At 48.3% G+C, this 68,683-nt stretch overlaps 4 protein-coding genes across 11 annotated transcripts; 1 reads left to right on the forward strand and 3 right to left on the reverse strand.

Annotated features, from left to right (window-relative positions):
- Nucleotides 1-6,349: 6,349 nt before the first annotated feature.
- On the reverse strand, nucleotides 6,350-22,767 carry NDFIP1 (Nedd4 family interacting protein 1). The gene is made up of 8 exons (XM_030504480.1): nucleotides 22,405-22,767; nucleotides 14,158-14,245; nucleotides 12,918-13,048; nucleotides 11,567-11,654; nucleotides 11,268-11,392; nucleotides 9,848-9,914; nucleotides 9,178-9,283; nucleotides 6,350-7,365 (listed from the first exon to the last, which is right to left on the reverse strand). Exons 1-7 carry the CDS (start codon nucleotides 22,441-22,443, stop codon nucleotides 9,180-9,182), a joined length of 642 nt encoding a protein of 213 aa, XP_030360340.1. The 5' UTR covers nucleotides 22,444-22,767; the 3' UTR covers nucleotides 6,350-7,365; nucleotides 9,178-9,179.
- Nucleotides 22,768-27,777: 5,010 nt separating this feature from the next.
- Nucleotides 27,778-32,646, forward strand: GNPDA1 (glucosamine-6-phosphate deaminase 1). 2 transcript variants are annotated; one of them, XM_030504482.1, is made up of 7 exons: nucleotides 27,778-27,859; nucleotides 27,941-28,082; nucleotides 28,156-28,257; nucleotides 29,678-29,860; nucleotides 30,502-30,686; nucleotides 31,272-31,446; nucleotides 31,725-32,646. In XM_030504482.1, the coding sequence occupies exons 2-7, from the start codon at nucleotides 27,959-27,961 to the stop codon at nucleotides 31,820-31,822; spliced, it is 867 nt and encodes a 288-aa protein (XP_030360342.1). In that variant the 5' UTR covers nucleotides 27,778-27,859; nucleotides 27,941-27,958; the 3' UTR covers nucleotides 31,823-32,646. The 2 variants fall into 2 exon arrangements, with proteins under 2 accessions (XP_030360342.1, XP_030360343.1); XM_030504483.1 differs by lacking the exons at nucleotides 27,778-27,859; nucleotides 28,156-28,257 and having other exon boundaries at nucleotides 27,887-28,082.
- A 1,255-nt stretch (nucleotides 32,647-33,901) lies between these two features.
- Nucleotides 33,902-40,554, reverse strand: RNF14 (ring finger protein 14). 6 transcript variants are annotated; one of them, XM_030504490.1, is made up of 9 exons: nucleotides 40,462-40,539; nucleotides 39,333-39,495; nucleotides 38,684-38,835; nucleotides 37,438-37,962; nucleotides 36,788-37,016; nucleotides 35,927-36,099; nucleotides 35,238-35,368; nucleotides 34,892-34,989; nucleotides 33,902-34,810 (listed from the first exon to the last, which is right to left on the reverse strand). In XM_030504490.1, the coding sequence occupies exons 2-8, from the start codon at nucleotides 39,484-39,486 to the stop codon at nucleotides 34,929-34,931; spliced, it is 1,425 nt and encodes a 474-aa protein (XP_030360350.1). In that variant the 5' UTR covers nucleotides 39,487-39,495; nucleotides 40,462-40,539; the 3' UTR covers nucleotides 33,902-34,810; nucleotides 34,892-34,928. The 6 variants fall into 6 exon arrangements, with proteins under 6 accessions (XP_030360350.1, XP_030360351.1, XP_030360349.1 ...); XM_030504491.1 differs by having other exon boundaries at nucleotides 33,902-34,989; nucleotides 39,340-39,495; nucleotides 40,462-40,554; XM_030504489.1 differs by having other exon boundaries at nucleotides 33,902-34,989; nucleotides 40,462-40,538.
- Nucleotides 40,555-42,193: 1,639 nt separating this feature from the next.
- On the reverse strand, nucleotides 42,194-60,065 carry HSPA4 (heat shock protein family A (Hsp70) member 4). Of its 2 annotated transcripts, XM_030504484.1 has the most exons (19): nucleotides 59,830-60,065; nucleotides 55,937-55,994; nucleotides 54,157-54,297; nucleotides 53,319-53,441; nucleotides 52,758-52,857; nucleotides 52,236-52,369; nucleotides 50,175-50,419; nucleotides 49,703-49,779; nucleotides 49,256-49,407; nucleotides 48,218-48,324; nucleotides 47,772-47,905; nucleotides 47,129-47,310; nucleotides 46,655-46,744; nucleotides 46,019-46,171; nucleotides 44,818-44,943; nucleotides 43,703-43,810; nucleotides 43,267-43,386; nucleotides 42,716-42,877; nucleotides 42,194-42,448 (listed from the first exon to the last, which is right to left on the reverse strand). In XM_030504484.1, exons 1-19 carry the CDS (start codon nucleotides 59,934-59,936, stop codon nucleotides 42,248-42,250), a joined length of 2,520 nt encoding a protein of 839 aa, XP_030360344.1. In that variant the 5' UTR covers nucleotides 59,937-60,065; the 3' UTR covers nucleotides 42,194-42,247. The 2 variants fall into 2 exon arrangements, with proteins under 2 accessions (XP_030360344.1, XP_030360345.1); XM_030504485.1 differs by lacking the exon at nucleotides 59,830-60,065 and having other exon boundaries at nucleotides 54,157-54,463; nucleotides 55,937-55,982.
- Nucleotides 60,066-68,683: the final 8,618 nt, after the last annotated feature.

Genomic DNA, 68,683 nt, shown 5'->3' on the forward strand with positions numbered 1-68,683 from the left:
TTACATCGATTTAAAGTTAACCAAAATAAAATGGAATTCACCTCAAACAGGGCTTTGCACTAGTTAAATTCAAATAGTACGTGTTTGTTTGTAGATAAGGCCTTGTTTTTCCAACACAGCTATTGCAAAACACTTGGGACAACACTGAGATACTCTACAGAACGGAAAAAATTAAAATAAATAATAATTAGAAAAAGATACTGGCAATTGTGCATGATGCAACGAGAGCTGCTGGCCTGGAACACAGCATTTCCATCCTGGTTCGCAGCCTTCTCTCCCATTCAGATCCCAGCAGTGAAAACAGGCTGTAAGATTAATGAGAGGAAAAACTGTGACCGCAGCAAATAGAATGACTCACGCCCACTTCATGGCCTTAATTTCTAATCTGGAATAGGAATTTTCTGATGGACCAGATTAGAAACGTTTCTCCTCCTGCTGAGCCCACAGGCCGTAGGGATGCAGCAGCCCACACTCAGCGCAGGGCCACGGCTTGGGTTGGATGGCAGAACAAAGCCAGCCTCAAAGATACCTGAGCTCTACCTCAGGGATGCACCGGTGAGCACGGGCTGCGGTGAGAGCAAGAAATGCAACACAAAGAAATCTCTCCTGTTCTGAAAAGCAACAGAGCCCCTCCAGCACCACCACTGCCGGCTGGCAGCACTTGAGTGCATACACGGAATTAAAGGGAGAACACTAAAAGCAGCCTAAATACTGGAAATCATGTACTAAAGCACAGCTCACATCATGGTCAGAAAGGGAACTTCCCAATTTGATTGCAGAAAGCAATTGACTTCAATTAGCAGGGACAGAAACAGAGCTCTTGCTTAATAGGAGTATTGCATCTCCAAAAAAGCAAGCTCCTCAGTTGCATCTCTCCTCTTGGCACTTGCCGAACTTCCAAAACCTCTTGTAGGGGTTGGAATAACCCTTCGGTTGTCAGTTAGCAGGGCTACAAGGGCACATTCCCATCAGGAGATTTAAGCCATATCCCAATAAGGACACACATAGGCCAAAGAGGAGATAACTGGAGTGAAAGGCAGCAGGCAGAGCCTTCCTCTGCCTCTTCCTCCTCACCTCACCTGCTGTTGGCTGGCTCAGGCTCTGCTTAACGTACAGAGGAAATCATTCCCAGCAGCTTCAGAAAGTTCAGGCTGTAAAATGCTTCTTCCTCCCCATTTCCAGCTGAAAAGCTTGGGGTGAATAGATCTGGATTGTCTGATAAAAGCCTTCCTAGAAAACGAGCAGAGGTAGGACCGAAGGACAAGGGACTGGTACCCAATACATCTGCTCTCCATCTCACTGCCCTGCACCAAAAATCGGCACTGGATTCATCCCGAGTCCTTTGGAGCAGCTTCCTGCCCTTAGAGCTGCAGATTGGGATGGCACTAAAAATCCTCCAAGAATTGAAGATCTTTTGCTCCAAACAACTAAAACCATCAAGAGACAACGACACCAACATAAGCACCCACACAGAAGGTAGGAATTAGGCACAAGTGGCTCATCCAGAAGCCTGGGGATGGGGCTCTGCATCCCACGCCACAGGAAATCCGTTCCCCAGGTTGTGCTTCTCAGTTCCCTGATAGAAGTGCTCTGCTGTAACAGCCAAAATCACTTTGCCCATTCATGAGTAATTACGTCCAATTTCATCCTGCTCAGCCACAATGGAGCAGAGAAATGGACTTTCACAAAGGAGCCAACGGGCAGCTCAGAGCTGCAGACACCAAGTCCTGCACCCAAATCCATCACTGCACCTAAAGCAACTGGTTCCCGCTCCCCTCGGGCACTCAAAGTGCTGCAGCTCCGCTTTTCCCAAGCCCCAGCCCTAAAGCCAAGCCTGATTCGCCTCAATGCGGGTGTTAGCAGAGAGCTGCCCGAAGGACACGTCGGTGTCGTGCTCACCTCCGCAGCCCAGCAGGGTCAGCAAAGCCAGGCAGGTCTGCAGCCTCCAGCGCCGGGACCCGGCTGTCACACCACATGGAGGCACCTGGAAACAGAGTTAGCGGCATCACTGGGAGCATCCTTCAGCAATGGCACTGGGAAGAGGAAGAGGAGGCTGCAGCTCTGCGCTGGGAGCCCAAACCAAGCCCTGGCCAGTGCAAGAGCCCACACCCCACATCCCTCTCCTCTGGCAACTGGAAGAGGATTTACCCTTCCAGGCTCTGTGGTCCCCCTGTGCCCAGCCCCTGGCCTGATCTTGAAACCAAGGGCTGGTCATAAGCACAGCATGGGCACGAAGAGCTCCCAGCCAAACTAAGGAGAACCAGCTCACACCTACATCAGGTAATTACTGCTAAGTGAACCTCAGCTCCATCCCCCTTGCTGCAGCCACTGCCCTGTACTTCAGATTTTAACCTACAGCTCTTTCAGGGGCTTGAATTTACTTTTCTTTCAGGAGTTTTAAAACACCATCTTGTCAAAGCCAAGCTCTGTGTTATTTGTTGTGTCACTGATTGCACCTGCAGGCTGCAACCAATCTTTAGATCTGCTGGGCATTGGGGGGTTGGGTTTGGGGGGTTTTGGTTAGATTTAAGTTAATGTATTTCTGCTGCCCCTCTCCTGAGCTGCAGCGTGCTGCCACCAGCCGCTCCCCTAGCAGTGACCCAGCCCCATCGATAGCTCCACCACCCAAACCAGCTCCCACACAGAGGGACAAATCCTATCCACACATTTTGCGCTGGTCCCACTTACCTCTGTGCAACTTGGAGAAACAAAGCAATAACTCAATGCACAAACAAGGAGCACATCCCATGGCAAAGGATAATGGTGCTGCTGCAGGTTGCAGCCTATTTGGGGGCCCCAGAGCAGGGCTGGGGTGTGGGGGAAGATGGGTTTTCCCCCAGGCACGGGCTCCCCATCCCCTGCAAGCACAGAAGCCCCAGAGGAAACACCCTGCAGGCGCAGCCGGGGCTTTTGAGCGCTCCACCCGGTCACAGCTGCAGGAGGGAGGCAGCAGTGATTGCAGCTCCATCACCGCCTCCCCCGGGCAGAGCTGCAGCCCAGGACCTGCGGGGCTCAGCCGGGGCACTGCAGCTGCTGCCCTTTAATCCAGGCAGTGCGGTGCGTGTGAGCGGGCTGGCAGAGCGGGGGGCAGCGACAGAGAGCCCCAAAACATTAAAACAGTGCAATCTGTAGGCAAAAGCTGCTGCAGGCATCGCAGCGAGGATGGGCAGAGCAGGGCGGGATGGATGGATGGATAGATGGATGGATGGATGGCCGGCCCCGTGCACACTCGCTGCACCCCGGCCCCGCGGTGTTGACCACTGCACATCTGCAACCCCTTTTCTTTTCTTTTTTCTTTCTTTCCCTCCTCCCAGATCACTTGAAAGGGCCACATTAGGGCATAATTAGACAGGCAGTTAAATGGCGACCTGGCAGGGGCAGTGACCTCCGGCGGTGGCAGGAAGCGCAGCGGTGGGTGGGCTGGGGGTGCAGCCCCACATACACCGTGCGCAGCACCCGCCGGGCGCACGGGAATCACCACTTGGTTACAAACCCTCCTTTTAACCCCCCATCACAGCCTCAGTTTCCTCATTCTGCTCCAAGAAAACAGGCATTTCGCTGGAATAGCCGTGCTGAGCGATGCTGAACTCTCCCCATCCCTGTCCCGCGCACTGCACTGGCACAAGGTGCCCCATCCTCTCCCCATTCACCAGCACCAGGTCTGACCCATCGCACGCAGCCAGGGACTGACCCGCTGTCACCCATTCCCTGGCACTGACACTGTCCCATTCCGCCCCGAGCAGGGCTGGGTGCTGCACCCTCGGCGCTGTCGTGTCTCCACGCAGGGCTGTGTGCGGCCGCTGCGCTCCCTTATCACCGCCGCGACCTTTGCTGGTTGCAGATTAGTGGCTGGAGCCAGTTGGATTTGTTTGATTTCTGTTGATGGTTATTAGGCAGAGGAAGTGCCAGAAGGGATTTTGACCTCCAGTTTAAACCTATTCCAATTAGAGCCACTGAGCCTTTAATTACTGCTCTCCAGCCACTTTGGTTAAAGCAACAACAAAAGCAAACACAAAACCTGGTGGAAGATGGGCTTTTCTCCTCATAATCCCCCCGATCTGTTGCCCCCTTTGTCCATGGGCTGTGTGACTGTGGGCATGGGGCGTTTTGACCCATAAAGCCCCTCGTGCTGCCTCCAGACCCAGCGGCTGCTGCAGGTGACACAGCTCTGGGGTGATGCCCATGGGCATCCTGCCCACCGTGCCTGGAGGATGCTCCAAGGACCATCTCCTGGTGCCCAGATGGCTCCAGCCAACCATCACCCGAGGTTGCAGTCTGGGGGCCCACTGGAGCTCACCAAGAGGTGATGGGTATTTTGGAAACACTGATTTCTTACTTAGGATAACTTCTATGGAGTAATTCCGTCTTTACAAAGGCACTCCAGAGCACCCTTGTACTTCACTCCACTTGGCCTTGGGACATGGATGGTGTTTAACCCCCCTGGGACTCGTGGCTCCTGGTGCAGACTCTGACCCTCCAGACCCCAGGCACAGATCCCTGCCGTTTGCTTTATTTCTTAAATTCATTGCTGTTAGGTTTTCTTAACATGCTTAAGCTTAGCAAAAGAGGGCTTGTGTCTGTGTAAGTCCTATGATTTAAAAATAAGCTTCTAGGATACATCCTGTGATTGATTTTTCAAGTTAAACAATGACTAAACCTCAAGCTCTGATATTTTCCTTCCTTGATGGGCTTTTTGTCTAGCCCCCAAAAATTAAGAAAATAAAGCAAAATGGAACTGGAGGTCTCCCATTCAGAGGCTTTCTTCCTCAGTGCAATCCTCTGCTTCACACGGATACCACGGACAATTGGCACCGATCTTTCCACTGGAGGCCGAGCTCCCGCCGGAGCAGGCGGAAGAGCAGGGACAATGGACAGATCCCATTCGTTTCCTCCATAGTGTCCTACCTTCTCCATAGGCAGATTTGGTTTCCTCCAGCACATGCTGGTCTCCCTTTATCTGATCCTTCTCCCCTTGGGTTCCTTTTCCTTCTTTCATGGGAACTGGAAATAAGGTTTCAAGATGCGGCTCCTACAAAACCTGGAAAAAGAACCTTTAAAGCAACCTCCAAGTGATTGCAAAATATGCTTTTAAAATCAATTGTACAAACAATTCTGGTATTTGGACAAAAAAAGCGACTCCTCTGTTCCACAGCTGAGCTTTTCTGCATAAGGCTGTTACTGATGCAAAGCAGTTCTAACCACTTTGAGACTTGCCATGGAATAATAACCTGTGCCAGCAGCCAAAAAAAAAAGCTGGAGAGGGGCTTTGGACAAGGGCCTGTAGGGAGAGGACAAGGGGAATGGCTTTAACCTGCCAGAGGGGAGACTGAGATGAGCTCTGAGGCAGAAGCTCTTCCCTGTGAGGGTGCTGAGGCGCTGGCACAGGGTGCCCAGAGAAGCTGTGGCTGCCCCATCCCTGGCAGTGTTCAAGGCCAGGTTGGACACAGGGGCTTGGAGCAACCTGCTCTAGTGGAAGGTGTCCCTGCCCGGGGCAGGGGTTGGAGGTTTACAACCCTGGAAGGAGAAGACAACCTGGCTGCCAAGTTGCAGGCGGAAGGGCCAAAGGTGTTTGTTTGGTCACTGCAGATGACCACAGACAGATCACTTACATGGGACCAAGCTGCCAGAGACCCAAAGCCACTGTTCGAGCTTGGAGCGGGTGTTAACACACACTGAACATGGGCTGCTCCAGCCCGTCACCCACCCGCTCTGGCTGCACATCCCCACCCTGCGCCCCAAACACCGTCTGCAGGGCATGATGAGCAGTAGGTGTCTGCAGCTTCAGCCACCAAAGCAGGAATGCCAAATATTCGCCTTCTCTGCGTGTACAAGACCAAATAAGGCCCAGATGCCAGAGAGCAAACACGAGGCTCATCTACCAAGTTTGGGCAAATGTGATGCAGAGTTCCCGAATGCTACAGGTTTTGCCTCGCAGGATAAACTTGGTAATTCTCTCTGTGTACACTTATTCTGGTTTAAAAAGGAAGACTCTGTGTAACCCCCATCTATCTCCATCAGCCCCAACTGCTTGTTTGTGAGGACTATACATATGAGCAGCTCAGCCACGAACCAAACCCATGAAGAGTTTCATGAGGCAGATGAGTTCTATATGTGAAACTACCAAAATAATCCAAGACAACCCCGAAACTGCACAGTCCCACCAGTGAGCCGCCAGGCTGGCACCAGGGCTTGGAAACCTGGTTACAAAGGGGAGACAGACACCTCGGAGATTTGTGTTACACCTTCTCTGGAAAAGCAATGAAAATCCCACAGAAAATCTGCATTTGTGATCAATGACCAGGTGCAAAGAAGCACTGAACCCGAATTAAACACTGCTCTACAGCAAGAATTGCTACATAAGTGACATTTATTAACGTTCTGCTGTATTTACAGTTTTAACATAGTAAAACTCCGAAGTGAATTACCACTTGGCAGAAAGCACAGGAGTGCACATTAAATCTACATTTATAACGCGTCATAGTCTCTGCTAACACAAATTAGAAAAGCAAGAATTACAGGTGGGGTAGGAATTGTCTCCAAAGTCCCAAAGCCAAAGGAAAGGGGGGAAGGAAAAAAAAGGCCTTTGTTTTGCAAGGTCATTTTTTATACAAAGTTGCATCATCATCTTTCGGTTTTCCACTCCTACTGCGTACCGGGAAAACCCCTATATATCCAAAAAGTAGGTAGTATGAAAGTAAAGTATCCTACAACATTGAGAATATAGACTATCGAAAAATTAATACTTGTGCTGCCTTCAAAGTAACACTCTCTGCCCGTGAGCCCTCAAGAACCTGTACCCGGGACCTGCTCTGGCCACGGCAGCACAGCTGCTGCTGGAGACAAGCAGCAGAAAAAGGTGTGTGGCCACAGCAGAGCCATCGCCCCAACCCCAAGGCCACCCCCCCCCTTTGAGGCCACCTCCTGAGGCCGCCCCCCTGCCCGGCAGCGCAGCACAGGCCGCAGAGGCCAGAGCAGAGCCCAGGCCAGCCCCCAGGATGGAGGAGGAACTAAAGCAAGTCTGTCCCCTGCTGGCTCCGGGGCCGGGGCTCACGCTACCACTACAGAACTACCCATGGAAGGCGTTATTAGCACGTCACAGACTCGACCGCAAGAGCTTTTTCAAACATCAGCCACTAATGAGTCAATGATTACAGAATTCTGCGTTAATTATTCAAACTTTACACCTAGAAACAAATAGAAAGAAATGCTTCTCCTTGTCTTTTGGAACAGTACTTTTATTTAGTTATTTTAAAGCAGGCGATTATTTTTTCTTCTGCTCCAGAGTCTTGATTCACTTCCTGCAGGTGTCCTGTTGCTTCTTGAGGGAGAATTCACTAATGCAGGAAGACATTTGCCAGAAAACATCTGTCGGAGAAGGATATTGAATACTGAAACTATAGTTAGATTGTTATTTTGGATAAAGAAGGATGTAGTTCACAAAGAGTGCAGGATGTCTAAAGGCTTATGAAGTACCTCAGTACACAATGACATGACTCTAGCAAAATGCTCAGTGCTTTTCTGCGTGTTTGAAGAGTTAAAACTCCTAAGGGGAAAACAGCCACTGAACCAGACAAGGCTCTTAGAAACACCAGCATGAAACATACACATGTACAAAATGATGCTGCACTACGAGAACAAAACTGGACTCAGTCTTTACTTGCAGCATCCACCCAGGATGATGATGATGTTTGTGTCTTTCCATCAACTGTTTGGGATGAAAGACACATCATCTACTTCTAAACTGGAACTGTTTAAGCCTGGGACCCACCACAAGCCCCTTGGGCTTGTCACATCCATCGCCAGCACACGTGGATGGAACAGTGAGCACCAAGCTTCCCACTCCATTCGGTTTCACCAGTTGTTATTGGCATTAATTATTCCTCTCCTCCTCCATGAAAAGTTAAGTTTCAGCAAAGAAGAACAATTTCAATGAGAACAAACTGCAGATGATAAAGCTGATGCTGAAACACACTACGTGACCATAGAGCAGGGGGAAAGAAACCCTCTGGTGACTCAGCAGGAATATGAGAGGATATTACAAATCCTGGAGGAGGCCATAAACCATGACTGTGTTAAACAGAACTGAAACACTTCAATAAATGGACTGAACTATTTTTACACACTATCACCAGTGGAAAACTCAGGCTGGAAAACACTGCACAATGGCTGTTTTGTGTGGCCTGTTCTCATTACAGCCTAGAAACGAAGCGGAATCTTACGCAATTTGCAGTTTCTAATAAAAGGAAAGTGAATTTGGAAGAATCAAGCCTCAGTTTCAAAATCTGAACAATTTAATGACCCCCAATTTAAAGCTGGGGTTTGTTTGCTTTCTTTATACCACTGTCCCAGCTGCAATTGCTTCAACCCTGTCTTGGGGAAATCTAGTGTTATTATGATGTTTCTAAAGGGAGCATCATGTTGCATTCACCATCTGGGAAGCAACAGGATTTCCTTCCCCTCAGGGAGGGACAGTTAATGCAAGGCCATTATCTGCTGTAAGCAGGAAATTATGCTAGAAGGGTTCAACTACTTAAGCCTCCTTCTTTACAGTCCCATTAAGCAGGCAGCAAAGTTAAGGTTTGGCCTCAAAACGAAAGACTTTTAGGCATTAAGGTCTTTCTTTGAAAGATGTTCAGGCAGGACAGTATGTTATGTCCAAGTATGCAGGAAGGGTTTTCAAAAAGCCAAGGTGTGCAGGAGCTTAATTTCTTCAGGAACTTGGCAGAAAATTCAAGCAGAATGCAAAATTCAGACAAATGGTTCTTTCTGGGACATAAGCCAAAGACACTGGCACAATCTTCTAACATTTTGTGACCTTTACTCACGTTCAGGACATACCACGTGCTTCAGGCATGTGATTTCCTCTGAAAGACTCACTTGCCAAATACAGTGCAGCACCAAGGGGCAGCGATTTTGTTCTTACAATTCAAGTCATGGAATCTAATGCATATATAAATTCCTCAAAGCAAAAACTCAGGGAGAAATGTCAAGTATTCCTCTGCTCCCCACCAAGTCAGTCTGGACTCTGCAGCAACAGGAGCTGAGCATGGGATACCAAGAAACAACTGTTGTCTGCTGCCTAAAATATATTCAAACCAAAGCAAAGCCCAGCCTGAAAGAGTCACTAAATAGAGTTAAAACCAAAACAGAACAAAATCAGGAAAGCAGAAAATTTACCTTTAGTAAATAAAGAGAACTCTGGTTCTGGGGAGAGTGGAGAAGGTGTCTGGCATCTTCCGAACCTTTGCATAATTAATAAACCCTCTGAGAAACAGCAGAAAACCTAGATGGAAAAAACACGTGTCCAGTTAACACAGGTGTTGCTCTTTCAATTAGAGAGGGAGCAGTTCAACCCAGCATTAGAGGGACATTTGTCACCGGGATGCACAACAGCTGATTAAATACCAGATTAGTGGGGTTTTTTAATCAATGACACCCAATCTTTCAGTTTCAGGCAATCTCAAAACCAAACTTTTCCTTAGGCAACCACAAAACCTTAGGCTCCAGATGAGATCCAGTCACTTCCAAAGGAGAAAAAAGAAAAACCACAACCCACTCTTCCATTTAAGATATAAGAACAGATAGAACATCAGTTAGCATGAACACAAATGTTCTCTTCTTTTCTTCTTCTGGATGAGAAATAGGATGCTGCCACCAAGAAATGACAGCAAAAGGACAGTGTTTATGTGTACCTTTAAAACCCTTCAAACCAGTAAGAGGAAGGGTACTATGAGGGTTACATTTCAGTTTTACATCTATAGGCACGTATTTTAAGAGCCAGTAAAACCCAAACTGCACTTGACAGAGTTTTTAAGCATGCATTCCCTCTTCCCCTTTGCACACTCACCTAGTACAAGGAAGACCCACCAGAGCCAGTACTGGCCATCAAAGTAACCAGGGAAATAGGTGGAGAACTAGAAAAAAAAAGACAAGTTAGAGCACATGGAAGTTCCTGAACCCAAATCTGCTCCACCCATTTCAGCAGTAACCAGATCAAGCCCAGATCTGCACTGAAGAGACTTTATAGAATGCCACATTTCACCAGCTGCACTGACTGCAGGGAACAAGCCACCTCCACACACTTTCATTTAAGGTTTTTCCACACACACCAGGCCAAGGTGAATGGAACAGAACAACACCCAGCCATAAACTCCTGCAATCACTAGAGCAGAAAGACACTACTAGGTAAATACTCCTATTTTCCCTTACATCTCTGATGCTCGTAAACCACAGCTGCAGTTTCTGAAAGGGAAGACCAGGTCTGCAGCAGTGCATTAATTACTCTGTAAGGCTGGAAAACAAAAGTCCAGTTGAAAAGAAATCCCAGACATGTCGAACAATCTGACAAGCTTTTCTATTGGGAAAATTACTGCCCATTGACTGAAAGGCACTGACATTATCAGAGCACCAAAGCTCACTGTGTCAGTGGTAAATACAGCAGGGTTTTTTGTTTTCAATCTATTCAAGTTTTAAAACCTAACAAAAGATAAGCTTGTTATCAGAGTTTAAATCACACCCACAGGTAAGGTCACCTACTGCTGTCACACCTCTTAATCATGCACATAGCTCTTAACTCCACTGGCACCAGGTGACCCCAAACAGCTTCACTCCCTTCAGGAAAAGCCAACAGATGTTGTATTGACAAATTCTAATCTCAAGCCCCAAAAGATCAGGTATGAAGTGACAGCCCAATGCTCTCTAGTGATGCACAGCTAATGAGCCTTTTTGCTTGAAATTCAAACTCCCACCCTGGGAAGCCTGTGATTTTCACAGACACCACCTTTCCCCAGGCTCCAAATAAAGCTTTCCTCACAGAAACATTTTCTCCCAATCCCTCCAAAAAATATTTGGCCTTTCTTTTTCCCCCCTTCCTTCCAGCACCAGCCCATCTCGATCCCTTTTTGCTTTTCCCCTGAACAGTTTCTATTTCTCCTCCTCTGAGTTTTTGAAATACTATGTCAGCCTTTCTTTGCATCCAGGCTCCCATAAAAGAAACCAGTTCTGACCAGTCATCCCCTTCCTCTCCTGTGTGATCCGGTAGAGGAGAGCACAGTGGATGTTTTAACAGCCCGGATATGCCGAGTTTATATGGAAATAAAAGAGAGAAGTGTGCTTTCTCCCATCCCCTCCTGCTTGTGCCGCAGGCATGTCGCACCAGAGGGCACCAGCGGGCTTCTCCCATCCACTTCAGCTAACTTCAGCGTAAGGGGGATAAAACCGAGCTAGGGAAAGTGTCTATGTGCATGGGTTTGCACTACGCAACTTACCCTGACAATAAGGATCCATTTAATAAGAGACAGACCAAACCCAGAAATGGCCCCATATCGTCCTGCAGCTGAAGTAGTCAGACAGAAAGACAAGAAAAATCCAATCCAGTTGAAGAGGAATGCCACTGAGAAAGTAGGAGAAAAGCAGCAGGTCAAGTCCTCTTCATATTCCATGTTAAAGAAAACATAAAAACTTTGCACACAGGTTTTTCTTGGTGCTACATAAACCTAAGTGTGAAAATAACTCCAGCTACTTTGGGTCACTGCCTGAAAAAGAGGGAGTTCCCCCATGCACTTACTGAAGAAAGTCAGCATGAAAATGCCATCATTGCCTATCCTCAGCTGGTCAGTGTCGTCAAAGTCATCCCGGGTCACAAAGTCGTCATCCTGCAAATCCAAGGGAGACAAGACATGGGTGGATTTATGTCAGACCAGTCCATACAGCAATGCCAATTCTGCATGGGGCTTTTCAAGAAAGGGCCAGCAAATTGCAAAGGCCCTCAAAAAGCAGCATACAACAGAGGGATCCAAAATGCTTCATTTACATTTAAGAAAGGAGGCCTACAAGAAACCTGGAGAGGGGCTTTGGACGAGGGCCTGTAGGGACAGGACAAGAGGAATGGCTTTAACCTGCCAGAGGGGAGACTGAGATGAGCTCTGAGGCAGAAGCTCTTCCCTGTGAGGGTGCTGAGGCGCTGGCACAGGGTGCCCAGAGAAGCTGTGGCTGCCCCATCCCTGGCAGTGTTCAAGGCCAGGTTGGACACAGGGGCTTGGAGCAACCTGCTCTAGTGGAAGGTGTCCCTGCCCGTGGCAGGGGGTTGGAGCTGGAGGAGCTTTAAGGTCCCTTCCAACATGAACCAGTCTGGGATTCTATGAGAAGCCCCCTGTAGGGTGGGGGCTGGAATTCTAAATCACAAAGGGCTACAAATGTAAGGAGGAAAAATTCCTGCTTCTCATCCTGAGACAATGCAGGCCATGAAATATTAGAAACATGATATTTTTATATTTCTAAGATAGTCAAGACCCAGCATGTTCTTGTTCTCACTGTAAAGAATTCCCCTACTCATCAAAACAACTAAAGTTGTCATCTCGGCAAAGAATTTGGCTTCTATGAAGGAGTACAACAAGCAGTGGCCATGTAATGCAGGGGTAGAGGAAGAGGCTGAACAAGAGAGAGTATTGGAAAAAAACCAAAAGAAATTAAAAGAAAAAGTAATTATTCTGACAGAATGGTTTTATCATCCTTCTATCAGCTACACGGACCTCTGCAGCAGTCAACTAAGTAAGCAGGAGTATCAAGGGTAGATGGCTGAACAGTTAATCCTAAGTCTTTAAAAAACCCCAGTGGCAGTGCACAGGGACACAGTGCAGCTCCTCTGTCAGCTTGCCCAGCTAATCTGGATACACGCGCTGGCATTACTGAGGTGTTTACATCACCACAGCCACCCACAGGAACAGTGACAATTAAAAATAATAAAAATAACCAGCAAAAAAACCCCCAAAATCAGCCCCAGACTCTTGGGAGTGTGTGATTCCACCACCCCAGAAAGCTTCCAACAAACACAAGTCGTGACACTTGCTCAGCAGGAGTTAAATCAGCAATTCTCCACCAGCAACGTGAAGGACACGGAGCTGGCCGAGCGTACTCACCCTTGCAGGAACCAAGGGGATTGTGGCTTCAGCCTTGGTTCTCTCTGCCTCGTCGTAACTAGGCAGTGTCGTGGCCACGTTGTAAGATGGAGGCTTAGGAAATCCTGACTCATCCTTGTAGTCAAAATAAGCTGCAAAACAAAGGGTATACAGAAAGTAAGTTGTGGCTTCCCTGAGAACACCGTGTTTTGGATGACTTCAGAAGACTGTCAGATCCGGCCCCTCCTGTTCCCTCCCAGCCTCCTGCCATCCCAAAACAGAAAGTGGAATACACGGGAGCACCTTATCTGATATAAGGCAGTGCTCTGGGTATCAGTGTAACAGGCATGGCTGTTCTTGTTTAAAACCATGATACAGGCTGTGTCCCTCCTGACTTCAATGAACAGAAGGAGTCGTATTTTCAAATCCAAGCGCTCTGAGTGAGCCAAAGGCTCCCTGCAAGCCTCAGCCCACCAGTGACCAATCTTTCCAGTGGGAGACTCCAAAATGTTTTCAGCTGGAGGGGAAAGGGATTGGAATAAAAGTCAAACATCCCATTTCTGAGCCCCAGCCACTGAGATGCACTAAAGAACCAGAACTAACGGGACATCTTCATGGTGACTGTGCCAAGGCAGGATGCTCAATAGGCAGCTTGAGAAACACAATATCCAAACATCTATCCACAGCTGGCTGAGACACTGACAGTATGCTGCATGTGATTCACAAATCTCATTTGAATAGCTGACTATGAAAAATACAGGGAAAAAATTAGATCTACCTAAGCCAAAATATTCTGATACATAACCAACACAAACCAAGCTGTTTTGCTAAAAGCTATTAGGGACATGACAGTGCGATGATTCGGAAACATAATCCTTAGGACAAAGTCCTTAGTTACTGAAAACTGCAGGAAGAGTGAATTCTTAATCCCTTTTAAGTAACAAGCCCTTTTTGGAAGGAGCACAGCATCATCCAAATGGCAAATAATGAGCGGGGAACCACAATCCTCACAGCACTTTGATTTTTAACCATCTTCAATCTGCTGAGAACACCGTGAAATGTAACTTGAACACCACTTGATGGGATGACATCAGATGAACGTAGCCAAAGTGCATCTCCTAAACCACAAGCAGCAGCAGTCTCTCTGGATCAATTCTGATCCTTTGCAGCCTTGGCAAGGATGCTGCAATGCCTCCCACCGATAAGGAGAACAAGTAAGAAAGAAGAGCAGAGCAAAGCTTGCTTTGTAAGTGCAGTGTACCTGTACTCTCCGCAGAAAGGCTGCTGTAAGGCGGAGGGGCATCGTTCAGCACGGGCGCAGTCTCGCCTGGCTCCTCTTCGTTCTGCAGCTGAACAGACCCACACACAGAGAGGTTAACGCTGCTCCCCAAGCTCTCTGAAACCACCCCGTAGTTTTAACTGCACACAACAGACTCTTCTGTTGGACAACTGTTGTGCAGCACCATGGGACACATGAGCAGCAGCTCAGCCTCCCTCCAAACACTCCCACTTGAAATGATCTATACATCATCTCAGCTTCAATGTGGTTTTAGTTGTATCCTCACACACCTGGACAACACACAGCACACATCTTTTCAGTACCTTCCCATTTCCCTGGCACTTCTTCAGCTCACACTGCTTAGGAACTGCAATTATATCTGGTTTAGTCGAAGGAACACCACGAGATACCCATCAGAAGACTCCCTTGCTGTCTGTGGCTTTGCTAAGGAAGGGTTTTTTCATGGATACATTACATAAAGATACATATAAGTGTGAATCTTGCCATTTCCCTTCAACCTTTCACACTGCATGACTGAAAAGGAGACAGTTTATTTTGTGCACTGTGCCTCCCACAGGCTCTGTATAAATAACCACACAGCTTATCAAACACAGGGTGTCACTTGCATGAAGCAGGCACGTGAAGACAGGCTTTGGCCAGAGAATCCAGCAATACCAGGGCAGAAGCGTCCAAAGCAGAACCCACCAGAAAGGAATTTTCACATCAGCTGCCACCTAATGATGTTTTCTTCTTTCCATTTCTCACCATCTCACCAACTACCTTCTTGTGTAATCACCACAGAACAAGAGTAACCCTGCAACCTCTTCCTTAACATCTCCTTGACCTACCCCTCCCATATACCCACACTAATACTCTTGAAGCCATCCATGATGTTTTCGTTTCTTTTCTCTGCAGAGACATGCTGCCATTCAAGTCCTTCCCAAGCATCTCATGCAAGGGGGCAGGGGGTGGGAATATGTTCCTATTTTACTTCATGTCTTATCAGGAAAAAATCAAAATCAGCTCACACTTCTAAATGAAGGACTTGTTTTTATACCTAACTGTTGTGTGTCTTGTGTTTTTATTCCTTTTGCTGCTTAAGATCAAAGATCAGGCTACATCCATGTGCTCTGCGAAAGTCAGAGCCAAAACTTTCTCAGATGTTTGAAGTGCAGTTCACTGGGTGTTTGGATCCAAACCACAGCTGCGTGTCTGAACTGCGAGACATCTGAGTCCTGCAAGCTGAGAAGAATCACAGAATCACAGCCTGGTTTGTGTTGGAAGGGACCTTAAAGCTCCTCCAGTTCCAACCCCCTGCCACGGGCAGGGACACCTTCCACTAGGCCGGGTTGCTCTGCTCTGCAGTTCAAGCGCAGCCTGCACACAGCCCGAGAGGCGCAACCTGAGGGATGACCCAGTACAATGCAGAGTCAAACCAGCTGATTCAGTCCCTCCCAGCTCTGTGGTCTATGAATTCTCAGAGTGCTCCACCATGCTTATTTTCAGTCTACCCATGAAAATTCAATACTTCTTCCTTTTTCTTCTGCCTATGCAGGACCCACTCTATTAGCGAAGGAGGAAAGGCTCCAACACACCTGGAACACTTTGGATACTGCATTCCCTGCACTACCCGCTCGCCTGGTGAAGGGGTGGCAGAAACTAAACCCCTAATGTCTGCAAAAAAGACGACATATACAGCTTAAAAGCACAATCACCATGGAGGGGGAAGGAAAGCACTAGATGTGACAACACTGGGAGAGATGAAATGAAAGAGGACACAGATAGTTGAGCGGAACATTAATTCCTACCACTGGAATTCTTACAAGGTTTTTCTTTCAATAGTAAAAAGGAACACCTATTTTTACAACAATGTTGTGTGGGAGAAAGTGGGCTGAGCTTACTGCTGGCTTCAAACCATTACAATCCAGGTAATGGCACAAAAACTGCAGTCACTTTTGGAAGTGGAGCTCAAGGCTGTAGGAGGTATAGTTACAGAAAACAGCTTTTTCTTCTAATGGACAATGTACACAAATGCCTGCCAGCCTTTTTAATGATTCCAGGCATCTAAAATTCAACTAAGTGCCTATTAGCAAAGCAGCAAGGGTTCATGTGGCAGGAAGAATGAATCACCAGGCTCCGTGTGGCGCAGCACTGCCCTCGCCTCGCGTGCTCCGCCTGCCCCACGCAGCACCAGGGACGCACTGAGCTCCTCGGGTGTGCAGGCAGCTCCCCCTTGGGCCACTGCTGAGCCTTCAGAACCCAGAGAACCTGGTTAAAGCAGGGCTTGACTTATGTTTGTTTTGCTGAAGTTGTGGGGCTTCTTTCTTCGACTCACTGATGGATTGTAGTTTTTAAAGCAAGATTCTTGTATTTGAGGCTTTAAAAAAGAATCATAGAATCCCAGACTGGTTTGGGTTGGAAGGGACCTTAAAGCTCATCCGTCCCAACCCCCTGCCACGGGCAGGGACACCTTCCACTAGAGCAGGTTGCTCCAAGCCCCTGTGTCCAACCTGGCCTTGAACACTGCCAGGGATGGGGCAGCCACAGCTTCTCTGGGCACCCTGTGCCAGCGCCTCAGCACCCTCATAGGGAAGAACTTCTGCCTAAGAGCACATCTCAGTCTCCCCTCTGGCAGGTTATAGCCTTTACAGCCATGCACACAGTATTAAAACCAAAGTTTGGCTGTGATTTTTTCACCAGATTGCTAGAACAACAGAAAGTTCCTGATAGAATGGGGTAAGGCTCAGGGACATTTCTTTTCAGAAAACCACCACCAGAAGCTTGGCTCCAGGAGGACATCTCCTCTGGCTGCTGCTTCCCCTGGTCCATCACGTGTAAATGCACACAGCACGGCAGCATCAGAGCTCAAAACTGCCAATGTCTTGAAATAGCTCCCTGTAAACTTTGAAGAAAGCATTTCCAATAAATATATTTGTTAATTCTTCCAAATTTGCTGAACCTGGCACATGGCTGCTGACACACATTTACATCTTGGGGGGTTTTAACCTCCCCTTGCCCCTTGCACATATTCTTTACACTAATTCAGCATTACCACAAGCTTCGCCTTAGCAACAGATCATCAGTAACACATTAACTCAGCCACAGATCACTCGTGTTTACTGCATTTCAGTTCTTGTTTTATGTTCTGGCACACAAGGCAGAACAGCACAGAAATCCCACAGCAGAAGATCACCCTGATCAGACCGCATTTTTGTTGTTGCTGTGGTTTCTCTGAGATTTCAAAAGGCAGATATTCAGGCTAATGACAGAAAGAGAACCAGTATTTGTTTTAAAAGGCAGCAGGACCTATGTTTTCAGAGCAATGGAATTATCACCTTTGCAAGCCAGATGCTAAGAATAAATAAGTTAAAGTGTGTACCACTACTAAATTTGAGAGTACTCCAGCACAGCAAGAGCCTGCCCACAAACAGGTTACACTTCACTCCCATCGCAACACCCCTTACTCCTCTCCTTCCATATTTCTGGACTTGTGGAAGCAAATGAAAGTTGCTGCCAACTATGAAGAATTATTTTCACTGACTTACACTTTCTTACATACCCTGACTTGAAATCCTGACTTTTGCCCAATGCTGTTGCAGATGCCTATAACTTATCATCCCCTTATTAATCACCAGGAATAGCGATAAGCTGTCAGACAAGGCAGCCCACATCCATCAGCCCTCTCCCTGATGAGCAAATAACTGTTTTCTCTGTCGGCACTTCCAGTTCATTTCGCCCGAGGAGTGACAGTGCCTGCCCCAGCCCCGGGTGTGCTGTCGGCTCTGCGCTGACACTCAGCACTCACTGTCTAAGCAAACCCTCCCCTGGCTCCTCCCCGCAGCGGGAGATGCTGATGCTCCTGCCCAGGCCTCACGCTGGGGAACCGGTTCTCCCCTGGGCCCTGAGCACAGCCCAGCTCTGCGGAGAGAATCCTGAGGTCTGCGCCAACCTCAGCTTCTCCTTCAGTCTAACACAGGACTAAGAACCGTGCTTCACCCCCCCTCCCAAAACACTCCATGCAGTGAGCACACAGCTGCACCCATGCAGTGGGATGCATGGACAAGGACCAGGAACCAGCAGGAGCATCCACCTGAAGGGTCAGTTTGCAACAACCTTCCCAGCTACCAAGGTAAACACCACAAATCAAAACGTGTTTGATGTCCATCGAAATACCGCCCGTGCTCACGAGGATGTTTTTCACTGACTCACTGCAGTTAATCGCCTGACAACATGGAAATACACGTCGGTCCTGGGAAACACACCTCCGCTCAAACAGGGAATTACACTGGTCTGGCTGGACTGTAAACACGCACTTGGGCCAGCACAAACCTGTGCTTCAAGCCACGTCCAGCCTGGCCTTGAACACTGCCAGGGATGGGGCAGCCACAGCTTCTCTGGGCACCCTGTGCCAGCGCCTCAGCACCCTCACAGGGAACAGTCCTGATACCTAAGATAATATTTTATTTCAAAGTTTGCATGCAAGGCTACTTTCTCCTGTTACACAAGCTATTTATGATGCTGGACAACCACTGTTTCACCGCCTCTCCCAAGTCCTTTTAGAGATGGACTATATTTTAATTCCACAATTACTTTTTCAGATAGAATCACTAAACCCTTTCAGCCTCACCTGAAGGTACTGCTGCCTGCGGGAGGGGGTGTTTCAGAAGCAAACAGTGAGACTGAACACAGACTGGGCTGGTCATCGGGCAGCTCCAGGCAAAGCGTGTGGTCCCCATCAGCTGCAGCAGAGCCCAAGAGCATCACTTTACTCTGCAACTCCTCTTTGAATCTTTCCTGGGTTTATGCCAGTGGGTATCTCCCATTCTGCTTGTCTGAATAAAAAAAAAACCTGAAAACAGCCTACTCTGGAAATTTCCTTACTGTTCTTATCAGCTGCCTGTATCTTTAGCAAGCACATCTTCTGCACACTGCAAGCACCTCACCAAGGAAACGAACAGCACCGACAGCACTAATTCTAACTGCTGACATTAAAAGATTTGGTGTATTCTCATCTTTGAGTTTCGATCTGTGTGACTGTTTCAACTGAAAAAATTAGACACAAGCTTAAGGTAAGCACAAGGTGGCAACTGGCATTTGGCTCCTTGTTTCACTCCAGCCTTCCCAGATAATAAGTAATCATTGTGGTCCTCCATGGATTCAAACTGCATTCATATTATATCCTCAGCAATATATTTCTTCTGTAGTTTCACCAAAAGAAATCCAAAGGAACAGAAAAATGTTTCCTCCTTATGTTCACCATAGACACCTCCCCTTATGAAGTGATTCAGGATCCATGTAAGCCTTCAACAAATGCAACAGGAAGAAATATCACTTAGCAAGGAATGTGTCTTCACAATTTAACACACCCACCGTTTTCTAGGTGGGTTTACATTACTCATGTACATCACACATATCTTCAAAAGCTTCAAGTAAAAAGCAAGCCGCGGTGAACACAGTGTAAATAAACCTATTAAAAGCCTGGCTATTTTTTCCAGCATGGAGGCTGGTTTCTATTCTGAGGACAAAATACAGCTCTGCCACTGAACTCACAATCCAGGTCATGCTCCAAAGGCTTTAAGCCACCTAATCCTAACAACATCCCTGTACAGCTTCCCCAAAGGCAGGTCTAAATGCCAACAGCCTCCCAGTGTCCCTTTCTGGGACACAGCACCGCCCAGGATAATGGCACCAGAGCGTGCCGCCGCCTTCCTTCCTCCAGACATCTCCCGTTCCCATCTCCAGCAAGCTCAGCCCCATCACCCAGACAGCAGGTTCCAGGAGGAACTGAAACCAGAGGTCTGCCCTGGTCATGCTGCTCAGGCCTGTGCTCCTCATGGAAAAGGGCTGGGGGAAGCCGAGATCCCTTCTCTGGAGTTTTAGCTTTATTCTTCATGGAGCTGCACTTCCTCAGTGTATCAGATCAGACTGCAACATCATCCGAAGGCGTCACCGCAGGCTATTTTTTATCAGATTATCTAATGCCTGCACAGAGCACAAGGGCTAGAAAGTTAGCTTTAGAGAACAAATCATGTGCCACTGCACAGCCCTTGAACACTGCACACGTGGGTGAAGGGCCACAGGCTGTCAGCTTGCAGCCAAGGAGGCTGCTGGGGTGCACGGCCACCCCTCACTCCCCCCATCTGCAGGGCTGAGGAACAGGGTGGAAGAAGAAACAGCCAGGTTCAAACTCAGTTATCGATCCCTGTTGTGCTCTGATCATCCTCATCAACCATCAACTTTTTTTCTTCTGGAAGTACACACATACAGACATCAAATCACTACGAGTCTGTCTTCACTGGCACACGGTCCATTCATTAATTGTCCATCCATACACGCAGTAAAGATCAGCCATTGTTGAAACACTTTCAATGCTGGAAACACTCTCCCACCTCTCATCTCCTCTTCATCTAAACACCAACTCTGCATCGTTAGTTTCACAGCTTGCAGGGGTTTTGGGAGCGACACAGGCATTAGGAGCTGGTTCAGCAGTAACACACGTTACAACACCACAAGTAAGTATTCAAGGCCAGGTTGGATGGGGCTTGGAGCAACCTGCTCTAGTGGAAGGTGTCCCGGCCCGTGGCAGGGGCTTGGAACTGGAAGAGCTTTAAGGTCCCTTCCAAAACAAACCAAGCTGTGATTCTATGAAATACTAGGGTTCTGGCAGAGGGAGAGGGAAAAAAAACAATTTCTAAACAGCTACAGAAAAGTAAATATATTTACATGGCAGTTTCTGATTGTGTATCCCACTTACACCACTGGTTTCCTGGGGCCTCCATTATCTGCTTGTCATTAGCAGTAAAATCCCGCGGGGCGCAGCCTGCTCTCTGCTCTCCGCAGTGCCCCGCAGAGCTCTGCTCTACAGCAGCAGCGCGCTCTGCTCCCTGTCTGCCTCGTGTCCACAGGAGCGGGTGAAATGACAGCTTTACACATCGCTCTGCAAGGAGACCAGGACTGTGCGTATCGGCAGGTAGAGCCACTGAAGAGCAACTCGACAGTGGCCTTCAGCACGTTTGTCACCCGCCTCCACAGGCTCAAGGCAACAGGACACGAAGCAAGATCCTTTCTAAAAGACATTTGCGAAGATGTTTGTCAGGCTCAATGCCAATGGCAGGACTTTGACAGAAAAGGCGATTAGTGAAGAGACCGGGTTATTTGTACCTGCCAATTCCAAGAACAACAACAGAGAGGTATGTCTTCATAAGCAAACACATCTGCTTTGCACTGAATGAAAGAAAAAAGCCTAAGTTTTACTTAACTTTTACATTTCCAGTATGTAAAAAACAAAGGCCTCCGGCTGTCACGATGAGACTAATATTCCATCTCGTATTCTGAAGCGAATCTCTGAAGAGAATCTCATTTTCTGGAGAGATCCTACCCACGCTGACAATGCTACCAAGGCAAAGTCATAGCACAGGGATGTCTAATAAGAACCTCACATCAGCAGGAAAGTGCCGTGTACCATTTTGATGGATTTCTTCATTACTTTCAGCAATGAAGTCTCCACGTCTGCTCATCAGGAACACAACCAGAGGAGCCGGGTCATACAGCGGGATCCAACCGGCCCCAAGCCCTTTCCATGAGGCTGATGCTCCTGACAGAACACGTTCAATTCTTCGGGAGGCGGGGAAGGGAGAACAACCTCACGTTTACGAGGGAGCTCTTTAGGGCCGGTCTCTGGCCTGCGGGGTTTCAATCTGCGCCAGCGGGGGCCCCACATGGGCAATGAGCTGAAGCTAACGGTAATGTCACTGCCCAGGCGGGGTCCGACCTGTGGGCTGGGACCGCGGCGGCGCGTCCCTGCAGCACCGCGGGGGTCGGGGCGGACAGCGGCCGCCGGGGACCGCCGCCTGCGCGCAAGGTCGCCCCGGCCCCGCCGCTGCACAGCCGAGGAGGAGCCCCCGCTCCGCAGCCCGCGCGCGGCCCGCCCGCCGGCGGGGCCCACCGCGCCCCAGCGGGCACCGAGGCCTCCGCAGGCCGCAGGCCCGGTCACCGCCCCGCTCCCCGCCTCTCCCCGCAGCGGAGCCGCGGCTCCGCGCCCGCGGGCCCAACCCAGGCCCGCAGCGCCGGGAGACGCCCGGCCTCGGGCCAGGGCTGAGGCGCGGCCCGGCTCCGAGCTCTTCTTCACTGCCGCGGGGGGAGGCGGCCGATCCCCGCCCGGCCCCGGCCCCGTCCTCCCTGGCCCCGTCCTCCCCGGCGCGGCCTACGGAGCCGCGGCGCCCCCCTCACCTGCTGGTACCGGCCGCAGCCGGGCTCGGCGGCCGCCATGGCGCTCGGCGGGGCGAGGGCGAGCGGGCACGGAGGAGGGGTCTCGGCGGCGGCGCTGCCCGGCCGCCTCCCGACGGGCGCTGCGGAGGCGCAGGCGGTGGCAGCCGGGTCGCTCCTCGCTGCGGGCTCGGCTCCCGCCCTCCGTCCGTCACGCTCGGTCGCGCCCGCCCCCCGCCCCGCCCGCCTGCGGGGACGGGCCGGGGCCGCGGTGCGCCGGCAGCGAGAGCCGGGAGCGGCGTTCGGTGGACGGGTCGGGCTGGCTCCGCTGGTGCCCGGAGAGCGACCGGAGCCAGCCGCGGGGCAGCCGGTGCGCCCCTGCCCGCGGGGTGCCCTGGGCCGGCAGCACGTTCCCGGCAGTTTGTGGGAGCTGCAGAACAGACCCCACAAGCTCTGCACCACATATATACAATATATAATGCATAATACATAATACATAATATATAATACATATTAGTATATAATGTATAATATATAATACATATTAGTATATAATATATATATTATGAAACTTCATGTATGATCATTCAGAATGAAGGGTTCCATAGGAAGTGTTAAGCCATGTGCTGGGCTGCACCCCCAGAGCGTGAGCAGCAGGTCAAGGAGGGGATCCTGCCCCTCTGCTGTGCTCTGGGGAGCTCCCCGCTGCAGTCCTGATCCAGCTCTGGGGCAACAGCACAAGAGGGACGTGGAGCTGCTGGAGCAAGGCCAGAGGAGGCCCCGGAGCTGCTGCGAGGGCTGGAGCAGCTCTGCTCTGGAGCCAGGCTGAGAGAGCTGGGCTGGGGCAGCCTGGAGAAGAGAAGGCTCCTTAAGGGGAGACCTCAGAGCAGCTCCAGGGCCTAAAGGGGCACTGGAACAAGATGACGTGTAAGGTCCCTTCCAACCCAAACATTCTGTGATTCTATGATGATTCTGTGAAACCCAAGTGAGTCAGAAAATCCATGTAAACCCATGTTGAAAAACAAGGCCACCTCAGCGAGGACCCACTAGGGCACCCACATAAAACAGCACTGTCCTAAGCCACATTAACCAAGGCTCGGCCACTTGTAGCACCACCTATCCCCATCACCAACACCGCACAGGCAGAGAAGAGGCCTGCGACATGCTGCACTGCAGCTGAAGCAAACATGAGATGTTGGCCAACTCCTCCGAAAGCACCGTCAGATCTTTCATATCCACAGAAAGCAGATGGCATCACAGATTTGAAACCTCAATCCAAAAGAAGCATGCGTAGGAAACCACGCAGAGATAGAGCCTGGTTTATTCAGAGAGGGTTTTGCATTTAGTGTTGCACTGGTGAAGAGACTTTCCAGCTTGTGTAACCTTTATACTCTGTGTGCACAGTTCAGCTATAGTTAGCCTTGTACAAAACTACCCACATCAATCCCTAAGGTTGATGAGACTTAAATATATCAGCTTTAGGATGAGGAAGGCTGAATCAGCCCCACTGGGATTCCAAGCTGCAAATTCAGAGTCGGAAGCATTTAAACCTGAGGACACCGGTTTGAACTACTCAGTCATAAATATATGCCCTGATGCTCATTATTCAGGGCCATAATCAGGTTGGACTTCTCCTTTTTTTGCCTTTGCAGGAGTAGATTGCTCACTGCTGCCTTAGTGAGATGAATGAACATCACAGTTCTCATGTTGAAGAAGAGGCAGAAATCATAAAGGATTTTAGCCAGAAATAACCTCAAAGAGCAACTCCTGAGAAATGCTGGAGACACCAGGGGAATGCTCGGTTCTTGCAACACAGGTCTCTTTGAAGGAGCTGGAGTGCGAGCTGCGGGCACTGACAGCCTCTCTGCTTTCACCTTTCCACAACAGTCACCATTTGCACTAAGAATCTCCCTGCAGTAAGAAGCTGTCCTAAAGCCATGCACGGATTTACCTGCCGTTGAGGTGGGATTACAGCCACAGTGGTGATTAGCTCTGCACTGATTGACTTGGACATCGTAGAGACTAAAATAAGAAGCAACCTGTAGGTGTCTTCAGAAAGATGCTGGAATGTATCCTGAAGAAATGCTGAAGCAGTTTGTGTCGAAGCCATTCTGGGGCCAGCTGGAGGCAAACCGTGGCCTAAGTAGGCCACATAGTTTGAGCAGGACTAATTCAGGAGGGGCAATGGCAGTTTCTTCCAGCTGCTTTCTGTGTGTGTTTGGTTTTCTTAGGCAGGAAAGCTCTGTAGAAAGATGACGCTGTGGTTATAGCGCATGACTGGTTCTGCTTTCATTTCCCCCGTGGGTTTGGGCACATCACTTCATGCCTCTGTGTTTTTTGACTTTTCCTCCAGTGCAAAATGTCTTTTCTCCCAAGAGATGTTCTGAAGCTTGAAGTCATTGCTTTTCAGTGACTTCCACACGGGATGTGCTGTGGAAGTGTTTGAAAGTGATTGAAAGTTATTACAGAATTGCAGTAGAGAGTCTTCTGAAATCACTGTACAGTAACACTGTACAACAACACGGTACAAGCGTTCCTTTAATTGTTGTGTATGACTGAGCAATAAAGGGAACACTTTTAATCTGCACTTTGTAATAAATACTGAACTCTAAAAGCTAAATAATAAACCTCAGAGGCAGGGTGTTTTAAAGCTAGACGAGTAAGAAATAAGCAGGGCACCCTGTGCCAGGGCCTCACCACCCTCACAGGGAAGAATTTCTTCTTAATGTCTCATCTCAATCCCCAAAGGAGCCTCATTTGCAAGAATGGGAAGGGACTGGCATGTGTGTGCTCTGGAGGTGCCTGCTCGTGCATTGGCCCAGCACATCGGCTTGTGGTGACCCCCCAGCAAACTCCTAACTGGGATCTGGGTGCTGCTGGGAGAGCTGAGCAGGGAGTGGGGCTCGCAGGGCTCCCCTCCACATCTACCCACCATGTCATCTTGTTTCTCCTCTTCTTATAAATAGAGGTGAGAAGGTAAGTGGAACATGCTGGAGCAGGGAGAGGTGACAGATGGTGGATATTGAAGAGGCTCTTTGATTACAGGATTTGGAGAGAGGGTCCTTTATGGAGAAAATTTTTTAACTGTTGCTTTTTTTCAGGAAAAAAATCCCAGTGCTCCCAAGCAGTTCCCAGCGAAAGCCCTGGCCTCTGAGCACTGTTGACTCTAATCACTTCAACACAGAGAAAAAGGAAATGCTGTGCTTGTTAGAACTCCTTGGTTAAACTTCAACTTCTTCTGCAGAGAAGTGTTTGTTTCCTTCCATCTGCTGCCTTTGCAAGGAAGGAAAATCAGCCTGTTCAGATACCAGGAAGTTCTTCAACATTTGCACAGCTAGCTGTAAACGCAGAAACAATAACATGCATAAATTATCATACCTAAAAATACCCTGCGTGCCAGTCACACATATAACCCAGCCCTGGAGCGGCTCCTAAGTAACATAAGACTGCATAGAGTATGCAGATACACGGGATGTGGGCAGAACGGGGCAGCTGTGGCAGCACATGCACGTGCCTGGCTCTCTTGCACCATTGTAGTTTCTTCCTCTCATCAAAACATGGTTTGCTTTTACTGGGAGCTGCCGGCTGCCTCCTGCATCTTTGGGCACTGTATCTGCCAAAGCCACTTGCACAGGAGATTAAAGCGAGAGCCAGATCCTTTGTGATCGACAGAGACCCCCAGCATTTAAACCGAATCCACCCTGGCATTGGAGCTGTGTGAGCAGCGTGGTAGGATGCTGTAAGGCTGATCATCAAATGCCACAGCTCCCCACACCTGAGGGGACAAAGCACAGCAGAGGCAGGGCAGGGATGGGTGATGGCTGTCCACAGGCCGCTCTGGCAGCAGACAAACCCAACGACCCCGGGCAGGACACGGTTGTTGCCCTACAGCTCTCTGCTGTGGGAAGTGCACGGTGTCTCCTGCAGTCAGTTCCTATGCGCTCTGTGCCTCCAGTAGTTGCTTTCCAGAAGCCTCTGAGCCCGCACACGTTTCCATGGTAATGCTGAGCGATGCGATGCGGTGACTGCAGGATCGAGGTGCTGGTGCTCCCTCCCTCCTAAGCCCTGCACCACTTCTGGCTCTGCACACCAGAAGCTGCAGGTGTGCTGCAATAACTGAGTCTGCGGTAAGAACTGTGGTTTTTCACCACAACTCCCATGTCGGCAGCAGGTCAGGGGCTATGCTCACCAGATCCCCTGCATGCCGTTGGTGAATGAACAGCATGGGAAGTGTTCAGACCCCAGCCAGGTCCCAGTGGAGGCACAGTCCCGGTTCAGCTCAGCGCCTTGGTCCTGTGCTTATGAACCCACCAGTGCCGCAATTCTGTTGGTGTCCATGGGACCAATCCCACCACCACGACCCCAGTGGGGACAGTGGAAAAGCTGTTTCACACAGAACCGGAGCCCAGGCTGCCCCGCACTGCAGCAGGGACAAGGATGCTGCTGCTGTCAGCTCTTCACCCATCACCACAGCCACCGAAAGACTTCCCTGCCTGCTGGCTAACTACTGCTGATGCAAACACACGGCACTTTCAGTTTGCTTAGTCTCTGTAGCCTAAAACTCTTCTTGTGTCCAGCCACAGCTATGTGGCTATGGCCCGTCACACCCTTCATTCCGCATCCCAATGCAAAGCAAGCCAGGGCTTCTGAGCATCCATGATGAGACAGTATGAGGCGCACTCAGCTAGCCAGGCCGTTTAAATTATTAAAATGAGAAGGCGCTGCACGGGCTGGATCCTAGCAAAGCAATTGGTGTATTATTTATTCTCCTAATGAAAGTGAAAAGCTGTCTAACTGCAGTAAGAGCTTTGCATCTCAACAGTGAGCCGAGGCTGCAAGGAGAGCCCGGGCACGTTTCCATCACAGTTGAAGGCAATTGGAGCAAGAGCAGAAAGGTCTTTTGGGGATCCCACTGCTGTCAGGAGCAGCACAAGCAGCCACAGGTCATGGTCTGCTCATTGTCCCTGCAGCTGAAGACCCGAATGTCCCCAACATGCCCTGAAACTGTCCCTACAAGATGTTTCAAGCACGAGAGCTGCTTTTTTGTACCCGGGACACAACTCATGGCTTTGCTTTAGGGATCAGGAGACAATGAAGGACACCGAGTCAGGCAAATGCCTGCAGTGACAGGGACGCCTCAGCAGAATAAGGATATTTCACAGAATCAGACTGGTTTGGGTTGAAGGGACCTTAAAGCTCATCCAGTCCCAACCCCCTGCCACGGTTCCACTAGAGCAGGTTGCCCAAACACTTCATTACTGGATGTATTTAACCACTTCTGTTAATTCTACCCCTGCACCCCGATGCTGCGGGGCTGGGGCCGCGCCCGGAGCCACTCGCGGGTCTCCTCAGGCGAGCGGCCGCCGTGAGGGGCGGAGCGGGCCGGGCGCGGGGGGGCGGCCCTGGCGGCGCTGCTGCCCCGGCCCCGGCCCTGTCCCTGTCCCTGCCCGCGGAGGGGATCGCGGGGCGGCGGCGGCAGGTAGGTGGGTGTGCGGGTGGGTGAGCGGGGAGGCGGCGGTAAGATGGCGGCGCCCATCAGCTCGGCTCCCGCCCCGCGCAGGCGGCGCCGGGCCCCGCCATGAAGCTGATCATCCTGGAGACGTACGCGCAGGCCAGCGAGTGGGCCGCCAAGTACATCCGCAACCGCATCGTGCACTTCGCGCCCGGCCCCGGCCGCTTCTTCACGCTAGGGCTGCCCACAGGTGGGTGCCGGGGCCGGGAGCGGGGGCCCTTCCCTTGTCCCGTCCCCGGCGCTGAGGCGGCGGCTCCCCGCAGGCAGCACGCCGCTGGGCTGCTACAGGAAGCTGGTGGAGTACTGCCGGAACGGGGACCTCTCCTTCCAGTACGTGAAAACCTTCAACATGGACGAGTACGTGGGTGAGTGCCCGCGCAGCAGTGCTGTGCGAGTGGCTCTGTCTGTGCGGTGTGAAGGGGCTGAGGAGGGGCCGATGTACCCCGGTGCTCGGTACTAGTGGTGTCAGCACACCGTGGGGACAGAGAATCCCACCTGCGGAACGTTCAAGGTAGGAGAGAGAACATTTGCATTGGCCATGCGAGTGAACAGGGACAATTCCTAAATCTATATTAGAAATATCAGAGGGCTGGAGCCAGGCTGAGAGAGCTGGGCTCCTTCAGCCTAGAGAAGAGAAGGCTCCTTAAGGGGAGACCTTAGAGCAGCTCCAGTGCCTAAAGGGGCTGCAGGAAACCTGGAGAGGGGCTTTGGACAAGGGCCTGTAGGGACAGGACAAGGGGAATGGCTTTAACCTGCCAGAGGGGAGATTGAGGTGAGCTCTGAGGCAGAAGCTCTTCCCTGTGAGGGTGCTGAGGCGCTGGCACAGGGTGCCCAGAGAAGCTGTGGCTGCCCCATCCCTGGCAGTGTTCAAGGCCAGGTTGGACACAGGGGCTTGGAGCAACCTGCTCTAGTGGAAGGTGTCCCTGCCCGTGGCAGGGGTTGGGACTGGAGGAGCTTTAAGGTCCCTTCCAACACAAATGCGTCTGGGATTCTATGAAATATTAAAGGGTATCGGGTATCTGGTATTATACACACTGGACTCTGCTGTATTTGACCAGTTAAGGATCCGTCTTACCATGGCAAGTTGCAATACTGTGCAATATTAACTACCAGCTTTGCTCTCCGATTATAAAGGTCACTTTAGGTTCAGGTGTCTGAGAAGGACCAGTGTGTTACCTTGTGATTGCCCTCTTGTAACCAATGTGTGCTCTTGTTGAGACAGCAGAGGACTGTTTCGTTTATGAAGCAAGCTGTGCTGAAATAGCCTCTTCAGAAGAAAAAGTACAGAGAGATTAGTGGCAAGCCTAAAGTTCCAAAGGTGAAAGACGTACAGGCTAATTATTTGCTAATGCTGGTTTTACTCTGGTCAGGATGTTTTTCTGGGAAAAATCCTAATCAGGCAGCATTAGGGAATAGGGAGTCCAGGGAGGGCTTATAGCACTCAAGGGAGTAAGGAAATTACGCACAGGTTTTTGATCATTCTTGCTAGTATGAACTGGGATGAAAGGTAAAAACGTAGTAACAGGTGAGGCACAGTGTAGGCCTGCTTCTGGAACATCTGCTGCACGTTAAGATGAGCACATACAGGAGCTCAAATAGGAGTCTTAGAGCAGCTACAGTGATTGATTTTAATTTTGCTATTTAAGGAACGTGGAAGTTGAGGGAGCCACAAATGACAGCAGCAGCGCTCTGTTACCAAAGCCACTGCGAGGAGGTACAGGTCACTTATGTTACGGGTGATATCCTTTCATGGTCCTAGTCCCATCCATGCTCTGTCGTTTCCAGGTCTCCCGAGGGATCACCCGGAAAGTTACCATTCCTTCATGTGGAATAACTTCTTTAAGCACATCGACATCTCGGCAGAAAACGTTCACATTTTGGATGGCAACGCCGCGGATCTGCAGGCGGAGTGTGACGCGTTCGAGGAGAAAATCAAAGCAGCCGGAGGAATCGAGCTCTTTGTGGGAGGTAAGACCCAAAGGACTGATGGTCTCTTACCAGCACTGGCAGGAGGTGCTGCCTTTCCTCCACCAGCTGTCCCATGTACTGTCAGGATTGTTCATGTGCAGTGCAGTGGATCTGCAGTGAAAGCCACCCATGCTCATTGTCCCGGGCACTGGTGTGTGCTGGCAGCTTTGCCTTCCAGTGCACCGCTCCCCCAGTTTAAGTATTTCAATCCAGTAAGTGAATTGTTCCCGAAATGATTAGCAGGAGAAACAGGCAGGGCTAGGACTGCACCAAATACAAAGTGTGTGACAATTGCCAGTGCTAAGAGGACACTGCCAGCAGGAGTCAGAGCCCTCTGAGCACAGGGGAGCTCAAGGCAAGCTTTTCTCATCAGTTTGCCTGAAGAGTCTGCCATCTGCTCTGCTCCGTTGTTGTCCCATTAGGGACAGGTAGGGAAGAATCTCTGTTAGCTTCAGAGGGGACTTTTGCTGTCATTCCTACCAGAAGTAAATTTGAGCTTGAATGGAAAATGGCAAGTGTTTTTCTCAGGTGTGTATCTGGTTCTGGCAGCACTGAGTGTCCTTCTAACAGGAGTGCTGTTGTCTCTGCTCCCCGCAACAACCGGTGCAGCCACTGACCTTCTCAAACTGTCTCTGTCACAGGTATTGGCCCTGATGGCCACATTGCCTTCAACGAGCCTGGGTCAAGTTTGGTATCCAGGACACGAGTGAAGACCTTGGCTATGGACACGATACTGGCCAACGCCAGGTTCTTTGATGGTGACCTCTCCAAAGTCCCCACAATGGCTCTGACGGTCGGAGTAGGCACGGTCATGGATGCCAGAGAGGTTAGGAGGAAAGCAGGGACTCCATACAGTAGCTCTTGAGCAGGGCTTCCTGGAGCAGCTAAAGATGATCCGGTTTTGGAGCCACAATGCACCCTGCTGGTGTAGGGCAGCTTGTGCCTTTCCTGCTGCAGACAGCTGAATACCTGATCCTCCTGTTCTCTTGCATCCTAGGGAAAGGCTCTTGCTCCATCTTCCTTTTTTGCTCTACTAACAGTTAGGTTTTTAACCTGTTTGTTAGGTTTGTGTAACCCTGCAGTACAGGTGTTATCCACAGGGAGCTGGAAAGGTCTGGGAGGATGGCTTTGGTTAAATATCTCACCTGGGGAACTGCAAGAATCACAGGTTGACTTGATGTTCCTCCAGCAGATCATGAAAACTGGGACAGCTTTTAATGGAGTCTGTACCTCGGCTTCATTGGCAACTAAAATGCAGCCAGAACTGTGATGCAGTGAAGTGCCTCTGTGCAGGGTGATGGAGCTCTCCCCATTAGGGACCAGGGCAGCAATCTTTGTTCAGCAGTGGGTGTGTGTGCTCTGAACACATCTTCCAGACCCTAACTGCCGTCTTCTGTGTCTTGGGGTCCAGGTGATGATTCTTATCACAGGAGCCCACAAAGCCTTTGCTTTGTACAAAGCCATCGAGGAAGGTGTCAACCACATGTGGACAGTATCTGCCTTCCAGCAGCACCCCAACACCGTGTTTGTGTGTGATGAGGATGCCACGCTGGAACTGAAAGTTAAGACTGTGAAATACTTTAAAGGTGAGTGACCAGGCCAAGCAGGTGTTGCATTTAGTTTTTAAGAGGCACAAGCCATGCTTTGCATTAGGTATTTCTTATACTCGACTCCCAAAGGAGTACACTCCTTAACTGGAACAGCTGAAGTGTGCAGCAGTGACAGAAGTGCAAAGGGAGATGTTTGACTGCATGGGTATGGGAGCAAAGGAACAGGGACTCTAGTGTAATTTCATTCGCATCCAATGAAAGAGAATGTTGCTTTATTATGTCTACTTAGGTCGTCTTTTTCCTTCCTCCATCAGGGTTAATGCTGGTTCACAACAAGCTTGTGGAACCCTTATACAGCATGAAGGAGAGGGGGGCAGAAAGAAGCCACTCCAAGAAGCCGTACAGCGATTAATGTGGCTGTTCCGAGCAGTGCTCAGCCTGCTTTCCTGCTGCAACCCAGCTCTGAGAAAGGGAATCGCTGCAGAAACTCCTGTTTGTTCCTCAGTTAGCAAAGTGATTATGTGCTGCTTCTCTCCATTAAAAACACACCCAACACCTGCCTTGACTAACCCAGTGCAGATGGAGCCAGCGCGCTGCGTTCCACAGCCGCCTGCCGCTGCCGTCTGCTCTGAAGGGAAAGTCAGCGGAGGAGGAGCTGTTTCCCTCAGGAAGCAGCTGCACCCGTGGGGACTGATGGCTGCAGAGCTTAAACATGGAGAGACATGAAAGTTGCAGAAACCAAACAGGTCATTGCTTTGGGATGTATTCCTTGCAATTAGGTCAAGTACCTTGGGTGTCATTCCCTGCACAGATCACCCAGAGATGTTCAGGCTGGAATAAGGAAGAAACGTACCCATGAGGACAGCCGAGCAGCGGGGCAGGTCCCCCAGAGGGGCTCTGCAGTCTCTGTGCTCAAGAGCATTTCAAGACCTGGCTGGATAAAGCCCTGGCTGAACCCTGCTTTGAGCAAGATGTTGAAGTAGTGCGTTCTCTCTCTGCCTCTTCCTGTGCTGCCAGATAAGCCTCAAAGGAAGCACTGTTCCCTCTGGAATTGCAGGTAGACAACAGCCTGTACTGACAGTTCTGGAACTTGATTCCTGGGTTTCCTATCGAATGTTACCACGTGAGGGACAAGCCAAAGAGGGCAGCATTTATTGTCTCCTCGCAGAAGTGCTGTAAAGCTGTTGCTCTGTGATGTAACTTTCTACACTAAATGTCTTAATTTTTCTAAACGCTCCCGTTTGTACCTGGTGTTGGTCTCACTGTGCTCCTGAAACACAGCACAGTGCCTGTGGGTCAGCAGGGCTGGGAACACTGAGCAGGACAAAACCTTCAAAGCATGAGAAGGACCTGTCACTTTGCACAGGATTCTCTATCACCTAGAACCAAAGCTGTACTCAAAGAGTGTGGTAGGAACAGCCCCTGCTGCTCCCTCCTTCAGGCCTCGGTGAGTGTTTGCTGGCCAGTTTCCATCACACGCCCACTCTGCTCCTCTCCTGCCATATAAAAATGGCTCTTGGGCCTTTAAAGGAGAAGGAGGAGGTCACAGCTCTCTGCCCAGTACCACAGTAGCTGCAGATAACCTAATGCTCCTTCTGTGCACGCACAAATGGGGGTGAGGTTTACAAGAGGGGAGAAGAAACAGGGAGGAAATAGCACCACAGTGCCCGAGCTGCCTGCCTTGCTCTGTCTGTGAAGGCAGGTTTGGGGTTACCTCTCCTACCTTTGCCACACTGCTTGTCCTGTGAGAGCAGTCCCCTGCTTTTGTCCTCTCCCCAGAGGGTCTGTCCTCGAGTCCTGAGTGCCCAGAATCACACACGGTGGTGACCACATCACCCCTTTCCCCTCCACACATGGTTTGTGAAAGCAGAGGTAGGTCACTGCAGCACCTTCAGATACTGCCCATAGCACTTGTGCTGTGGTGGCCCTGGTGGACATCCCCAGCCACAGCTTTCCACCCCAACATACTCTCCAGTGCCCCAGCCCTGCCCTCGGCCCACCTCTACCTGGCAGAAGGGACCTGCCCAGCCTCCTGCAGGTTTGAGAGCTCCAGCACCATCTCCTCCACCCAGGCAGGAGGATGGGGTTAAGCACACACCTCTCCTTGTCACAAACATTCCCATCTGGAAGCGGGCAGCTTCTGGAGTGGAAACTACAGTGGGAATTGCAGCCCAGAGCTGGCTTCACCCTCTGCAGCGATCCCAATGTAGCTTCGTGACGGCCATCGGGTATTAGGGGCTTGGATCTCTGAGGGAAAACCTGGGCTCTTCGGGTGCGGGGGCACCCTGGGAACCCAGCCAAACCTCCCTGGGCAGAACAGAGCCCGTGGAGCTTCCCTCCAGAGCTCTGCACAGCCCCCGTCTGCTCCGCGACATCCTGCAGGCGAGTGACCAGCCCCACGGCACGCAGGAGCCAGCAGCCAGCACCACCCAGCACAGACCTGCGCTGCCACAGACATCCCATAACGGAGACAAACAGGGAGACAACTGTGTTTGCTGTCTTAAAGTGAATTTAGTGCAGGTGAAAGGTGCAGGAAATACAATTTAAACCATACACAACGTGAACTTTCCCTACACACTGTCCCACAGCCTAAACCAAGACAAGATCCGTTCTTACCATCTCATGTTTTTAATCACTGCCAGTTCTAACAGCACAGACCCCCCCTCCTCTGCAGAGGGAACTAAATCAGCACTCATTTTGGCCAGGTATCCGAGTATAAATTTATTCACTATCAATCAAAACTGAGTGAGAGGTATTCACCTTGAGCCCCTCAAGAGTCTCCCAGCGCCTGAGCTACTCCCAGACCCTGCTCTTTGATTTGAACCCAGCAGATGCAGTTTTAATTTCAACCTTTTTAGACCATTCTGCAAGTGGAAAAACCTCTTCGAACTGAGCAGTTCCCTCCAGCAGTTGCTGCCATGCTCACAGCACCACTCACTGAGCTCCAGAGGAAACAATTTGGGCTTTGAAATCGTCTGAAGTGCAAGAACAGTGGAAATAAGGGATCAAGTCCAGAAGCAAAACTAGCAACTAATCAAATCTCTTTTATGAAGAGTTAGTAAAAATAAATTACTTCTTCCTCTGAGAAGACAAGGTCATTTCAGTATCTTCAAGAATTCAACTTATTCTCAACTATGTAGCCAGAAAACCACGTTTCAATGGCTGACTGATGCTTTCCACCCTCCCACTGGTCACTCCCTCAGTTCAGTGCCTCAGCACTGGCAAAGGAAGGAGACAGAAACGAGTGAACACACCAGCAACACTGAGCCTGACTTCTGTCTGGCTGCATCAGCCTTTAACAATCGATAGGATTATCAGGGCTTTCCACAGTGATGCTGACTGCAGGATGGGTAAGATGCTCTCCTTTGGTTCTGGCCACGGCCTCTGAAGGGTGAGGATCCTGCAGTGCAAGGTAGGTACCATTCTTCTATCACGCAATAGAAGGGGAAAGCAAAGAAACTTGACACAAAACTGGAAGCACCTGACTCTGGTTTGCTCAGTGTTGTTGCTAGAGAGCGCTACTGATCTTCATCTTCCTCTTCCCAGTACTCCTCGTCAGGATGCATGGCTTGAAACAACCTGCAAGGCAGCCAACAGCTCTCATCAGGGTGTGAAAACACTAAAATACCTACCGAAAATATCACTCTAAATGGGACAAAAGCTACAAAAGCTGCAAGTTTCAGTATCCTCAGTATCACAAGCCCTGGAGCTGCAGTGCCCAAGGTCGATCTACAGGATGTGAACAGAGCTGCTCCGCGCGGCCGCAGCGGGGTACAGCGGAGGCAGGGAGAGGCTCTCCCCGGGAGGGAGGGGAAGTGAACATGTACCTGTTGAAGCAGGGCGAGGATGGATCATTGAAGTGCCTGTAGGGGTTCACCCGTGACAGAGAGCCCATGCAGAGCCAGCAGAAGTACTGCATGCAGCCCGTGCACATCATCTTGTTACAGCCGTCGAGTTTCTGAGGGGAAGCAAACAAGAAACGGCAATAACCAAGTCTCACTGTGCCAGCCTGCCTCTGTCTGGTCACAGTCCCTGAAGCTCCTCAGCTAAGGAATACATTGTACCCCGGCTCCATCGTACCCCCGCCACTTTCTCCCTGTTCCGAAGGTCTAGGAGCTGGGATCACAAATGGCACATTGGCTCTAGTAATAATAATCATGCTGGAAATTAGTATTTTTCTGAAGCTATTTGTATTTCCTGGCTGTTCCTGAAACAGCAGTAGCCTGAAACACATGGAAAACAAAAGGATTCATATGGATCCAGAGACAACCTGCATCTTTTTAGTCCTGGAGTCTGAACAATCCCAGTTGCTGTATTTACCCAAGTCCCTGAGCTCGGAAACGTCAACTCCTTCTCCATACAACACAGAAAGGGAAAATTCCCTCACCATTTCCTAGCAGTTTGCCCTCCCTGGTGAACCTGGAGCCTGCAAACACATCTCTGCTCCAGCCTAAGCACAGAACTGGCTTAATCCGAGCTCCCGTGAAGAACCTCCACCTCTCCCCTCCGTGCTTACCTCTATGTGAGTACCACAGCAGGGACAAGCCTTGGAGTTCTTTTCTAGCCATTCTTTACTCTCTATCTCCTCAAGAGCTTTCTGAATCACCCGTTTGCCATAGCGTTGTTCCAAAAACCTTTTAGTTGCTTCATTTGCTTCTAAATACTCATTTCGCAAAGCCATTAATTTCTCTGGGGAGTAAAACAAAAACAATCCAAATAAAACACAAAAGAAAGAAACCAGGTTTTGTCAGGTATTACCTAAAGGCCAGCTGATAAGAGCATAATGTATCATCAAAGGAAACCAACATCACTGATTAAAAAGCAAGGAAAACATTAGCACACATAAGATGAGAATATAAAAACCCCTCTACCCCAGAACTCAACAGCTTTACACTATTATACTTCATATATATGTATATACACCATTATAAAATAGAGCAGTCAATGGAATTAGAACAAGTCTACAATGTAAAATAAGCTGAAAAATTGAAGTGTTTTTCTCTCAGCATACACTTAATGAAGCTTTGTCACAGGATTTTGAGGCCAAACAGAGAAGCATCCACCAGACTCCAGTATCAACCCTGCCAACGGGAGGTGATGGAATCGCAGGGAAGGGCAGATAAAGGCACATGTAAAATTACTCTTGCCCTGCTGTGGCCTCTCAGCATTTGGCAATTGGCCGTTCAGGGACCTCCTGAGCTGCGGAGTGTCACCAAAGGAGTAATTTTTCATTGCCAGCAGCAGAGCAGCTCCAAACAAGCATGATCTTTGGGGAAGCTCACGTGGTGATGAGTGTCTCTGCTTAACTGCTGACTTTCAATCTTTTCCACACACAACGGAATTGTTCTTACTCCATTTCTGAAGCACGGAGACTCACCTGCAGTGACTTTACAGGGGGAGACCCCGTGGTAGGTCATTTTACAGAGGGTGCAAAAGGCGTAGTTGCACTGGGAGCATATGGCCATGGTGCAGCCCGGCTCCTGCATGACGGGGGTCTGGCAGCAGGGCCGAGGGCAGTACACCACGTCTGCCATCAGGTCCAAGCTCGACTGCAGGAGCAGGCGGTCGTAGCGCGCGAAGAGCTGCTCTCCAACCAGCTCCTTCACCTGAACAAAGACCACAGACAGATCAGATGTGCTGCAAGTGCTGAGCCTGCTCCCTGCAGCCACAGTGGGGCAATGAGAAATCCCTACAGCTGGGGTCAATCTGCTCTGTATTCCCCAATAGGGCATGAAATTACTCCTAGAAATGCTATTTTAGTGGTTAATTACTGAAAGGAAAAGCATGCAGCATCAAAAGCAACGGGACATTCATTCAGGCCTCTGACCAACACCAGGGAGAACAGGGCAGGCAAAATACGTGTGGAGTGTTCCAGTGTTAGCTCAGATGCCTCTGCATGGTTCAGAGCATGAAAAACACATTTCCCCAGCTCTGTTCAGTGCTCCCCAGGTAAAGCCACACCTTGTCCTCTGTAATGATGGGTAAGTGAGCAGAACTCTACCACCACAGCTCACACACTGCTATTACCTGTCCCGGTGTGGCCACAGAGGAACACTTGGGCTCCGGGCAGTTGAGGCAGTGGACCTGCCCGTCCCTGATCTGGATTTCAAAGTAGTCCTTGAGGCACGCTTTGCAGTAGACGTGGCTGCACTCGGTGAAGTGCATGCACTCGCTGCCCAGCTTCTCGCAGAAGCAGATATTGCACAAGTACATCTTGCTGTTAAAGCATTTCCTCCTCTGAGCCTGATCGAAGTCCAAGATCTCCCTAATCAGACTCGACAGTGATTCCACATCCTGCACGGCTCTCGCATCCATGATTTCCTCCTCAGCCGCAGCAGAGCCCGCGGCACCGCCACAGTCCTCAGCACCGAGGGGGGCCAAAGGTGTCCTGCTCTGCCCGCTCCCCTGGGGGCACAGTTTCAGCTCATATGGGGAGGAAATATTGAGGTAACTCAGTGTTTCTTCCTTCAGAAACTGCATCCAGGCAAACAAGACCACACAGCCTCGATTCTCCTCCCAGACGTTGTCCAAGTGTTTGCAAAGGGCACTCAGCTAGGGAAGGAAAAACAATTCCAGATTTCAGTACGTTCTGACAGCCCATTACTGTTTTCCCCCCCTCCTGTGGTCGTCCTTAGCCCATCCTGCCATCTCAAACTCGAGTTTTTAATATATACATGAAATACATATAACACAGATGAAGGATTTCATTCCTCAGAATGGCCACCAAATAAAAACAAGTAGGAAACAAGTTAAGAACTAACTGAAAGAGGAACATCATTGTTTGTAGACCTGGTATGTTAAGATCTTACACATTTTTAAGACCTTAGAGCAGCTCCCAGTGCCTAAAGGGGCTACAGGAAACCTGGAGAGGGGCTTTGGACAAGGGCCTGGAGGGACAGGCCAAGGGGAATGGCTTTAACCTGCCAGAGGGGAGATTGAGGTGAGCTCTGAGGCAGAAGCTCTTCCCTGTGAGGGTGCTGAGGCGCTGGCACAGGGTGCCCAGAGAAGCTGTGGCTGCCCCATCCCTGGCAGTGTTCAAGGCCAGGTTGGACACAGGGGCTTGGAGCAACCTGCTCTAGTGGAAGGTGTCCCTGCCCGTGGCAGGGGTTGGAACTGGAGGAGCTTTAAGGTCCCTTCAACACAAACCATTCTATGGTTCTATGATTGTTTATGTCTTTACTTTCCCTGCTGCATTAACACCCCCCAGAGCACTGTTAACTGTGAACTTATTCATGACCACAACAGCCCTGTTAAAACGTTCAAACTGCCAAACCTGGGCCTGGGAGAGCCATTTCCCACTGAGGGTGAACGCGGGCGGGGAGGTGGAGGGGTAGTCTGGGGGGAGCTCGAAGTTCAGCACGAGGGGCGGCAGGAAGCAGACGCTGCACTCGAACCCGCCCGGCGGGAGGCTGCCTGCGGAGCTGCCTGCACCGGAGACAAGGAGACGGAGGAATAACAACAAGTGAGAAGTGGTGACCTGGAGCTGTTGGGGGCAGCACCCCCCGGGGGTGTCTTCTCATCTGATAAACCTCTGGGGTTAAAATTAATTGATCAACACAAAGTAACAGAATTTCATGGGGTTGTATCTACAGCATGAAATCAGTGAACATCAGAGCTGTGAAATACTGGATCCTGCACAAAGCGAGGACCTGGAAAGATGTATCCTCAAGGAAAAGGAATACTAAATGAACTTAGTTATTCCAAAGAAATCCCATTCCTCATCTCTACTTTTAAAGGTCACTGAGGAGGCTGTATGTGGGAGGGTGGAATCCCGACTCCGATACAAGCCCCAGGAATGCCGTGAGCACAGCACGGGCCCAGGTATGGCTCAGGTCGATGTCCCTGCAGGTCACCAGAGCAGGGACCAGGGTATCACCTCGGTCAAACCTCATTCTGGGATAACACAAAACATCTCAACTCACCACTCACAAATATTTTGAAGTTTTGGGGCAACTCCAGACAAATTCTTGTTTCTCCCCCTTGAGCAGACTCAGCTCTCTTAAACTCATCTTCATCGTAGATACTGGCCAGCGCCAGCAGCTCATCCTCCTGAGCTTCTTTGTCTTCTGAAGACATTTAAACTTCCTGTGGAGTTAAAACCACTCTACATCAACTGAGTTAACACATCCTCTTCACATTAATTATTTGGGCTATGTATTTTATACTCCTATAAGATTTACAAACCCAAGTAACAGATGTAACACAGTGTAAAATATAATCAAGCTTTTTTACAGGTTGAAAGATATTGATAACTGTATAAAAGAAAAAAACCTCAACATGACACTGAAAAAGCAAAAAGCAAATGGTCTGTTAGTGGCTGAAATATACCAGTTGCAGAAGTGACACAGGAACACTGTGTTAATGTCTGAAAGAGAGAACAGACAACAAACCCCAGGGAAAAGGAGTCAGTAGCAGTATCCTCCTTGTTCCAACAGAAACAAGCAAACAGCCCAATTTATGATTACGGTTACTGAAGATATCAATGAGAAGCTCCAGCTCCTACGCAGACATCTCGCAGCTGCCCTCCTGTGCCGTTTCAGTTCTAGGTTTAGGGCAACAAAGCCACATTTAATGGGTCCCCTTTTCCTCACCACGGCGCAGAGGGCAAGGGGCGGGCGGTGGGGCGGGCCAGGGGCAGCGCAGGGGCCCTGCTCATTCCTCCGCGGCGGGGCACGTCGTGAGCTTTTGCTCCGATAAGGCACGAAACCCGGTGAGTTCCGTGGTGCGGGGGCTCGCGGCCGGGGCTCCGGTACCGCCGGGGCTGCCTGCGGGCAGAGGGTGCTCACAGGGACCGGAGCGCTCTCAGCGCTCTCCTTGTTCCATGGACGGGCTGAGAGAGCTGGGCTGGGGCAGCCTGGAGGAGAGAAGGCTCCTGAAGGGGAGACCTTAGAGCAGCTCCAGTGCCTAAAGGGGCTCCGGGAAACTCGGGGAGGGGAAACCCGCGTTCAGTCCGTGCCCCCCCCGCAGCAGCAGCTCTGCGATCCTCACTGCGACCCGCCGGGGTGAAGGGAGGCCCCGCCCGGCCCTGCCCGCCGCCCGCTCCCGCCTCACCGTCTGCCTCCGCCGCGGCCTCAACCGAGCGCGCCCCGGGTCAGCGCGGCGGGGCGGGCACCGCCACAGGAAGCGGCTGCCGGGAGGCGGAAGCCCGGCCCCGGGGCCCAGCGCACGGCTCCGCCCGCTGCAGCGCCCCCGGCGGACGGGAGGGCCCGTAGCGCCTGGCGGGACCGGTGTAACGCGGCCAGGCCCCCCCACCGGTGCAAAGCCCCGTTAGAGAAACACGGAACGGTTCGTGTTGAAGGGACCTTAAAGCTCCTCCAGTTCCAGCCCCCTGCCACGGGCAGGGACACCTTCCACTAGAGCAGGTTGCTCCAAGCCCCTGTGTCCAACCTGGCCTTGAACACTGCCAGGGATGGGGCAGCCACAGCTTCTCTGGGCACCCTGTGCCAGCGCCTCAGCACCCTCACAGGGAAGAGCTTCTGCCTCAGAGCTCATCTCAGTCTCCCCTCTGGCAGGTTAAAGCCATTCCCCTTGTGCTGTCCCTACAGGCCCTTGTCCAAAGCCCCTCTCCAGCAGTGCTCCATTAAAGGGGGTCTGAATCAGGGTCTGTCAAGCACAGCTTCACCTACAGCAGCACAAAAGGCACTAAAGGCTTTGAGCTCTGCCTGCAGGGTGGGAAGGACACAGCCCTGCCTCTGCCCCCCCGCCGCTGCCTCTGCATTGCAATCACCAGCTGGAGAAGGCGACGGGGTAGAATCCAATGCATTTATTTCTTGCGAAAGCTGAAGGGGTGTTTCAGCTTTGGATTTTAACAGATACAAATTAATGTTTGCAAGTTTAATGACAATCAGTACTAGAAGCAAATCGTTGCATAAAGATCATAGAAAAAAAAAAAAAATAGCCAAATGTGTCAGGTTGTCTTTTCCTGGGAAAAAAACCAAACCGAACCCCAAGCATTCCAACTGAAGGCCTCATGGAAGCAAGCATATCCCCATGGAAGCAAGCATAGCCCCTGGAAGAGTTAGGAGCAAGTCAGAGTCAACGATCAGTGCAGGCAGCTGAAATACAAGTATTCACTCTTTCTCCAAGCAGCTAATTTCATTAGAGACAAGTTTACATGGTGTGACGGGGGGGAGGTGGGCAGGCACACACAGTCCGTGCCTCAGAGCACATTCAGAGATCTACAGGAGCTGCTCCTCCCTGAATGTGCGCCAGGGATGCGTATCCATGAGGTGAAGGTACCCATTACCATGATGGCACCAGCCCCTGCTTTGCAACCTCGTGTCACCAAATGCTCTTGGAGTGCACGTGAATAACCTGGAGCGGTGCATTAACACTACAGCAAAGGCTAGATGAGGGTGAGTGATGGAAAGGCTTTGCCTCAGGCTCTGGTGGGAGCTTCCCCCAAACCCCAGCAGCCCCCACACCAAGGGACACGTTATGGAAGTGCCACTGTGCCACCAGTGAAGAGAAGTGAAGAGAGAACCAGAGGCCAGCAGCACCTGCAGGCAGGATCACAGAATAGTGCTGCCGTCTCACCCCTTTGCCTCAAGGCCAACTCACCAGGGACACTACAAATGGGGAATGAGCTTAGGGCTGTTCCTAAAGGTCTAGTAAGAATACCAACACTTCTAAATAGAACCATAATGGCAGGAAACGCTGCTTATCTGAGCGAGGCGCTGGCTGCCCGAGCAGTCGGACTTGACGCACTGACCCAACCTCTCCAGGAGTTCCTACGAGCGCTGTGGCATGCACTTGCTTCACTCTGTATTCAGAACATACAAAGTTGACAACTTAAAGCTTTATTGTAGTTCGCCATAATATAAACAGGTGCTGAAATTCAGTCAATGTCCATCTCTGGAAGCTTCTTCTCAGCAGCCGGGGGGGCATCAGCGCTCTGCTCGGCGGTGGGGGCCGCAGTGCTGCCTTCGCCCTGCCCATCCACGGGTCCGTTGGGTTCCGGCGGCTTCTGCTCCTCCTTTGGGAGCTCTACTTTGGGTTTGGGTTTTCTGACGATAGGATTGCAAATACTTGTCAATTCCTGGAAATCAAACAAAACACAGTTAGAAGTGGTTTTATCTACCAACAGCTCTACTCTAACTTGTTGCTCAGGTGAACTTTTGCCACCACCAGCTGGATATTCAAGCCACAGGCAGATGCTCCCCAACACAATTAACAGATTAACACCCAGTCGCTGTCCTGCCATCACAGATTTCTCACCTTAGGGTCTCTCCCTCCGAGCATGACAAACTAGACCAATAATCAGAAAGATTCACAGAAATGCAGTGAATTATGTACAAAACCTTACTTTAATCTTGGCTTGTATGTCCTTAGCTTTTATCACTGGGTCCAACGTAAGACTTCGCTTGTTCTGGAGATTGAGGTGGTTGTTCATCCACTCCGTGGCTTCATTCGTGCTCTTCTCCACTTTCGCCACATCTGCTTCATCCAGGTGGTCATACTGCTCATCCTGAAAAAGCAAATCCGGAGTAGCTGTTCAAAACAAGTATTTGCACAAGAGAACTGCGTGCTGATCTCCTCAAACTTGAGCTCCAACACACCAGAAAGCCCATTTAGCCAGGAGGCTGGTGGAGCCAGCAGAGCACTTCAGCTGATCACCCACAGCTCTAATCAGAGAGCTGAAGTCCTCCTGCTGCTGGCATCGTCCCTCCACGAGTAAATCAACACCTGATTAAAGACTGTCAGGTTTTCAAGGCAACGTACACTTCTGAAAATACAGCAAATACCAAGAACTCACAAGCTAGCCAGGAGGCTGCACCAGCTTTTTGAAGGAGCCCACTTAAAATCCAGAGAGTATTTTTACCACTTGTATTTGCCAGAAATTAAGTACATAAATACCTTTGCTTTGAAGGCAAGAACAGTTTTCATGTACTGTTGAATGTGCTTCCCTAATTCCTCAAATGCTTTTGGTCTTTCCTCTGATTCTTGATATCTTGCCTGAATAGGTTGACCCAGAGCCTGAAACAGAACAACAGGTATCAAAACCCACGCAGCATCACAGTATGATCCTGCAGGATCTGACAGGGTACATCAACACTTCTGAACTCCTTGGAACTTCTACTGTTCCCCCCACTTACAGCAAAGACTGAGTCTCCCTCAACCCTGTACTGCTACAGGTTTACTGGAGACCTGCTCCTCATGTGCTTATTAAGGAGCAAACTAAGTAGTTTGTTAGCAGTGCTCGTCGCTGCAGCAGTAGAGCTCTGACAGCTCCCCACCTGAACTAAGCTCTCCACCTTCCCATTGGAATTTACTGCATCCAAGGACCACCTACCTTCAATTCTGCCAACTTGTCAATGTAAATTTGCTTGGGTTGGTCTTCACCATCTTCATAAAGCCAATTTTCTGTATCTTCGAGCTTCAGTGTGAAACTGTTTCGATCCTGAAGCAACCCACACAAAACAGGCAGGTGAGATACTGTTAGATGGCATTAAACGATGCTCAGAACCTTTCTGGAAGGGTTACATTCTAAAAATGTGGAGAACTGGTCTGAAACTCTTTATTCTACTTTAGTGAGGGATCAGAAATAAGGTACCCTTCACTATGGCTTTGTGGTGGAGACCAGGGTTAAGGAAGAACCATCCATCACAGCTTAGACCAGTACTGTCCCACAAAAGCCTATTTCCCCCCCCTTTTTTTTCCTCTATTCACATTTTCATCATCAGTCCATGAGCAAGCCTGAGAACAGTAAAACTCATCGTGAGGGAGTGATGAATCCCACTCAGCTTGGCCCAGTTTTGGCTCTGATGGAGGTGTGTGGCTCTGCAGACACCCTGCTGACAAGGCTCCCATTGCCATCACCAGGCATCCAGGCAGGAGTTCGCAGTGACTCACCTGATTACCACAGTCCCCCAACTTAGAGTTATATTAATTACACACCAAGCTCCCTTAGTACAACAGGGAAAGCTAATTAGTAACACCAAGAGATTTTTAGGGCAACCTGGTCAGACACAGGTGCCCACATTTAGTCAGACCAATGCCCTGACTTTGTTCCCAGGTAGGGCTGTTCTTTGAGGTTTTTATTCTTTAAACTCTTCCTAAATACTGACAAAGAACCAGAATAGAACAGGATGCCCAAAAACCCTGAAACCATTGTGCATGTGCACCTAGTCTGTTTCAGTCTGAAAGCACACACTCTGATAATATCCTCATTGCTGCAACTGTTTTGGAGGAGAACACACCATGTACACTGGGTACCATCTGCTGGTACTCGGCCCATATTTAGGTAGTTATCTGCATAGCCAGAAAGGTTAAAAGCTATTTCTCCACATTTAAAGTCTGAAGACAGCCTAGGTAAACACAGCATCTGATACAGGTCACGGGTTATGACAATACAACTGTTTATTGTAGAAAAGGCCATTAGCAGACACCGAGCCAAGCAGTACTTACATCTTCACTAACGAACTTCTCATAAACACCGCAGAGTTTGTCCCTCATATCATACACGTACTCTTCCACAGCATTCTTGGCATCATTCCTCTCCTTCTCTAGCTTATCCTGCATTATCATTTTACCCTGTGAACAAGTTGTCAAGTTAGTTGGCTAAAAGGGTAGTTATTTAACATTTACTGGCAGGATACCTTAAAAGCTTAACTTTGGCTGAAGATTTTGAAACAGTGTGATTTACAGAACTGTTCTAAACACAGCACATGTATGAAGACTCATGTCAGTTCTGGTGGGATACACAGGACATCCAACAAATCCTGCTCTGGTTGAGTGTCCTGGGTTCAGCTATAGCAGTCATTTTTCTCCTTCTTAGTAGCTGGTGCAGTGCTGTGTTTTTTAACTTTCAGCCTGGGAACAACGCTGATAACACCGATGTTTTTAGTTGTTGCTAAGTAATGTTTATTCCAACCAAGGACTTTCTCAGTCTCATGCTTTGCCAGGGAGGAGGGAAGCCGGGAGGAAGCAGAGACAGGACACCTGACCCAAACTGGCCAAAGGGGTATTCCATCCCACAGCACGTCATGCCCAGTATATAAACTGGGGGGAGTTACCCGGAAGGCCGAGATCACTGCTCGGGTCGGGCTCGGTATCGGTGAGTGGGTGGTGAGCCACTGTATCCTCTCCCCTTGTTATTTCACTAATCATTATTATCACTGGTGGTAGCAGTAGTGGTTTGTATTATACCTTAGTTGCGGGACTGCTCTTATCTCAACCCGTGGGAGTTACATTCTTCCCATTCTCCTCCCCATCCCTCCGGGAGCGGGGGGAAGCAGAAGGGGGGGAGCGAGCGAGCGGCTGCGTGGTTCCGAGTTACCGGCTGGGCTCAAACCACGACATTGAGGAACTTCCACCCCAATGGCAGCAGCCATTGAGTACCTTTAACTGCAGGTGATTTCAGAAGTAACCACCCTGTGAAGTGGCTTTCTGCAGAACCTCTCTTCAGGAGCAGTTACAGCGTTCACTAACAGGAAGAGTATATCCTGGCTTTGTGGGGCAATGTTGTTCACCTCAAACAAAACCTGCATGGTTTTACTCCTTTTTCATCTTTCCTTGATCACCCTCAGCCATCAACCATATTCAAACAACAGCAAAACTTCTGGAGCCCAACGAGGGAGATGTTTAGCTTGGGCAAGTAAGAGTTTACCTCGTTCTCAATGAATAAGTTCAGCATATCCTTCCCTATCTGCCACACCAGCTGGTTCTCAATGGGGAGGTCCACAGTGGTTGTCTTTACTTTAGCCTTCTTGGCTTGAGGCGGTTGATCCACTTTCTTGTCTTTCAAGTCAGCCTGAGTAGTCTGCATTAAAGAAATATATTCAAGGTAAGAACAGCATCACCAGCCAGTTCACGCTGAGTAATCAAGACTAAGAATAGAGCAAGTATGATTGAGTTGGTGCACCTCAGCATCACAGCTACGTACTACTTGTCACACTGACAGCACAGCTGCTAGTCAGAGGCAGTGGAGGCAACTACTGGCCTTTCCCAGGCACACTGACTACACCGATGGGGGTGATAGTCTTGTAGTGGGACACTTCTCTAGTATTTAAGTTATTGCAAACTAAACAAAGAGGAGAGTTCACTCATTCTATCAGTACTAGATCACTTGCCAGGTCATTACTTCCAAAGCTCTAATCACAATGCAGACTACCCACATATTCAATAAACGTTCAGCTTCCAGAGCTAAGACAAAGGCAGCAGATACATTCCGACATTACATATTCCCCATGACTCTTCCAGAAGTATCCTGTAAGAAAACAGAAGTCCCAAGTGGTCACATTACCTCCATTTCTTCAGACTCAGCCTTGTTTTCAGGTTGGGCCTGCTGTTGTTCTTCAGTCTTCTGCTGCTCTTCTTGATCTACCTGCATTTTCTGAAATTAATAGAGATCCAGTTTGACATATTAAACCATGCATATGCAGATCATTGCTTCAGCTCCTGACTGATCACATAGCCTAGTGCTCTTTAGGCAAAAGAAATGGAATGAAACCTGAAGGAGAGTCTCAAGACAGAAGTTACAATCTTCTAGTCTAGGCAATAGCTCCACAATTAGGAATTTCATTTATACCTCACAGTCCTGTTATGAAGAGGATCTGTCACTGGTGTAACATACTTCAATTACTGCTTGATCACATCTTTGTATTTTAGTTGCTGGAGGTATCTACTAAATCCTTACACAAGTATTAGAACCTTCCCAGAACCTGCAAGGCTGATGAAGCACAACTGGCCAAGTACTAAGAGCAACAGAGTCTATTACCTCTTCCTCTTTTGCATGCTGGTCTGTTTCCATAGGCTCTTCATTCTCATCAGATTTATGAACCTCCACTAAAGATGCACTTGAGACACTGAAGATACCGTGGATATTTACTCTGACTTTGACTTTCACTTTTGAACTGGATCCATCTGTTTGAGGAGTGACCTTCTGAACCAAGAAGTGAGCTAAGCAATCCCAGAGAGAAAAAACATACCATTTGATTAACTTAATCACTAAATGTGAAATAAAACCTGACAGTTGCTGACAACAGATCACTGCAACGCACTCAAGAGGATATCAAATCCTACTCAAGCCAAACAAGTCAATTTCTTTACTCAGCAGTGCTAGGATACACAGCTATTAGAATTCTCTATGGTGTGCTGTAAGAGCTGGTGTTACTTGCATTAAAGACAGCACAACTCTCAGTGTGTCCCTTTCAGGTTTGTTCCAGCATTAGGATGCTCTTTATTTAGCCTATTTGTTCATAAACTTCATGTTACACCACTCATTTTACTGTAGACCCATGACTCAGGAAACCCCTCCCCACAGTATTTGTAGTAGGCTGCACTTTCCAGACTATATAATCAGACAGCAGTCCTGAAACCTGTACATGGCCATTAATAAAGGGTTAAAGAATGGTCTTAACCTATAGCAGGATCTGGGTAAGGCAGCTCCTTGGGACAACTGTAGTACGCCTCCAGAGTAAAAGGCTCCTTCCTGTAGAAGGTAAGGACCTTAGAAAACGGGGACGCATGGTTCTTGGGAAAGACCTCACAGTCACTGCAAGAGAACACAGGGCAACCCTTCAGTATGTGGCTAATGCAACTCAAAGTTAACAAAACTTTTCTAGGTACTCTTATACCTTAAGGAAAAGCTTCTTAAAGAAGTGACACAAAGAGCCTCCTAACCTTTTAGGTTAGAGTAAGGCCAACAGCCAGGTAGGAAGTGCTGAACTGCCCCCCATTAACTTCAGAAAAAGTATCAGCATTTGACTTGTTAAATGAGCACTGTTCTAAAACTTATTTACTCCGGTTGTCATCATTCAGTTTTAAGCTGTATGTAATCATGCAAGAAAAGTGAACTTCTTTTTACCTTAACCCTTCCTCTGCTGGTGAATTCCATCGTAACGAAATAGGGTATGGTATCAAATCTGTGATAGAGAATTCCCTCACTTTGAAAGCCGGGGATAAAATAGCACACTGAAAGAACACAAGAGCCATGTTACAAACATGCAAACTTCAGGTGAACAGTAATTTAATTCAGCAAGTGGCTATTTATGCTGCTTCATATGTAGATTCACTCTACTTTAAGGGAGGCTAATGGCTGTCAATCTGATCATTCCAAAACCAGAAATATACAAGTTCTACCTTAGAGTCATGCTGTTTGGTTTGCTATGGTTAGGCTACTGAAGTGGTTTTCGTGCCCACACAAGAGATCAGGAAACCTCAAGTAAAGTTACTTTCTAGAGTGGCACAGTCCCAGGCTTTTTGCACACTGTAACACAAAATTCTCTTTAAGCAGATCCCAACAGCTCATACCACTGACTGAGCAGAGCTGTAAGCACATGTTAAACATTTGAAGAGAGAAGTGAGGGGATCAGAGCAAAATTAAGGTGCGTTCAAGAGATGGCAGCACTAATAACTATTACAGTATTCACTACTGCTTAAGCCATTCAAGTGACCGATTCCAGCTCAGGACACAGATTCCCGTTAGCAAGAACCTAAGCTTTCATTCCCATCCATGTTATTAAGCAATTGCTTAATATCACAAGTTTAATCAGCAGTGCTGTAACAAAAAAAGGTCTTCCTCTGTCTAACCTGGGCCCCCAAAGGAATCTGGAAGAGAAAACATCACATGAGCTTTACCAGACTCCCAGTTCCCAGCCACACTGAAACATGGTCTGTGCTTCACTTTGACAAGCTGCACTCATCCTCTGATTTGGCTTAGGCAAACGGCACAAAGGAATCACTTACAGCTGCTATTCTCATTCTTCCAACTGCTTTCCTGAAGCTTATTTGAATCCATTCTATGATACACGTGAAGTATCTTTCATGTTACCTGTGGACCTTGTCTCAAATACTTGTGATTTCAGTAACAATACTCAGAGCTAAAAAAAACAGCACTTGTTACCTGCAGCGCACAACCTCGTGCCACAGCCTCATCTGCATTCAAAGTTGTACTGACTTCTTTGCCAAAAAATTTACTGATCTTCTCTTTTACAGCAGGGATCCTTGTAGTACCACCAACTATCTCTACTGCATAAATATCCTCCTTCTTTAACTCTAGAAAGGAGTCAGACATTAGTTTTTAGACTAAGTGTTTGTTTTACATGAATATGCTGACATCATAAACTAAAGTTTACACCAACCATTGTTTTAAGCTTGTTTTCTACGTTTCTAAGCAATAAGACTTTCAGATTTTAGCTTGTGTGAAAGAGTTTTTAAAAGCTTGTAACTGCTAAGCAAGAAATTGTTAGCTGTGCTAAATCCATCTGTCTGAGCTCTGTCGAGACCCAAAGGAAGCTTGTGATAGGGATGTCTTTCCTGTATGCAGAACACAGCATGCATGATCACTTACTGGCTTGCTCCAGCACACTGCGAAGGGGCGGCTCTACTCTTGCAAGTAGCCCATCACACATCTCTAAAAATTTGCTTCTGTTGGAGGAAACCATAAATAAAGCTATAGCAAACCATAAGTTAATACTGCAAATGCAGCAGGACACCAAAACCAGAAGAATGCCATTTCAGCTACGTGCTGCAGGGTTCTCCCTCCCCCAGTCCGAGTGTTATACTTACTTAATAAGTTCTCCCACAAACTCTGCTCTAATCTAGGCACACTTGCAACACACACAGCCCTCCCTCCTCATTCAAGGCCACTGCCTAGTCCCTAATCATCATCATTCTCAGCAGCACCCCTGCACACATTGTTCTTACATTTCCACCTCCCTCCAGCCCTGAGCACCAGCACTTCATACTAAGTTTCTTTCTTGACCGAAGCAATCTGAACAAAGGGCGCTCCAAAGCTCACCTCTGTAGAGTATAAGCATTACCTGTTCATTGTTCCCGAGACATCAATGTCATTCATGAAGCACTCGATGTTCATCGGGAGGTCGGAGGCGTTCGCACTCATCAGCTTTTTCAGCTTCTCACACTCCTGGGACAGCCTCAGCAGTGCCCGGATCTTGGACCTGATGTCCAGTTTGTATTTCTTGCCAAATTCTTCACAGAAGTATTCAACTAACATGTCGTCAAACTTCCTGCCTCCAAGTGTTGTGTCAAATGCTGTAGCGAGAACCTTAAAGGAATGGAACTCTTCAGTAACATCACAACTTGTCACTAGTGACACCAGTCAGCAGTCAATGTCAAAGCATTTCTTTGTTTCAAATATAGTCAACTTCAAATTAAAGTAAGTACCACAATGTTACTACTGAGGAAGAATAATGCTGGGGCAGCCACAACAAGAAAAATCCAGTACAGTTCATTTCTCACTCTGCCCTTGCCCTCCCCAGGAAGGAGGTTTCTTTTGCTAAGCCTCATCTAGAAGCCTAACCTAGTCCAAACAATAAATCCATGCCCAATAATCAGCTCTTACACTCCAGACACTGCTGGCAACAACTAAGCTATTCTCGTCTATTTCAGGGCAACCTAAGTAGCCATTGCATTACCAATATCTGCAGTAATAGAGGGACACATCCTGAGAGATGCCTTTGGTTTTTTTAAAGCCTACCAAGTCTAAGCCATGATTATCCTGTGCCTGTGGTAGCAGGTACTGGGTGCGTTCAAAGTGCTGTTGGACACAGACCCACCAGTACCTCGGACAAATTCTGGCAGCTTCACAAATACGAGACCCCTCTGTGAATGGCAGTTCTCACAGGAGAAAAATCCCATCTGTGTCTCAAATGCTAAAAGCAGCTTTGGGCCCCCAGCCTTCCTGTAGCAAGGTGACAATTTTCAGAGGCAATTTAGGAAGCTAGGGCAAGGCTCAGCAACACAATCTGTTCAGTAAGCTTGTACTCTAAGCACACCATCAGTTCCCAAATTCTGCTTAGCCACTGTCAGTTTGAATCATATCCCAGTTTAATTTTTGATGCCTCATAAGGGTGGAACATGCTTACACCAAGCTAAGAATAAAACCTGGAGAGAATAAATGCTATTAACTCTTGCAAATAGGTGCTCGTTTCTGACGAGGGGATTATCTGCAAAGAACATCTGTGGCCCACCCACCTCAGCTGATTCTGTGCTTTAAACATGCTGGAAACTGAGTTTTTAAGGAACAGCAATCAGTGAAGTATCACACTGTCCTCAATACACCTTCAGCCTAGGTTTGGCCTCTGCACCGTTTTAACCGCCTTGCTGCCCAGCTCCCCGTTCTACACCCAAAGCATCCCTTCCATACGTCTGTGGTTACAGTGTTTAAAACACAAATCACAGAAACACAAAGTAGGTCACGTTTCCTTACAAGAGGAACCAGAACGTCAACCAAACTAATGCTTTCAGAAGCATTTCACTGCCCTCTCTGCATTTCACTGCCCTTGTGCTTCAAAGTTTGGGTGTGTTTCTCCAACCGACTCAGTTACTGGAACTGCAAAAGCCAGACTGTAATTGTGAAAAGGCCACTAAGAAGTGTTGAGAACAGTTAATGCTTTGGCAGCTTCCACTGTCACTTGCTTAGCTTCCGCTCAAAGCTTAAAGTAATTAGAATGGTTTTACTCTCTCACACGAGCCCCACAGTTAATGTTTAAAACATGACACTTAAGAGCATCCTAGGAATGCCTGTTTTCATGCTCGCTCTCATGACTGAACTGGAGTATTCTCTGAAAGCAGCATCCAGTCAGATATGATAATTTCTGACTACACAATTTAATCCAGGCTTTTTATTCTTTGCCATAGTCTGCTGATTAAGGCATGTTTGCTTCCTCCACACGCTGCTCAAAAGCTCTCTAGCTCCCTGCCCTACTTTTAACTCCAGACAAAGAGCAATTTTAAAGAGTAAGAACTGAGCTGTCTGGATGCGCTGTGTAAAGACAAGCAAGCTTGCCTGTCACGGGCCCTGTAAGCACTGATGAATATTGCTACTGGTGATTAAAATGGATGCAGAACAGATTGTTTACTTTCAGCTTTCCTTTGTTGAATGCACAAACAGAAACTTGATATGCAGAATGCCCCATATCCACAAAAACAACATTCCGTGGCTTCTCTTCCAAGGCAGGCAGGTCTTGCTTATAGATCCCATATGCCAGGGCAACTACACAGAGACAAGAGACAGAGATTATGGTCAGGACATTCAGTTTTATACTTCCTTAAGTGGATCATCAGTAAAGATCATCAGCATTTCACCTGATTTTTCAAGCTACAGAAACTCTCTCTTGTTAAACAAAATTCCCAGTGCTAAAGGGACATGGAAGAACATGAAACAGCATTAACCCCCCGGGAGCTGCATTAGACAGATATTCAGGAAATATCTTTATGCCTCTGTAAAGCAATGAAGTAACAGACCAGAGCTTAAGGAACTTTATGATCAACTAATCCACTTTAAGATTACAAAAGCAGCAGTAACTCTTGAATACAAGCTTGATTACCTTTTACCTAATAAAACTACAGTATTAAGCAAGGGAGAGAAAGGAAGGTGCTACCTGCAGTTGTTTCATTTATCAGTCTCAGACAGTTGAGACCAGCAATCTGTGTAGCATCCATCACAGATCTCCTTTCTGCATCTGTGTAGAAAGAAGGAACCTGCAAGATGATCAGATAACCAATATAAACATTTACAACAGCCACCTTTAGCAAGTAGTTACAAGTGTGTGTAAAGAATCAGTATAGAGCACAACTGAAGCACCCTGCAAATTCAGCATTCACTTCAGTTGCAACAGAGAAAGGGGAAGGAGAACATTACATGAAGACAAAGTTACTTCTTGTGAAGTTTTTTTCCACCATATCTCAAGCCACTCGTTTTAGGAGCAAAGAACCAGAAACAGGTATCAAATATTATTTATGCTGCTGATTAGCAGCAATTTAAGACATTTCACCATTAATGAAGTAAGTCTAGAGTTGAAGAAGAGATGTGAGAAAGATTCACTTTAAACAGAAAAGACAAATACCTGAATATTCAAGTCTCATGGGCAATTCATGCTGCCATCATTTCAGTTTATGATGCCAACCAAACAGGTAAGACTTGGTTACCATCACATACTTACAGAAACAACACAGTCAACTACAGGCTTCTTGAGCGCATTCTCAGCGGTCTCTTTTAGCTTGGTAAGAAGCATTCCTGTCACCTGTTCAATAGTAAAGTTTCTCTCTTCTTCCATATACATGGCCTTCAAAGAAGAATTGTGCACACACGTTACACTACAGCACAACCCATACGCTACACACATAAGGAACACATGCAAGGAACAGCCTTTACTAAAAGCCAGCTCAAACAGTAACCCAGCTCTGCACAAGCTTCTCTCTGAGGGGCTGGCTTGTGCACGGCAATTGCAGGAATACATAAACACTGGAATGCACATTTCAGAATTCACATACACAAAGCTGCTCTGCGTATTTTTTAATCCCAATTGCTAGGCAGTGTGTTGGATGGATGCCTTCCTCCCTGCTGGTTTGGAGCAAGTTCAACAGTTAATGCTAAAATCAGACTCAGAAATTCAGCTATTGTAGAAAAGGACCAATTTTTACCATTTCAGCTGAAGTACTAAGCTGACTTCTCACACCTTTGCAGTATCTGGACAGTAGCTAAGTAAGTCCACTGGTCAAGTAACTTGTCTTCCAAATTCACCATGGAGTGAAAGGTAAAAAGCACTGCTACAGCAGTTTGTGAGGGACTGGCTTTGCGAGGCAGAGAAGCTGTATAACTAAGAGCAGTCTCACCTAACACCTCGAGAGACCATCTGCATTATTAGCCTTTCATTCCCTATTTGAGACTTTCCATTCACGAGAGAACAGCAACTACAGCAAGGAGATTTAAAATAAAGAGACTAAAGAGAACTTTATCAGTTTCCTCCTCTGGCTCTTTTTCAAATCTGCCAGACTTACCTTGATGCCAGTTGAGCCTGTTGGCAGCTGGACAAGTTCATAGGCAAGGCTTGCTTTTTCAGCTTGAACAAAGGGATCTGAGAATGCACGACCATGAAATCTTTTAAAACTTTGTACTGTATTCTTTGCATTTGAAATAACCTAGAGGAAAAGAAATCTTTAATACAACGTGTCAGGGCAACATCTGAATTTCAAACAGAAGACAGAGTTTTGTTCTCATGCCTCTCCCACCAGAAGAGTTTTGTCATTTGTATCTTGTATCAGGGCAGTTGCTAAAAGGCACCTTCCCTCTGATCACTCAGGGAACCTACAGGAATTTGAGATTTAAAATAAAATGTATGCTAGGAAACCGAGCCAAGACTCTATCAAAATCTGATTAAAGCAGCACTCCGTTTTCACAGTGTATATGTAAGACACTTTAAAAATGTTAGCAAAGTGTCTTTCCCCTTCACCTGTTCCTACACCCCACCTTTCTCCTGCAGCGCAGCCAGTAATCCCACAAACACAAAAGCGTACTGATGTAAACTCCAGTTCAGGTTCATCACATGCATGTGACAGCCAACACAGGTATTCTCACAAAACAGCTCAAGGACCTTGAAGCTTTAAAAAGTCAGGAGGGCCCCAAGATGATATTGTCAACTTGATTTAACTGACAAGAGTCTTTTATTAATAGCAGAGATCAGTGCAAATGGAGAAGTGAAAGAAGTTACAGCTTGTTTTCACAGGGTGAAAGTACACTTGTTTAATTCTTTCATTTACATTAGAGCAAGACACATAGTAAAAGCCCACAGCAGCTCACTGAGCAGACAAGCACTGTACCATGGAACATTTACCTGTGATTCAGTTTCAGGCAAGTGTCTATCTCCTACGTAACCTGGGTTTGATGTTGTGTGAGTTTAGTTTCTGCAGGACATACCTCATCTCTACTGGATCTCTGTATCAATGCTTTTCTTTAAGCTAAGCAGACACTCAATCCCAGAAAAAACATCTGTATTTAGTTCTAGCACAGTTGTTCTGTTCTTGAATAACATGGTTGTGTCCAGTCATTTTTGTATTCTAGATAATGAATCTTCACCCATCTCTAGGTATTTTAGGCTAAGAAAAACCAAGTGTTTGAATAGTCACTTCCTGTAGAGGACTTCAAAGAAAAAAATAGTCACATTTTATAGGGCTTTCACAGCAACACAAGATATGACACAGCAGGACCCAAATGTGAAGTAGGACAAATCAGCTTAACTTCTTCCGAGTCCTTAAATCATGTTTACCTACCTACAGCAACAGGAACTCAAAGCATAAGCAAGAATGCCCAAGATAGACATCTAGGTTGTAACTCAACCACAAAGAGTCAAGAAAGATATATTTACACTCAAGTCTGTCCCCTTTCTGCCAGAACTATGCACTTAATGGAATTCCACAGAATGCAGTCACATAATTAAAAGCTATCATAATGCACATGAACTAGAACAAGCTAAGGTAGGATGAAGCACTACTGCTTAGCTTGCTTTTTAGGTTGCAAATGTAAATTCTAATTATCAGAATTCCAGAAGAGGCAAAGCTATTTTTTTTGTACACTTCATCACATGCAATGATCAACCCTGAGCTTCCTACCCGAGATGCCAGAGCAGCATTACATGCTGAACAGCTGAATTCAGCTCAGCTGTTCGTTAGTTATGGAGACACCGAGACACCAGCTCAGAGACATGTGTCACCTTCCCTGATCAAACAATACATCCTGCTGACCTGCTCCTCAACTACTGACTTACCCAAGCTCCACACTCACCTGGCTTTTAGCTGCAGCACCAATGGAGCGGTTCTTGGGTCCAAAGGATATACATGACCTGTGAGGAGAGGACAGATTGCCAGTTAGTAAGTGACTGGTAGCACTGCACTGCTTATCTTGTTGAGAAGTCTTGATAGCATTAGAGATGCTTTAAACAGTGTTTGGTCTGTTGAAGAAGTTGGGTCACTCACTGCAATATAAGCACAGAAATTCTGTGAATTCTGGGAAGAAACATGCACTTTCAGCTCAGTTAGAGCAATGCTCTGCACAGCAGCACAGCACTGAACCCAAACTTACTCATTCTACTTCAAGTTTTACATCTAAATAGTAACTGGGGAGACACCCTTTAACTCAGTAGTTACCCACGTATTTAAGGCCACTCAAAGACAAGTTGTTCATTAATAATACAGGAAACATTCAACCGTTCAGAAGACATAGGAGGTAAATCAGGTGTTCAGGAAGTCATTCCTACAGATCTGTACCAAATGCTAACTAAGCTTTCCAGTTTTAAAGCAAACCTGCAGGGAAAAATTGGTGTTTGAGTTTCATCTGCACTCACTGAAATAACATAGATTACAGAAAGAAAAACCATACTTCGTGCCAAGCTACTTGTAACAGCTTGCAGCTCTGAAAAACACGCAATAAACCCCCTCCATTCTGGAGGAATTCCTGCTCCTATTAAACCTCTTTATTTACATATTTAACAAACTGTAGAAGCCTTAACAAAACTAAATCCAGCCCTCTAATCCAAGTTCCTCATACCACCGAGGTAAACCTACTGGGGGGAAAAAAGAATACCATGAATCAACCAGGCTGTTACTATTCACACAACACTGGAACAGCACAATTCAGCTGCTCCCTGTGCAGCAGGTCAAGAATCTGCTTTACAACAGGATTCTGCCGCAGGGCTGCCACAAGAAACAACTTCCATCCCAGCCTGAGGTTTAGAATTGGTCTGTCGAACAGAAATGGTCAAAACCAGAACTGAAGACCAGGGTGAAGTAATTGCACTGGGTTTGTATCTTCTTCCAATTGATTAACAGCTTCACAACTGAGGCCAGGCCCACCCCAAAGCAATGTGCTGCAACAGAATTAACATTTCTGAATGAATCTGTTGTTATTTGAAAAAACTACTCAAAGGATTAGTTAAAGTGAGGAGGTTCTGTGCTATCCAGACCCTAAGGCCCACACTAAGGGAACACGAGCTGCAGAGCTTATGGTTAAAACCCTTATGAGCCCCAAGCAGGAAGATGGTTATTGATTTACTCTGGGCTCCAGAAACGAATTAAAGACATGAACAGGAATTGCTGCTTTTCTCCTGGACAACAAGAAGATATCCAGCTATTTCACTGCTAGATTCACAAGCCATCAGCCCCCAACCACCACAGATCCACTAATATAGATTATAGAACTCTTGAAATCTGCCAGACTAAAAACTCAAGGCAGGAGGCTGTCTCAACAGAAGGAGACAGCACAGTAATCAAAGACATGGTACTTTATATTATACGCAGGGAATAAAACCCTGAAGTGCAAACATTCTTCTTAACCATGCTTTATGAACAGGCAGGCTTCTCTGAGGAGCTGCAGTGGCACAGATGGGGCGGTTCTCCTCAGCTCTGCTCCTTCCCTTTCTGCCCATCCCAGCCCTTCTCCCAGGCTCATCCTGGCTCCCCTCAAAGCCCCGGGCACCACACCAGACCCAGGACAAAGCTAAGTTAAACTGCGAGAGGGAGAGAAGGAGGAATTGTGAGGCAGCCCCATTCAGTTTACCACAGCAACCAGGGTTAAGTCATTAAACACAAATGAGGCTATTACACGATTTACTGGGAGCTGAGTAACTAACCACAGCACCTTGAGCAGAATCATAATCACACTGAAGGTCATCACAGGTCTAATGAAGCAACTTAAGCAGAGCTTTGAACTTCATTAATGCTCCTGCAGGCACCACTTCACACTCCCACCTGCTTCCACTTCCTCAGATGGTATCTCCTGTCCCCTGACAGCACGTTTCCTCCACACTAAAAAAATCAGCACTAACTCCATAAGCTCAGTTACAATGACTGCGCTTAGTCCAAGTCCCTTCATCCTATGGAGATAATGGAGATCTCCCTTCCCCCCCCCCCCCCCCCCATTTTTACTGGCTTTCTCTCTACCACTTATCCATTTTAAGAATATTGTATTCAGAGACAAACATGTTTTGTGCTGCTTTTGGATAGAGAAGTTCCAATTTCACAGGCTTCTGGAAGAATCCAAGTGCAGAGCTGAAAGCAGATTCAGAGAGAACACCATTGTGCCACTGCACTAAATACAGTGCATTCAGCAGGGTTTACTTCACTAAAACAAACGATGACAATAACACATACCTACAAATCCTTCCCAAAACATGGATGTCATCATAGCGAATAGTGTTTAACCCCGACCACGAGCAGACCCCTGAGGACCGGTCACACCACCTCACATGACTTCCCCAGAGGTCACTGCACAGAAACACTAAGCACAGACTTTTTGAACCAGGCTGTTTCCAAGACAAAGTCATTAAGAATTCCCTTTACAGACGGGTTTGCTCACAGAATGTTTCTGCATTCCCTAGAACGGTGCCTGGAGATTGAGTCCTGTTAAAAACTTTTTGTCATTACACTACTTTTTTCCAATTTCACTTCAGCCTTTCAGAACTGAATTATTTCCTGAAAGGTGCTTTGTGTCAGGTACTTTATGCAGCTCATCTCCTCCAGTGAGCAAGATGTGTGTTCTTACCTCCAATAAGCAGAACTTCAACTCCCTGAGGGACACATACCCAGAGCTTTCAGAAGAGTGCTTTGAAATTCATTACATTAACCATTTTCCTAGCACATCTAACCCTTAAGCTGCCATATTACTGAGAACCCTCTAGAGACTATTCCTTACTGTAGCACACGGTACCGGATTAAAAATATCCTTCTCCATTGATTCGCTGCTTAGAGACAGCAACAGGCAAACAGAGCTGAAGCATTGTCTAATAAGATGGTCATTTTATGCCTCTGGTCTTCATAAACAAATGTGAAGGATCTAAAAAAAACCCCACCTAAGACAATGCAACTGTCTCACTAAGAAAATTATTTACTTTAGCATCTACTTAAAATAAAGCTATACTACAACAGAGAGTAACTTTTAAGCGAGCTTTTTAAACAGTTCCCTCCAGGTTTGATGCACTGGAAGTTTCTTTTTCATTTTGCAATTCATTCTTAGAAGAGCTGTATCTCAGTTCTCCCTCTCAGAAAGTTTATTAAAACCAGGCAACACGCGGTGTTCCTGAGACAAGTGTTGGGAGTCCTATTTAGAGAAGCAGAGTTAGAATATGCTACACACGGTGTAAAGTGTGACCTGCTTCAGGACCGAGCTCACTATTAGCCAGGCCCCTTCTCAGGTGAGGGGGTGTCTGACTGTGCCTGTTCGCACCCCCCTTCCCCATCTCCATCCCTTCTCAGTCTGGTGGCTGGCTCCAAGCGGGAGTTTAAAAGCCCCAAAACGAGCTCCACGTTCACCTCCACAGCCCGGCTGAACCGGGGGGCAGAGGGCTTCAACTGCGGGGGGACAGGCAGGAGTGCTACCAGGGATGCCGGGACACGGGGTAGAGGTTTATTAGGAGTTATGCTTGATTATTCCAGCAGAGATCTGTCTGCCTTTCCCTGCACTCACAGGCCCTGTCCTCCGAGCCCCAGCCCTGCCGCAGGCACAGCACGCCGCTCACACCACACAGGGAGGAAGGGAGCAGCGAGGGGCACCCGCAGCCTCTCCCCGTGCCGGCCGCGCGGCTCCGCTCCCTTCCCACCGCGTTAGTACCGCGAACCCGCCTCCCCCGGCCCCGGTCCCGCCGCGCCCGGCCGCCGCCCCAGAGCGGCCCAAGCCCCACTCACGGCGTGCTGCGGTCGCTGTACTCGTTGGCGATGGTCTCGATGCCGCCGGCGCGGGCCACGGCCACATAGCAGCTCTGAAAACCCAGGTCGATGCCCACCACGGACATGGCTGCGGCAGGAGCGGGCGGCGGCGGCGGCGGGGCTCGGCGCGGGTCAGTGCGCGGCGGCGGCGGCGGCGGGGCCTGCCCGGGCGGCGGCACTTCTCGAAGGATCCCGTCGGGCCGCGGCACAGCGGAGCACGCAGGGAGGCGGCGGATCTCGCGAGACTACAGCGGGGCGCGGAGGCCGCACCCAGAGGGGCGGGGCTAGCGCTGGCCACGCCCCCAGCGCTGAGCGCGCGCTTTTCTTTGCCCGAAAGTGAGGGTTTTGTGTAGAAAAAGAAGCGATAAAGTCCGCGCTGGCGCCGTGCGGGGCGCTTTGTGCCTGTATTGCCTCTAGGTCTGAGGCTTTACAGACCCACTCGTGCCTTTCAGTGCGAACAGAAAGGCCGTTTAAGTTAAACTTTCCATTTTCCCTGTGATGTGATCCCCAGATGATGAGGGAAGGGGCTGGGGGCAAAGAGCATCCTGTGAGAGTAATGGAAATAGATCTCATCTTCTGAGAACTCGGGTGTTGCAGAAAAGGGCCTAAACTCCTCCTGAAGAATTATCTTTTATTGTTGTTCTGGGTTGTAACCATTCAAGTGCACCACACCGGTGGTTCTGCCTCAACCCTCCCAAAATGGCGGTGAAACCTCTCTCCTGCTTTAACAACCTTGAGTACCTTATATCCAACACCTAAAGGGGCTACAGGAAACCTGGAGAGGGGCTTTGGACAAGGGCCTGTAGGGACAGGACAAGGGGAATGGCTTTAACCTGCCAGAGGGGAGATTGAGATGAGCTCTGAGGCAGAAGCTCTTCCCTGTGAGGGTGCTGAGGCGCTGGCACAGGGTGCCCAGAGAAGCTGTGGCTGCCCCATCCCTGGCAGTGTTCAAGGCCAGGTTGGACACAGGGGCTTGGAGCAACCTGCTCTAGTGGAAGGTGTCCCTGCCCGTGGCAGGGGTTGGGACTAGATGAGGTTTAAGGGCCCTTCCAACACAAACCAGTCTGGGATTCTGTAATTTTATGAAACTTCCTGTTTGGGAATGCTTTTAATTCGGAGACAAAACATACTTACATTACAGCAATGTAATGTGTTATAAACAGTACGTTCCCAAATTCCCAGCTCTATATTTACATCACTGCTCCTTGTCTTAATGATCCAGAGAACGGATCATTAACGGCCGAGAAATTCAATACTGGGCGCAGGAAGGGCTCGTGCCCAGCAGCAGCCCCGGCCCCGCGCGGTTGCCATTCCTGGCAGGGAGCTGGGTGACGCTGCTCTGGCAGCTGCCGCTGCGCCGGGAATTGCATCATGGTGCCAATGACGGAGTAATAATGAACTGTTCAACCTCGGACGTCCTTGGGCGTAGAGTGAGGTGCCAAGGAATGACCCCAGCGCTGCTCCGCAGGGAGGGTATCGTACAGCGCGCACCCGCGGCGGGCAGCGGGAAGGAACATCACCCGCTTTCCCTTTTCTTTCTGTTTTTCACTTTCATTATCAAAAGGAGAGACCCTGCCATCATGAGGGGACACGAGAAGTGAGCCTGGCCTCAGATGGGACCTTTAATCATAGAGGCATAGAATGGTTAGAGTTGGAAAGGACTTTAAGATCTGTGTCCAAGTGCCTGAGGACAGGAAGGAGGTGGGAGAGAGGGGCCCCACCAGCCCAAACAGATAGTTCTGAGCACCACATACAACCCCCTGGCCAGGGGAAATTTAAATAAATCAACTCGAAACCTGAGGTGGTGTGATGTATTCATCTGAAGTGGAAAAGAATTCACGATTCTCCCTATTCTCCTCTATTTTCTCATGTACAAAACATGAAAAGACTGTCATAGATCTTTCTAAGAAGATCTTTCTAAGAAAATCTTTCTAAGAATACTGGAACTTCCTTGCCTGGAAGATGAAGCATCTCCTTTTCCTGTTATCTGTGTGTGAAACAGAGACTTGATTTCAGTGGAAGCACTTACACACCAGAAATCTACGGAGCATCTCGGTGTATACCCTCCATCTTCAGACTCCGTTTACAGTGGCATGTCTCACAATTCTTTAACGCCAGCCAAACACGAACATTAATATGGGCTTAAAATAAGTACTAGCTGATATCCGTCACAGGCTATTCTTTGGGCTGCTGTAAATAGCCACTGCATGTCACCTAATGTATGGTTCATAGTGCTATTCTGGGATATTCAAATAGAAATGGGCTTTGTGACCTCCTCAGCTGAGGGTATCTGGAGTATCGTGTTGCCCTGAGCTCTGATATGAATCATACCACATATAATACCACAGTTCTCAGAAAATCCCAGAAAATCTTTGTGCTTAGGAAGGTTACCCAGGAGCCATTTTCACGAGTTATCTCAAGAATTTGCAGTGAAATAAATAGTGAAAACATGGATTTCCCTTGTATTGTGTGTGCCATAGTTCTCCATCAAACTTGAAATCTAATTAGATTTCATGTGTTTACAAATTAAGCCAACACAGCTACTGAAGTACCAGAGCTGGACAATTGCCCAGCAAACAAAACCCAAAACAACCAACTGAAAATATCCCAAAGAAACATAATAAAAGCAAATTAAAAAAAATTAAAGGAAAAAGGAGGAGAAACAGAGACAAGAAAAACAACATTGGCAAGTGATGGGCACTGAGCAACAAACGTGTAATCTAAAGAATATGTAAATGTGGCCTGAAACAATTCTGTGCTTCTGGATGTTGTGTATTACACATACCTCATAGTTGTATAATTAAGGCTAGTTCACAGTTTGGCATATGCTCCCGGAATAACACTGGAAATCAGGGCCTCAGGGCAGCCTGCCTGCATGTAAACCCCTGCTTTCTCCATCCAGACTATCCACAAACCTCCCAGAAGTTCCAGTGTTGTGTGATGTGCACACACACTTGGTGCAGGTGACAGCCTTTCCCTCATAGAACCCCAGCCCGGTTTGTGTTGGAAGGGACCTTAAAGCTCATCCCGTTCCAGCCACTGCCCCGGGCAGAGACACCTTCCACTAGAGCAGGGTCGGGTTGGGACTGTGTCCCGCGCCGGACGTCAGCCCCGGCCCCTCCGCCTGCCGCTGCGGCTCCTGTGTACACGAGGGTCTGCTGGCTGCCTGCCCGGGGAGGAGAAAAGGTCTGAATTAGCAATAAATCAACTTAGTGCGTTCCAGTGCCATGTTCAATGATGTAAGGTGCCACAAACCGCACACGCGGGTGACGTCCCCGCTACGTTGACGTGCTTCTCGCGCCATTCGGGGTCTGTTGACACACAGATCCTCAGCGTTCCCTGACGTGTGAGCTGAGGAGCTAAAAATAGGGCAGAGTTTTCTGGGCTGGAGCGGGAACAGTCACCCAGCAGGCGCTCACTGAGGTACAGGCAGAATAACACCCCAGCCCCATAGCAACACTGCGCCAAGGCTACCCCCTCTAGGGAAGGGGTGCTCCTCTCAACTTCACAGATCATAAATTAAGTTCATTTAATTGTATTTTAATAACAAAGCTTATTTTTTACTTTTTATTTCAATGGAAACTGTTACAGATTTTAGGGATGCCCTATCCCTTTCAGTGTATTTTTACAACAGCTGACCTACTGAAGACTGATCTGATTTGAGGCTCAAATTTGAGCTCCTTTCACACCAATGTCAAGTAATGATTCAAACTGGCATTTCTGTCTTTCTTCTTTCAGCTTTCTGTACTATCTTCTAATTGTCTGTTTAAATAGAGGATACGAGAGGAGACTGACATTATGCAAGCCTGGAATTCTACTACATAGAGCCAGGGTCTGCTCTTAGTCACGGATATAAATATTGAGTATCTGCATCGATTTTATGAGAACAGACCTACATCTGTGCTGGTATTAAATTATATATATTTAGACACTTTTATTTTTGCCAGATCTTCTATTGCCTTTACATAGTTGAACCAAATACTTATTGTGACTTTGCCAGAAGACCCTTTTCACCATGGAAATATCATAATATGTTCAGCAATTTATACTGCAAGGAAAACGTACAGAAGAGGGAATGAGGGAACCCATCTTTGTTTGGGAAGTTATGAACAGAGGAACAGAACTGAACAAGTTTGAGTTTCTGCTGCTCTATTTTATGCCGTATTTCTGCTTCTCACAAGCAAGTCATCTGAAACACCACAACAGATGGGATCTCACCTGGAGCTCTCCACTGTGATGTGCTAAAACATGCTCTGATGAGGCTGGTTCACTGAAATGCCCCCGGTGGCACAAGGTGAGAAAACCATCACATCAATGCAGCCTATGGGCAATGCTCTGGTGGGAAACAGGAGCTTTGCTGTTTATACCACTTGTGAGGGACCAGCAGCAGGGACCAGGAGGTGCTTGCGGCTCACCGCAGTGGGTGCTCATCTCACTTGGCTGTTCTGGGTTTGCTTTTGTGACGAAGAGAAACACTGGGAGGTTTTTCATTTTAGGTTGGCTGTGTTGTAGGGAAAGCTCTGTAGGTAGAGACAGCATCTTCCATTAGGCCAGCCAGTGTTTGGAAAGGGTAAAGAAAACCCTCCTAAACATCTGATTCAGTAAGTGCAGGCGGATTCAGACACAGCCGAGGTGCAGAGCAGCCCAGCACCGATCCAGACTTCCTGGTAAACCACTTTCTGTTGCGTCCTGACATAAAGCTCCGCTGCCCTCCTCTTGGATTTCAGGCTAGAGCTGAACTACAGGTATAGCATTGTTTCTTGGGAAGAGCTAGGTCGTTATCTGGGAATTCAAACTCCAGGTGCCCTGGCAAAAGAATCACACCAGGAAAAGCTTTAATTAGAGAAATAAAACCTGTTTTGGTGAGATCACTTCATTTCTTACAGTCATTTTATGTCACAGGGAGTGTCAAAGCTTTTTGTTCTGAATCAGGACATGCTGAAAACAGAACAAAAGACCTCCCAGTACATTATGCTGTGTCTGTAGTGCTCTTCAGAGATACCTGAGCCAAATTTAAAAGCCAAATTTCGGTACCCAAAAGTAGTGACATGGAGTTTTGTGTGAGCTTGTTTCCTCCCCAGAGAAACAAAGCAACCTGGCCAACTTTAATGTGTTACTTTAATGTACTACTGTGTGTAAACTTGGAGTTACAGAAGGTACAACTGCGTGGAGGCAGGAAGTCCCAGGCAGGGAATGATTCAAATCTCTTGACTGTATTCCTTATCACTGAGATTTTTTCCCAGCCTACAGTTTCACTGGAACAAGGGCCTTCTGTGTTCCTGTCTCTCCCCTTTAGTTTTCTCTGATGCTGAAAATGACAACAGCTTTACATACAGGAATTCAGTAGCCAGTGTGGGTTGGTTACTTTGGTTGGGGTTTATGTTTTAAATCATTACTGTTATTTCTATGTTCAATTTGAATTGGGTTTTAATTTGTCTTTTTTTTTAGTACAGAGCACACAATGTGACCTGTTTCTCTTTGGGTATGTTCTGCAAGAGTGATAAGGGGAAAAAAGCAAACCACACATGACACCATCCCCAGTGCTCCCCGTTTATCATCACTATTGCCCAGCATCAGCACTATCAGCTACCTGATTGCTATTGCTAGTGGCTTTGGAAGACTGGTTCTGGGTAACTGGAGTCACCTCTGGCAGTGGGGTTTTAACCATTTCTTCATGGACTCGGTTCTTCCTAAGCCATGGAAAGAAAGCTCTGACAGCGTTTTCCAGTTTCACATACAGACCCTTAACAAATAGTGTGATACCTTTGTTTTGAGAGCAATGTTTGCACAGAAAAGTGCTGGGGTTGGGAGCAGAGAAAGGTCTCTGAGGAGTTGACAGAGGCAGCTCAGCCTTGGGCCGCCGAACCTTCAGTATCTCCCCCCTTTTTGCCCCCTGTGTGCTCGCAGACCTCCTCCGTGTCCTGCCTAGAGAGGGGCACACGCTGGACAGTAATCTCCCTGCCCAGCATATTCAGAAGCAGGTTCATGACGCTGCAACTTTAAATAGCACCCAGCGTGCAGAGGCAGATTTATGGGCGCAGGCAGTTCATTGAGCAGCTCCCTGGAGCCATCCCCCTGCCAGCCAAGCCAGCGCCGGGCAATGACTCTGCACATTCAGCCCACAGAGCCTCGAGGTCGCATCCTGCGGCGTGAGCACCAGCCCCGTGGGGAACAGTCTCTGGGTGAAAGAACACAGATGTCAGGCTGCAGGAGCCCACAGAGTCTGAACTCACAACAACACGTTCAAACTCCTCAGGGAGAAGGATTTTAAGTGGATTGTTCTACTAAAAAATGCATCTTTAAAGCCTCTGTGTAAGGAAAAGCCCCTCCACTGCATGGCATATACCAGCAATCTTGCTATACTGGCCAATTTCGGCAACTGGAGTTCTGCTACATTAACCTTAGGGGAGTTGCACAGGGGCTGGAAGCACCAGATGTTGTTAAGTACAGTGCAGGTAATGCCATCAGGGAGCAATTTACTCCAAGATTTTAAGTCATAAATGGATCAGCAGGCAGGAATTTATCATAAAAGCGTGGATTATTATAAACAGCTGTTCTTGGCTATTTTGTATTACAAAGAAAATTTCTCGGTCAATCCTAAAATAGGGAATTCTTCAGTTTGACCTTCTCCATATCAGAATTCAGATATTGAGGCCAAACTCTACTGCGCCCATTACACACCAGACACCCCAGACCAGAATTCAGCTAAGGTGCCAGAGATGATTAATCACAGGTTATTGTGGGGCATCATCCAAAGCAGGACAATGATTAGGTACTGCAAGAAGAACCAGATGTAAAGGAAAGCATGTGTATGGGAACAGCCACCAGCCTTAGATGTTACAATTACAGACTTTGGAGACAGGAGCTACCAGAACATTCAACAATTAGTCACCTGGTAATTAATCCTGATGAGTTGGTATGTTTATGTCTAAGAGAATCCTCCCGTATCTTATCTTCCCAGTGTGATATCTAATTGGTGCCATTGTACCCGGCAGATGCTGTTACCCTCCCTGTTGTTATAAATACTGTGTGACACACAGCAGGAAGGTCTGGCTCTGGTGTCTCCTGGCTGTGACCTGGTTGTGTTGAACCACCTCTGCCACACACCGGCTGATTCAGAACCTGGATACTCGTTGCCTGAAAGCATCAGATTTTCATGTGACATATAAATATCTGTTTTCTTCCCTGTGAGGGTGCTGAGGCGCTGGCACAGGGTGCCCAGAGAAGCTGTGGCTGCCCCATCCCTGGCAGTGTTCAAGGCCAGGTTGGACACAGGGGCTTGGAGCAACCTGCTCTAGTGGAAGGTGTCCCTGCCCGTGGCAGGGGGTTGGGACTGGAGGAGCTTTAAGGTCTCTTCAACCCAAACCAGGCTGGGATTCTATGATTTTATACATCTATGAATTGCTTAAAAGATAAACTTGTAGAGCCATCTGTTCTCACTGCTGTCACATTCCTCTTTTTTCTCCCCACAAGTTCTGTTTTACTGTGCTCCCACCTTGTGCCTTGTCTGAAGCGTGAGTGTCTCTCAGCACGGGCTGCCTTTTACCCTATTCCTGCAGTTCCTCGCACATCTATTGAACTTGTATTGCAGGAAAATACAACATGTATTTTTATTTTATGTAATAAATGAAGACTACCAACTCACAAGAAGCACATTCTAAAGAGCTGCTACTGAACTACTACAAGTTGGTAGCAGGTCATCTATTTCATTAAATGTAAATGTCCAGAGGAATGCCCATTGATTGCCAATAAATTGTCCCTAGGACAGGACAGTTCTGAACTAATACTGGAATTCATTGGACATAAAGTACTTCCAGGATACTAGCAGCAGGAGTAATTGCAATTCAGCAGTAAAAAATGTTTTCTTGAGGACTTTTGACATGAAATATAAGATACCATTTTAAACCTGATGCCATGAGATAACAATGAGCGTTGATAAAGCCGCATTCCTTGCTTCCCCGAATCCAGGATATTGGCTGCTCTACTTGTGCCAGCTGGCAAAGCTTCCCAAGGGCTGCCTGCCAGGTATGTGCCATCAGAAAGCTCCAGCCGCTCCTGCTCTTCTGTGCCTAGCCCTCTCCTCCCACGTCAGAGACTATAAGGAGATGATGCAGGAGCCAAAAATACTTGCTGCTGTTGGCAGAGCTGGGGGACTACAGCCTCTTGGGCTGAATGGAGCAGAAGAAAGAATCTGCTTACGATTCCTAGAGGTAGCTGAGCTGTATTTCCTTACACTCAAGTACAGAACACATCAGGTCAGCACGAACACGGCCTAGCGGTGTCCTCAGGCCCTGAGATTGTTTCATGGATGATCGAGCCATGGTTATGTACCAGAGCAGAATTCATCTTCTTAATTATATTGAGGTATCTTTTTCTGCCAGTGCGAGGTATAAAAATCTGACCTGCTAAAAAGTAACATGAGTAAATGCTTGCAACGTTTTAGGAGTGATCACGAGTTACATCATCCCTTTCTGAAATCTACCTCTTTCTATCATGGTTCTGGAGCCTTCATGTTATGACCAGAGCGCTCCCAGGCTGTCCAGCTCTTGAGAAGCTGTAGCAGGGTACCTGCAGCTCTGTTGGATTGTTCATGTGGACTAATGAAGGTGAAAGGACCCCAGTGTCCCTGCGGTCAGGCCTGATCCATGGCACAAGCAGCTTGGAGGTGGTGCCCTGCGGCAGGAGAGACCCGGATCCTCCTTCCCCAACCTCCCCTGCACGCTACCCTTCTGCCGGCTGCCCTGGGTGCCCAGCTGTCCCCTGCCATAGGCAGGTGGAGATCCCAGCCTGGTTTGGGTTGAAGGGACCTTAAAGCTCCTCCAGTTCCAACCCC

This window comes from Strigops habroptila, chromosome 12 (genome assembly GCF_004027225.2).
Source record: "Strigops habroptila isolate Jane chromosome 12, bStrHab1.2.pri, whole genome shotgun sequence".
Taxonomy (NCBI): Eukaryota; Metazoa; Chordata; class Aves; order Psittaciformes; family Psittacidae; genus Strigops; species Strigops habroptila.

What these genes read in the sequence shown, in the direction of transcription:
- NDFIP1 (XM_030504480.1), bottom strand. Translation starts at nt 22,443, where the DNA reads ATGGCGGCCGCCGAGCCCGGCTGCGGCCGGTACCAGCAG. An exon ending in GCTGCGGCCGGTACCAGCAG is followed by an intron (nt 14,246 to 22,404) that starts GTGAGGGGGGCG and finishes GGGTCTGTTCAG; the next exon opens with CTGCAGAACGAAGAGGAGCC. An exon ending in TCCCCTTGGTTCCTGCAAGG is followed by an intron (nt 11,655 to 12,917) that starts GTGAGTACGCTC and finishes TTGGATTTGCAG; the next exon opens with GATGACGACTTTGTGACCCG.
- HSPA4 (XM_030504484.1), bottom strand. Translation starts at nt 59,936, where the DNA reads ATGTCCGTGGTGGGCATCGACCTGGGTTTTCAGAGCTGCTATGTGGCC. An exon ending in TAGTTGACTGTGTTGTTTCT is followed by an intron (nt 52,858 to 53,318) that starts GTAAGTATGTGA and finishes ATCATCTTGCAG; the next exon opens with GTTCCTTCTTTCTACACAGA. An exon ending in TTCTTGCCTTCAAAGCAAAG is followed by an intron (nt 42,878 to 43,266) that starts GTATTTATGTAC and finishes TTGCTTTTTCAG; the next exon opens with GATGAGCAGTATGACCACCT.
- GNPDA1 (XM_030504482.1), top strand. Translation starts at nt 27,959, where the DNA reads ATGAAGCTGATCATCCTGGAGACGTACGCGCAGGCCAGCGAGTGGGCC. An exon ending in CGGTCATGGATGCCAGAGAG is followed by an intron (nt 30,687 to 31,271) that starts GTTAGGAGGAAA and finishes CTTGGGGTCCAG; the next exon opens with GTGATGATTCTTATCACAGG. An exon ending in GACTGTGAAATACTTTAAAG is followed by an intron (nt 31,447 to 31,724) that starts GTGAGTGACCAG and finishes TTCCTCCATCAG; the next exon opens with GGTTAATGCTGGTTCACAAC.
- RNF14 (XM_030504487.1), bottom strand. Translation starts at nt 39,486, where the DNA reads ATGTCTTCAGAAGACAAAGAAGCTCAGGAGGATGAGCTGCTGGCGCTG. An exon ending in ACTTCAAAATATTTGTGAGT is followed by an intron (nt 38,843 to 39,333) that starts GGTGAGTTGAGA and finishes CTCCTTGTCTCC; the next exon opens with GGTGCAGGCAGCTCCGCAGG. An exon ending in AATGGCTCTCCCAGGCCCAG is followed by an intron (nt 37,963 to 38,683) that starts GTTTGGCAGTTT and finishes TTCCTTCCCTAG; the next exon opens with CTGAGTGCCCTTTGCAAACA.